General features: G+C 63.2%; 2 protein-coding genes across 6 annotated transcripts; one reads left to right on the plus strand and one right to left on the minus strand.

The window, feature by feature from the left end:
• Positions 1-3537: 3537 nt before the first annotated feature.
• On the plus strand, positions 3538-31438 carry COL18A1 (collagen type XVIII alpha 1 chain; the record flags this gene model as incomplete). Of its 2 annotated transcripts, XM_082763594.1 has the most annotated exons (42): positions 3538-3614; positions 3713-3783; positions 21070-21614; positions 23492-23572; positions 23658-23717; positions 23795-23933; positions 24015-24112; positions 24210-24236; positions 24352-24531; positions 24642-24668; positions 24747-24809; positions 24900-24986; positions 25104-25157; positions 25230-25379; positions 25488-25550; positions 25703-25747; positions 26036-26176; positions 26260-26331; positions 26427-26498; positions 26591-26653; positions 26745-26780; positions 26849-26938; positions 27110-27139; positions 27234-27260; positions 27616-27678; positions 27759-27833; positions 27916-27951; positions 28057-28110; positions 28270-28344; positions 28556-28627; positions 28777-28819; positions 28921-28983; positions 29061-29104; positions 29192-29305; positions 29443-29587; positions 29664-29737; positions 29827-29955; positions 30046-30081; positions 30168-30437; positions 30522-30719; positions 30855-30970; positions 31225-31438. In XM_082763594.1, exons 1-42 carry the CDS (start codon positions 3604-3606, stop codon positions 31436-31438), a joined length of 4053 nt encoding a protein of 1350 aa, XP_082619720.1. In that variant the 5' UTR covers positions 3538-3603. The 2 variants fall into 2 exon arrangements, with proteins under 2 accessions (XP_082619720.1, XP_082619719.1); XM_082763593.1 differs by lacking the exons at positions 3538-3614; positions 3713-3783 and adding an exon at positions 15200-16869.
• A 1602-nt stretch (positions 31439-33040) lies between these two features.
• SLC19A1 (solute carrier family 19 member 1) lies at positions 33041-37734 on the minus strand. 4 transcript variants are annotated; one of them, XM_082763598.1, is made up of 6 exons: positions 37589-37734; positions 35202-35509; positions 33979-34729; positions 33569-33761; positions 33312-33453; positions 33041-33221 (listed from the first exon to the last, which is right to left on the minus strand). In XM_082763598.1, the coding sequence occupies exons 2-6, from the start codon at positions 35424-35426 to the stop codon at positions 33057-33059; spliced, it is 1476 nt and encodes a 491-aa protein (XP_082619724.1). In that variant the 5' UTR covers positions 35427-35509; positions 37589-37734; the 3' UTR covers positions 33041-33056. The 4 variants fall into 4 exon arrangements, with proteins under 4 accessions (XP_082619724.1, XP_082619722.1, XP_082619723.1 ...); XM_082763596.1 differs by having other exon boundaries at positions 35202-35601; XM_082763597.1 differs by lacking the exon at positions 37589-37734 and adding an exon at positions 36787-37047.
• Positions 37735-51744: the final 14010 nt, after the last annotated feature.

Raw genomic sequence — 51744 nt, forward strand, 5'->3', positions numbered from 1 at the left:
AAAGGACTTCATTTTTTTTTTCTTTCTTATTTTTTTTTTTCCTTTTTCATCTGAGCCTGAGTCAAAGCCAACCACTCCTTTCTGGGGGAGATGCCGAGCGAATTCTGGGAGAGGGGAGGTGGCAGCCCCAGGGCTGCTGGACACCAGCATTGATCATGGGACTCTCCCCCAAACCTGTGTCACCTTGACAGACCCAGCTCTCTCCTGCAGCCCTGCTGTCGCCTGGCCCAAGCTCAGGACTGCCCCTGGTCTGGCAAGCACCTCTCTGTCACCACCACGCCGCAGGACGGGAAGCAAGTGCCATTTCCCACACCCAGCTGAGAGGCAGAGACCTAAGGGCGAGCCGCGTGGATGAGGCATGCGAGAAGCATCCGCCTCGGCCCCATTCCCATGAAAAGCTTTTCTCCGTGCTTCGTCTGATATGTGCAGAAGTATTGATTTCCCCCTGGAGTGGATGAGTCACGGAGGAGCGGGGAGGGAGGGGGACGCCGGGACACGCCGGGTGCTCACGCCTGGCAGAGGCCAAGCGGGAGGGAGCGGGCATTGCCCCAGGGGGCAGGCAGGGAGCTGGGTGACACGCATGGCCCCTCTGAGGCCACCTCTCTCCCTGCTGATGCTGCACAGGGATCCCCAGCCCTGGGATAGGAAAGGGGGGTCACTCCCCTCTTCTTCCCAGGGAGGAGGTTGCTGTGCAGGCTGCGGTGAGCTCTCAGCTGTGCCCGAGTGGCTGCGTATCTGCTGCTCGGGAGCAAGTGCTCGTGCTTGCCCTTCTCTCCCATGCATTGCTCGGCTCTTTTGCCGCTGATATCCAGCTTGGGAACGGGCCAGGCCATCTCCACCACGCCGTGACTCAGCCAGATGAAAGCTTGCTGCAGCACGTGGCCGGGCAGCAGGGCAAGAGGAGCCGCCCTGCGAGGTGGCCGGGGCTGGGGACCTCTGCCTGCCCCGCTCCGTTCGGGGGCTCCAGGTGTTGCAAAGCAGCGCAGGGAGCTCACGACGTGGGGAACTATGCAGTGCATTCGCTGGGTGGCTGCTCATGTGCTTCCCCACGGGCACCGTGCTGCTGCCTCGGGCTCTGTGCTAGCACCACGGGGACCTTCCCCCTGCTGCAGACCCGTGCCCTGCACACTGGCCCCAGTAGGCACCATCCCATCCTCTCTGCATCGATGGGAAGGGAGCGGGTGTGCTCCGGCTCCTGAAGTGCTTCTGCTGTGCTCCCCCAGCCAGGGGCAGCTCACCCCCGCACACACAGATGGGTAATGTGCTCCCCGCTCAGCCAAGCGCTCGCGCTCGCCAGGTTTCCTCTTCAGGAAAATCTGCGTTTCCAATTATTCCCACTCCCTGTCTGAGCAACTTGGGTCCTTCCCAAACGCCCACCTTCGTGGCTCTGCGTGCTTCACCTCTGGAAGGGGGGATGCCTTTTGCAGACAGCGGTAAAATGCTGTGACATGGTCCCTCGCAGGATGCTAGCTGCAGAAGGCTCCCATGGGATGCTTCCCGTTGCTCACACTGCCTGCTTGCTCCATGAAGAACAGCCCAGAAATCCATCTGGCATCCCCCGTGGGCATGGCGAGGGCCCCAGTGAGGAGGTTGGGGCCCCGGCTGCTTCGTGTGAGGGCTTTGCAGTCCCTCAGAACAGGGTGCGAAGCCACCAGCAGGGTTTGCCGTGGTGGGTGGTGGTCAAACAGGGCTGTGAGGCTGCCCCGAGCCACTTGACCCTCAGGTTGCAGCCCCAAAAGGTGGCTTTCACCCCAACAAATGCCACATCAAGGCAGCCCCAGGTGGGGGCAGGCCCTGCGTGTCGGGCGCGGAGCGGCTGCCGGAGACGCCGGCATTTCCAAACCCCCTCCTTTCCCCACCAAAAGGAGGGGAGAACAGCCCAGTCATCCTGCAGGGTTGCCACGGTGACACTTTTTGGCCGCTGTGCTGTCCCAGACGTGGAGCTGGCGGGGGCTGCGTGCCGGGAGCTGGGGCAGCTCCCCCAGCCCCGCGCTGGACGGCAGCACCGGGGTGCCCCGGGACAGGGCCACCCAGCGGCACCGGGCCACCGGCTGTGGGATGCGGCATGAGGGAGGCGCAGCGGGACAGAGAGAAAAAAATAATGAAATAAATAAAATACAATGCCAAAGCTTTGCTAGAGCTCGAAGCCTGCAGGGCAGGAGGGCCTTGCAGCTGGGGCCGCAGCACCGTGGGAGCACTGCTGGTTTCCATTTGGTCGCCTTTCGAAAGAGCTGCCTCCCTGGCAGCGGCCCCCCCACCCCACCCCCGGCAGGCAGCGTTTGTTTGCCTGGGAAAAGATGAGCCTCGTTAGCTGTCCGTCGCGGCTTTCAGACTTTAAAGCACAGCAGGAGGACGTTTTATGATGGGAAACTGCTTGGGTGTCAGGCCGGCTGCAGCGGGGTGCGTTGCGTGGGGGTCTGCCCCGGGGGGGAGATGTCCCCGTGGTGGTGGAGAGCGGGGACTGGGGGGCCTGCCGCCAGGAGAGGAGGGCAGGTGGTGTGCCTAAACCCCTCCTGTGTTTCGGGAGGATCATTTTCTTCCAAGCACCTTGCCCCCAGGACTCTCCTCTTGCTCGCTGCATGTCCCCCAGGCCCTCACGGCGACCCCTCCGAGCACCCTGCAGCGAGCGAAGCGGCAGCGCCGCGGCTCAGGGCTGCCACGTGTTGCCTTTTGTGCGGCTCAGGTGCTGAGGCAACGCCGAGCTGCCTCTACCTGGAAGAAAGGCAGCCAGCTGCAGGAGCAGGGAGCGGTAAATCACTCAGCATCTGAGCGGGAAAGTGTAAATGTAACAGCCCCGGCCGCCTGAAATCCTCCTGCTCCCAAACAAAAGGCAGCCGCGGTGCCTGCTCCTCGCCCCCACGCTGGGGTCACGCTGGCTGTGGGACAAGGCACGGCGACAGCGTGCACCCCTGGGTTTACCCTGCGAGATCCAAGCCGTGGTTTAGACTAAACACTGCCTCTGCCATCGGTGAATCACTGCTAGATCCCCTGGAAGTTTCCAGGGTTTGGATTTCAGAAGCCTGCAGCCGTGGGGCACCGAAATGCCGCGGAAGACAAAGCAAGGTGTGGCGGGCCGTTTTTTTTTTTTTTTTTTTTAATTTTATTTTTTAATTTTCCTGGGGATTACCCTGCCCTCCGCCAGGCTGGGGCTGCAGGGAGCAGAAAGCTGGGGCGAGGGCAGGAGGCGAAGCGGGAGGCGGCTGCAGGGAGGCGAGGCGCTGGGCAGCGGGGTGCCCTGCCGGGGGCTGCTGCTCCCCACGGCCAGGCGAAGGCAGAGCACCAGGGGAAGCCGGGGGGGCACCCCCGAGCCCCCAACTCCCCGATGCAGCCGGGGGGCCGCTGGGGCAGCGCAGGGGGGCGCCAGGAAGGGGCTGGATGCGCGGGGTCGCGCTGCGGGGACCCTGCCCCGCACGCTGCGCCCCACGGGGGATGCTCCATCGCCGTGCCCCCCACGACCCACCAGCGGCCACCGGGGCCCGGTACCGGGGGCTGGGGGCGGGCTGAGCCCTCGGCAGCCCCAGCTCCGCCCCGCTCCGCCCCCGGGCCGAGCCGAGCCGAGCGGGGCCGCGCCGAGCCGCGCACAGGCGGCGGGCAGCGGGCACCATGCGCCCACGGTGAGCTCCGGGGAGGGGATGGGGGTGCCGGGGGGGGGTCCCGCGGAGGGGCCGTGGGTAACCCCTGGGTCACCCCTGGGTTTCTGCTTCCCCCGCAGGTGTCCCCCGCGGTGGCTGCCGCTGCTCGGGCTCTTTGTCCTGCTGCTCCCCGCCGCTTCCCAGGAGCCCGGTAACGTGCGCGGGGGGCGCGCCGGGGTGGTGGTGGTGGTGGTGGTGGTGGTGGTGGTGGTGGTGGGGAGCTGGGGAGGGTGCCCGGAGCCCACCCCGTGGGGCGCGCTCCCCGTCGGAGATGGAGAAGGGAATGGGGCGCCGAGGCAGCTCTCCAGCCCTGCTTTCCCCACGGGGCACCAGCCGGTCACGGTGAACTTTTCCTCCCCAGTGGGGCAGCTTCCCTCCTGCCTGCCCCCTCCTCCTGTTGCAGCCGGTCCCTGGAGCATGCGGTGGGTGGAGAGAGGCTGACAAAGGGAGCCCCTGACCCTGCTTGTGGCCCGGGGACCTCCCCGGTGCGGTGCAGGTGGCCTGGGTGCCCCCCAAGAACTCCCTGCTGTTGGGGATGTGTGAGCATCCCGATCCAGGGCTGCTGCTGCGTGGTTTTGCCTCCCTGCAGGGCTTTGTCCTGGGGGCAAAGCTGGCTCGTCCAGGTGAAGGCAGAGAGCTGGGGTGTTTCCTGGTTCCTTGGTGCTCAGCTGGGCTCCTGGTGCTGGTAAAACGCACCTGGGGGCGCTGGGCTTGCCCGCGTGCTGTTTGCAGAAGCAGCTGAATGGCTGTGAGCAGCGAGCCGAAACCGGGCAAAGGTGGCTCTTTGGGAAGGTTTGTGCCCCCTGTTGAGCGTTGCCACCCCTCCAGCAGGCTAAGCAGCGCTGCTGATGCCCTCCTCTTTCATCTCCCCGCCAAGCTGGGCGAGAGCCATTGGTAGGAGGCTGCCCAGGGACGAGCGGGCTGGAAGTCAGACAGGTACTGGGCTGTGAAATCGCTGGATTATTTGCTGGAGCACGGCCGTGTGCCATCTAGGAACTGCTGCCTCTGCTTCCAGCTGCGGCGAGCTCTGCCCTGCTCGGGTCGTGCTGCAGGAGCGCGGGGAGAGCCGGGGAGCCTGGCAGGGCAGCGGGGATGCCCAGCGCTCCCGGAGCCCGTCTGGGAGCACTTGGAGAAGTTCCTCAAGCGCCCCGGGCTGCATTTCTGCTGCCGCTTTCTGGGGCGTGGGCGCCTGCCGTAGGCTCCCTGGGGACCCCGGGAACAAAAAGCTCCTCTTGGAGGTCTCCAGAGAGGCAGAATTATTCCGCCGTGAAATCAACTATTTTAAGTCCCTGGAGAACGTCCAACGTGGCCGGGCTGAGCCGGAGGGCCCAGGACTGTTTTAACAGTGGTTACTCAGAGCACAAACGGCTGCTCGCGCCCTGCCCACCCCTCGCCGGCGCCCTGGCTCCTGGCATGGGGCTGGCCGGGGCTGTGAGCGAGCCAAGGCCACGTCCCCCTCCCCGAGTCCCCCCCCAGTGCTGCTGCAGCTCAGCGGGTGCACGGTGGGGCTGGACACCCCCAGGCCTGTGTCCCGGCACCGGGCAGTGCCCGTTTCACCCAGCTGACTTGGCCACCTCCCAAGGAGGCTGCGGATCGGGTTTTAAAGAATTCGAAAGCAGCTTGGTGTGTTTTTTTTTTTTTTTTTTTTTCTCCCTTTTTTTTTTTTTGTTCCCTTTGGTTCAATGTCCAAGGACTGCAGGGCCTGTTCTGCCAGCCCTCCTTTGTGATGGGCTCCTCGGGAATGTTTGCTCCGAAGGCCGTCCTGGCATGGAGATAACCTTTCTGTTTATCTGCCTTCCTTGCAAATTTGGGGGCTTAGCTGCCTGGAGCTTGGCTTGGCTTTTATCAGCAGCTCTACCGCATCCCTCAGCGTGACACGTGGCCCTGCAGGGGGCTGGGGTGGGGATGCCACCACCAGAATGGGTCGGGGCTGCCCGTGAGCGCACACGTGGCGAGGGCTGGCACTGGGTCAGACGCTGGGATGGGTCAGCAGGGTGAGAGAAACTCACGCTGGGTTTCTCTGCCTCAGTTCTACAGCTGGGATGAGCCAGGACATCCAGGTCTTGGGGCCGGTGGCAGCGAGAAGCCCTCGCTGCGACCGCAGACAGCACCTGGGAGGCTGAGCTGCCTCCTCGGCTGGCAACGCAGCAGGTGTCGGAGCTGCGCTGCCAGCACAGAGCCTCGGTCTTGGTTTTATTTCCATTCCTCAGTGCCTCGTTGGTCTCCACGGCTCAGATGCCTCGCGAGCACGAGCCTTCAAAGATAAAGCAGGTGCTGCGCAAAGAGATTTATGGCCTGTGACATAACTGCTTTGGCATCAGCTCGTGGGGATTTCTGACAGGTGGATCTGAGCTTTCGCAAACATTATTTTAGGAATTCCTTCCCCCGGGGGGAACGTGCCACGGGCAGCGCCCGCAGGCACTGATTTACCCTGGGGAGAACTTGAGCACCTGAGGCGAGGTGCTGCGGCAAGTGGGGCTTTCTCCTTTCCTGGAGCTGATGGGGATGCCGGGGGTCTGGGACCTGCTGGAGCCACGTGTGGGCAGCACCAAGGCCACTGGGACGGGGCTGATCAGTGGGGGAGGATGCTGCTGTGCTCGGGGGATGCCGCGGGCTCTTCCCTCCGTATCAGCTGGCAGGGGTTTTGTTTGCCAAACCTTATCTCTCCGCCGTGGGAGCCGGTGGGGGGGGAGGGAGGGAGAGAGGGAGAGCCTGCGGGCTGCAGCCAAGCCTGGGGACGTCTGTCCTGGGGGCTGTGTGTCTGTCCGGCCACTGGAGTGGCACACTGTACTGGGTCTGGCGACCTGGTGTCCCCGTGCTGTCACCACCCGATTTCTTCCCCCCCCCTCTCTGCCCAGGCTGCTGGCAGGGCTGCAGAGAGCGGCTGCCAGACTGGACGGCCCCAGTGTCGTGGCTCAGTTTGTTTTGGGCTGGAAATTCAGTTTAAAAAGAGACGAGCATTTCCACAGAGTGGCTGCACTCCCAGGCAGATTTCTTTGCTTCCGTTGATGCAAGTGACCTTTTCAAGCCCCGATCCTAACTTTCTCTGTGGTTTTGCAGCTCCGTGGCTGGACCCGGTCCACCCGCAGCATCCTTTGCACAGCGCTCCAGCTGGCTTTCAGGTTTCTGCAGCGGGGGGAAGGAGCTGAGCCCTCGTGGCCCCGTAGGGCCGTGGGTGCACCTCCCTGGTGGGACGGAGAGCTGGGCTGATGTGCCCCACGGCTCCTGGGAGGCTCTGTGGTGCCCTCCGAGCCCTGCAGAAGTGGTGTTTGTGCCCTGAATAGCAGCCTCCTTGGCACCGCTTATTATTTATTTTGGTCTCGGCTGCAATAACCTCTCCTTACAGTTTATTTCGATACCATTTGGGCGTTGTTTAAACAGCGAGTCCGAGCACTTAGAGGAGACAGGCGCGGAGGAGGAGGGATCCGGAGCTGCGCGATCCGTGAGCGCAGAGCCCTGGGAAGGATGCTGGGCACCGCGAGGATATTTGGGACAGCCTGGGGGGCAGGGAACCATGCAGGGCAATTCCTTGCTTGCACAACACGGGGCTGGTGGCAAAGGTTCCCGTGGCGCAGGCTCCTTTCCTGCACTGCTCTGCGCTTTTTGGGAGGACGGTCTGAGCCCTGACGTAGCAATCCCGGCGAGTGTGCTGCGCCTCGTCCAAGAGCTCCATAGTTTACCAAGAACAGAATTAATTCTGGCATCTCAGAGCAGAGTTCAAAGCGCTGAAGGAGACGTCTGGGATTAAGTATCGGATGTGTATCAGCAGCCCAGAGGTATGGGATTAATAAAGCATTTTAATGATCTTCCACCGTATCTGATGACATTTGAGGAAGCACTGGGAACGAGCTGCTTCCAAGAGCATCCCCTGCATCCCTTGGCTGCTCGCACAGCCTGGGGTCTGCCTGGCACGGGGGAAACAGGGGAAAATCCCGGCTCCTGGCACTTTGGATGGAGGAAGGTGTGTGGTAGCAGCGCGTGTGTGTTTTTGGCGTTCAGCGGAGGGCTTGATTGACCCAGAGAGTCCCTTGCCAAAGACGTAATTGAAGCAAGGAGCTGAGCGGGATTAGGAACTGGTTTGGACGTCTGTGCAGTTCCTGGGGGGCTTCCAGAGCTTGCAGGGACAGGGGGGGCCGTCCCCAGGGACTCGTGGTGCTCCCAGCCCCGAGCAGCACGGCCGCTTGGCAGCAGCATCCCCAGCGCCGGGTGAGCAACATCTGGCCCGCAGCATCCCGCGTCTGCCGGCCTCCAGCTAACAAGGTTGCTCGTGTGGAATTTTTATTGCTGTTTTTGGCACCGCATCCCGGCCCTTTGCAGGCGGAAATTTGTCATTAGCGAGTTTTATTGTATTTCTGTTTTATTCCCAAGCTCGGCCGGCTGGTTTCTTCCTCCCGGGCCCAGGGGACTGAGGGATGCGGCTGTTCCCCTGACCCCGTCCCCGGGCTGTGGGAGGCTGCTCACACGCAGGAGCAGGCTGGGATGGGAACAGCAGCCAGGGCACCTGGAAACGCAGTCTGCTGGCATAAATCCCCAGTTATTGCTTGCCCCGTGAGCCCGAACGCCCTTGAAGCCATCCCCGATTTTATAATTCAGGAGCAAGCCGCTTGCCTCCCCCTCCGCCAAGCGCCGCAGTCAAACAGATTTTCCTCCCGCCTTCCTCGTTAGGCTGCGGGTTAATTGAGTCGGGGCTTGTTGACTTTGGGATAAACGGCACCTTTTTGATAACCCCAGATAAGCAGGCGAGGTACGGCCGACGGTGCCGTGTTCGGGGCCCTGTACCTGCTCTCTGGGCGAGAGGCCATAGCTCTTCTGTGGCCCTCATGCGCCCAGGAGGAACCATCTCTCTGCTCCCGCCTGCTTGCTCCTCTTGTGGGGACCTGGTGGCCACCCAGCCAGACCTGGTGGCCACCACGGCAGCCAGCCAGGGCTGATGTTCGCGGCTCTGTCCCCTCTGAGGGCTCAGCCGAAAGAGTTAAGGCAAACATCCGAGAGGGGCCCCCAAAGGCAGCCCTGGAGGTAATAATCTGCTCTCAGCTCTTTTCTCCCCTCTTCCCCTGCTAATTGTGGCGGGGACGTGTCCCCTCTCATGAAAGGCTCTTTTGTCGGCGCGTTGCTGGGCAAACCCCGGGCTTGGCACCCGGCTGCGGGGCCGTGTCCGAGCCTGCTGCAGGTAGCTCCGGGCTCAGCACCATCCCTCCTGCCTCCAGCAGCACCTCCAGCAGCCTCCTTCCCCCGGGGCAGCTCCGGGGCCCCAGTTCTTGCCCCGATGCCGCCTGGGGAGCGGAGGGGAAGGTCAGCCGCCGGTCTGGACGCTAATCCCTTGGGAGCGGTATTTCGGGTGTCCTGGCAACAGGATTAGTGCAGCCCGGGAGGAAGGACACCCGCTGGTGGCTGGATGGGCTCTGGATATGTCTCGGCGGTGCTGTTCTGCCCGTGAGGCTCTGGCCGTGCTCTGCAGACCCCCATGCACCCCGTGCCGCGGCTCTGAGGGATGCTGAGGGTGGCTCTGGTGGGGTTTCCGAGTGTTTTATCTATCCACTCTGGCCATGGACACCTGTTTGTGTTTTTTTAAGGCAAAAAACGATAGGAAAAAGAACGTTGAAATGAGGAAAAAAAAAAATCAGTGAAGTATCGTGGTGACGCTGCAAGGGGGGGGAAAAATGTAGCTGTGCTGATTTATGGCTTTTTTTTTTTTCACAGGTCACTGCTAGCATTTGTGGAATTGGCCTTGCTGCAGGAAAAACTGGTTTTCAGCATTCCCGTTAGGAAGGAACTCGAGTGGTTGTATAATTAAAATGCAGGGGGAAAAAAATCCCGCAGCAGCTGCTCGTGGTGCTCAGGGCTTGTAGCCGCCTCCCGCGTTTGTCCTCTGCTCGCTCCGTTCTTGGCGGTGGTGCCCTCCCTACAAAACCAACCCAACCGAGAAAAAATAATCCATTTTTCAACCAGGGCAATTTTAATGCTGGTTCCGAGGCATTTTCCAGGGGTTTTTATCACCTTGGGCAGGTCCCATCCCGAGGGCTGGCCCCGTTGAGGCTGGCACGGGGCACAAGGGGGCAGCTCCCCCAGACCCTAACCGGGTGCGGAGCGGGACCACGCTGCTCCCCGCGGCACCCTCGACCCTCCTGGCCCAAACTTGGGGGTTTTGGGGAGCTGAGCAGGAGGCAGTCCCCGAGAACCCGCGGTATGCAGGGCCGGCGGGGGGATAATTGCCAGTTGTCAGCCGGACAATGGTGGCATTGTGGGGCAGGAGCGGGGCGAAAGGGCCCCGGCTCCAGCGTAATGTTACTTTTCTATTTACGTTGCCATAGTCTGCGCCGAGAAATGGCCCTATTCTCTCTAATCCTCCTCTTCAGGCATGCCTGCTGGTTTGTGCTGTGGGTTTTTTTTCTTTTTTTTGGTTTGGTTTTAACCCTTGCGGTCCTGGGAAGGCTCGCGGTGACCACCGGTAGGCTGCAGGGAGGCTCTGCCTCTGCCCCAGTCCCTCCTCCACGGCCACGGCAGAGCAGCGAAGCGGCCACCAGCAAAACCAAGCAGCCTGGGGACCCCTCCTGTCCCAATTTGTGGGTTCGGCTGTGGCTGGCATCAATTTGTCATCGGACAAATTAACTCCAAGGTGTCCAGCCCTGAGATGCACGTAGGCAGCGGGGTGGGTTCAAGGGCCGGGTGGTGCTTTCCCCGTCCCCTCACACGAATGCAATGAAGGCTGCTCCCAGCATCGGAGCCCTTGTAGCTGCCCGAGTCCCGGCTCGCCAGCGGGGCTGTGCCAAGGCCCGGCGTGAAGCGCGGTGACCTTGCTCGGCCAGCAGCCCTGGATGGGACGGGGACACGCCGCCGAGGCGGGACGTCAGAGCTCGGCCGGCTCACGCAGCGGAAACTTTGGAAAGATCAGGAGAAGGATGCCAAAGTCAGCAGCACAGACCGGGTATTGTCTGAGGAGCGCGCAGAGGTGGAAGAGGAGCAGACAGGGAGCCTTGTTCTCCTCCTGGGCTTCGGGAGGCTCCAAGACAAACAAAGCCCCGGCGCTGCAGGGGTCAGTGCAGATACAAGAGGGCAGCGGGGCGATTGGAAGATGGTTGCTGAGGTGCAGAAAAGCCCTCCCCACTCCTTCCTTTTCTTCCCATTGCTTAGCAAAGCAGCGCTTCTCACCACCTGGCCTGGCAGTGGAACGGGGAGGCTTGCTGGCTGCCTGACGGGGCTTGGCTTTCCTTCCTGCGGGCCGAGCGGGGCAGCCAGCCCTGGGAAGCGTGGTTGGTTAGCTCTCGGGCAGGTTTTCCTCTCCGTGGGGCTGCAGCAGTTATTGCCTGGGGCTGCGTGGTCCAGCTGGCACCCGGCTGGTGTTGGAGGCAGAAGGATGCTGCGTGGCCCCGTGCCGTGCTGCTCTTGTCGTAGCTCTGTGCGTGGCATCGTTTGGCAGCTCTTGGTTTTTGCGTGTCCAACCCGCTTGTGTGCAAAAAAAAGGGTCTCAGCTGTGCTGCTGTTCTCCTCTGCACCGAAGCCCTGAAAACAGCTGGGGACGGGGAGCTTGAGGCTTTCGTTTGGCATCCTTTGGCGCTGCTCCCTCTGCGACATCGGAGACGGCATCTCGGCACGGTGCCCGGGGTGCCCTTGTGGGCGCCTTGGAGATGCGCTCCCAGGATTCGTGTCCTGACACCTCAGGCTTCGTTTCCTTCACGTCTGTGTGATGCTGGAAGGCTTTGTCTGAGCTCCGGGGCACCCACGGGCACACAGCTCCCACCTGCATGGCTCTTCCTCTGCGTCTCAGCTTTGCTTTCTGCGCACTGCAACGGCATCGAGTCAGCTCGCGAGCCCCTGCCCTCCTCTCCCCTCCGCAGAGGTCTCCCTGCTCTGTATTTCCAGGTAAAGACGTGCCTGGGAGCAGTGCTGGGTGGGAAATGAAACCCCCATCACCGAGACGCTTTCCTGGGGGGGGGTCATGAGCCCTGCCGACCGCTGGAGCCCCCCAGCTGCTGGTGCTGGGGCAGGAATGCCAGGAACGCGATCACGATTTGAGGCTTCCCGGGAGGTCGGGCGGAGGAGCTGTGACCTCCTGGCCGTGCCGTGGGGAGGGGGATGCTGCGTGCCCCCCGCTGGGGCATGGTGGAGTGGATGCTGGCCGCTGGTGGTGAAGTGGATGAGGGCAGTGCTGGGTTCGAGGCGGTTTGGGGCCCGGGTGGCTCCGCAGCTCCCCTCCTCCAGGGAGCAATTTGTCTGCAAGGTGATGTATTGCCACGGGGGAGCGGGGCACATTCCTTCCCTCGCCTCCTCTGCCTTATCTCCCGGCTGTCGGGCGGCCCGGGGTGATGGGAAGCAGAGCTGGTGCCCCCCCGTCCTGCACCCCGCTGGCTGGTGGATAAACCAGGATATGGGGGGGAAAGGGAGCTGGCCCCGCATCGCCGCCCACCCCTCGGACCGGGGCTCCTGCTCTTGGCTGGAGGGTAACAAGTTACAAGGCAAAAATGTGGTGGTTTCGGTGAGACCTGACCCATCCCGTGCTGCTCCCCGGGGGCTGGGACCCGCTGGTATTTTATTTTTAGGCTTTTCAAGAGGATGGCAGACAGATTGTTTGCTCTGCGGCGGCCCCGCCGTCGGAGCTCGCTGTGCCCGCTGCCACAGCCCGGGTATTTCCCACGAGGGCTGACAAATTAAAAATACTCCTTCCATGAGTGTCCCCGGTGCCCCCGTGAGCTGGCTGGGGTCACGGCAGGAGGCGCAGGATGCCAGGGCCAGGCTCGGGGCACTTTGGGTCCGCCTCATGTTGGAGGTGTGCAGGTGCCCTGCTCGGGGTGAGTCCCCGTGCCGCAGCGCGCCGGGGCTGCCAGCCTGCTGACACCGAGGAGTTTTGTTCTCCCCTGGATGATTTGATGGCTCCCTCAGGCAGTTGTGACATTTTAATGGTTTATCTTATCAAGGAATTCGCTGGGAGGAAGTTTCTGTCTCTCCATGAGTAAATGTTTAGGAACGCTGCGGTCCCGGGGGCTCGACGGTGCGGCGTGGCCGCGTGGGGAGGCCGCTCCTCCTGAAATGTGCCCCCGAAGCCACCCCCTGCGTCACCGCCACGGCACCCTGCTGGCTGCTGTCACGCAGGATGCCTTGGGGGCTGCACTTGCATCCGTGCAGCACCCCTTTCCGCCCCAAAAATCACCACTGCACCGAGTTTGTTGGGACGGGGTGGGAGAGAAGGATTCTGCCTGTGCGCGTCTCAGGGGGATTTGGGCATCACGGGGAGCCACGCGGTGATTCTGTGGGTTTTGGATGCTCCTTGAGTGGCTTTGTGCTTGGTTTCGTCCCAAAGCCAGCCCCAGGTCCCTAGCGGGGGATGCAGGGGGTGTGTGCGTCCCGGCCCCTGGCACAGCTGTGTCCTGCCGTCCGTCCATCCGTCCGTCCCTCCGCATGGGAGGTCAGCGGGATGTGGCAATATCCTCGGGCCTCTCGCGCGTGTGTCCCCGTGAGTGCCTTTTAACTGCTGTTTGTGTTTGCGGATGAGGAAGAGATTAAACTGCCAAACATCGATAGGGTTTAAAGATACCATCTGCCTCTGACAGTTGCCGAATTTTTTCTGCTTGGTGCCTGAGCGCTCCCGCCCCCAGCGCTCCCCCTGGGCCGGCGCTGGGGTTTCGTCCCTTCCCCAGCAGGCAGACGGGGCAGCACCGCCGTGCGCCCCTATTTCCAGACCCTATCCGGGGCATTTAGGGCTGTGCAGGGTGCTTTGTCATGGTTAGCTGGCCCAACTGTTTGGCAGCCAGAGTTTTCCCAGCCATCTCTGGCTCACCCCGCCGCGTTTTGTGCCCCCTGGAGCTGGGTGCTGGAGCTGGGTGCTTTCTCGTGCCTGGCGTTGGGAGCAGGCAGCGCTGCTGCTGTCGCCTCCCCGTGCTAACCGGGTGGGCTTTCTGCAGGCTAACAAAAGGAGCCTGCTGTAAATAGAGCGAGGTCAGGCTTTGGAAAGGTTGCAGGGCTGTGGTTTGTCGGCACGAGGCAGCTTTGGCATCCCGGGGCTGAGCTGTGCATGGGGTTGGGGAGGGGACGGAGCAGCCTCACGGCCCCATGGGTGCCCCAGCAGCAGGGTGCAAGCCCTGAAACCATCAAAACGTTTTGCCACTGCAGAAAGGGGGCTGGCAGGGGCTGTTATCCTAATCCCCTGCACTTACGCATCCCTAGTACGAGCTTGGTGCGGGTGGCAGGGAGGAGAGGAGGAAGGTAACTCCTCATCCTCCACCAGGAGCGACCCCAGGTGCCCTCCCTGCTGCTCCTGGTGGGGCACGGAGCCGTGCTGCTGCGGGGACAGCTTCTGGAGCATCCCCTAGAGCTTCTCTGGGGGTCCTGGGGGCATTTTCAGCAGGAGACAAAAGCCAGAGAAAGGCCCGGGGAGGGGAGGAAGGAAGCTGCGGGTAAGGGGGGGATCCGGTTGCCCCACCAGCTCCGCCCAGGCTTGCTCTGCTAGGAATGCCGATGGCCTTTAGTCCTTGGGGGGCTCGTCCTGCCCCAGCTGCGGGGTTGGAGCTGCAGCTGGAGGGCTGGGGGGAGCCTCCAAGCTCTGCTCGGACCTGGGGCTCCCTCTGCTGTCTGTCCATCCGCCTGTCCGTCCATCCATCCGTCCGTCTGCGCCGCTCGCTGCGCTCAGCTTGTGGTGGGGAGCGGCCGGTGCGATGCTGCGGGGACCTGCTGGGTGTCCCCATGTCCCCAGCAGCCACCCAGACCCGCAGGATGGGGGCTGCTGAGCTCCCCGTCCCGTCCCAAAACCCTCCAGGGCGAGAGCTCAAAGAGCGATGGCAGGAGGCACCAACAAGCCCCGTGCGCTGCAGCAAAAGCAAATATTTTCCCGGCTGGGTCCCCTGTCCCCTGCCACAACCCTGGGGCTCCCCTGGTGCCCTGTGGGTGCTGCAAACCCGCTGGCTCAGCCCCGAACGCGGTTACTGGTTAACCACGGGTGAGGAACTGCAGGTTGGAAACCCGGGGGCCGGGCTCTCCGGCTTTTCTTCCCCTGTGCACGCTGCGTCCCTGCTCCCAGCCCCAGGATCCACGCTGCGGCTGCGCGCTCGGTGCACCCCGGCACGGGGCCGCCCCCCGCCAGCCCCAAAATGCCCCCGGCGGAGGCGAGGCAGCTTGCTGGGGCTTGTGGTGCTCCTGCCTGGCCTTCTGACGGCTGCACATCATCTCCAGAGAGTTGCTCCTGCCCCCTGCTTTGGGGGAGAGGCCGTGGGAAATGGAGCCCGCATCCCCCCTGCGCGGGGCGGCGTGCGCGGTGCATTCCTCGGCTGCGCCCGCGCCCTGTCAACAACCCCTTTGTGGCAAAACTGAATCCCTCCATTGTCGAGGAGCCTACAAGGGCTGTTTCTCTGATTCCGGGGCTTTTCCTCGCCGACCGCCTCTGCGTTGGGCCCTTGTGAAGCCGGGGCAGAAAGGCTGCTGAGCCTGGCGTTTCCACACGTCCCTCCCGCAGGGGTGGGCAGCGCCCGGCATCCCCCGGCCCTGAGTCACCAGCGTGAGAAAGGGATTTGGGCTGTGTCCAGGGCACGGCTCTGCTGTCCATCTGTCCATCTGGGCGGCCAGGAACGAGCCCGTCACGGCTGTCCCCCACCGCAGTGCCCTCTCCCTGCGGGGGCGCACGGCCTCGTCCCGGGGTGGAGCGGCCCCGGGAGGCGCAGCGGGGCCCTGTCCTGTCGGGACACGACGAGGCAGGCAGAGCTGGCGGGAGCTGCAGGGAGCTCCCTCCCCACCCCCTGCAGGATGGGGGCACGCGGAAACCTGGGCGTAAAGGCAAAAAATGCAGGCAAAAAATGCGTGACATCGGTTGCAGGCTGCTCCGCGGCGGGGGAGAGCTGCTCCACAAAGCGCTCGTGGAACAACAGCAGCGCTGGGGGCAAGCGTGTTAGTGCGGCATGGTTCCCCTGCCAGCTGGCACTTTCATGGGAAAACTCGCCCGTGTCGCCCCAAAATGTCGCGTGGGAAGCGTGGCATGGAGCTAACAGGCATCTGAGCCTCGTCTGCAGGCTTTTTGCAGCACCTCCTGGTCGTGGAGGGCTCGGGGACACGCGGGGCGGCCGTGTCCCCAGCTGGCTCCGACGCCAAGCTGCTCGGCGCAGGCTTTCGCAACCGGCTTCGGCAAAACCCCAGCACTGCAGGCTACGATTGCTCACACGTCCTGGCTTCGAGACGGGGCTGGCGCACGGTGCTGGGGGGAGCTGGCTGCTCTCCCCCGGCGCCCTGCTCGCTCGCTGTCCCGCTGTAGCACCTGGGGGGTCCTGGCAGCGAAACCGATCCGGGAAAGCTGGTCTCGAAAGCACTTGCTGCTCCGGGGACTTGTTGCGTTTCCATCCAGTGGAAATGTGGATTTTTTTATTATTTTTTTTCCTCCTCCTTGCTTTGGGTGGGAAGGAGTTAACGGCGGGGAGCAGCAGCAGCTGGCTGATGCGGGGCAGGGAGCGCAAGGAGCTGGCACCCACTGCTGGCTGGGCTCCCGGCTCCCCGCCGTGTCCGGGGGCTCAGGTGGGTCCCCGGCCCGGCCTCGTGCCCCCGGGGGGGACGTGCCCACTGCCAGGGAGGCTGGCGTTTGGCAGAGGAGGGCTTGGCGTGGCCAGCAGCACGGCCACTCCTCCTCCTGCTCCGGTTTGAAGGCTCGGCAGCGCTGGGGAGGAGAGAGCGATGCGAGCACTGCGGGCGCCTCACCGGGGCTGAGCTCCTGCCTCTGCCCTCCTCTCCTTCCCCCAGCCCCTCTGTTTCTCTCCGGGAAGCAGCCGGGCTCCATTTCCCTTCCCCATGGCTCCACACCGCCTGGGGCTGTTGCTGCTGCTGGCTTCCTGCTGCTTCTCCTCCTCCGAGGCGCAGCTCCTGGACTGGATCTGGGGCAGCTCGAAAACCACAGGAACCCCTGTGGCACCCAGCCCTGCACCCACCGCCTCCCGGCTGGCAGAGCCATCACCCACCCCGGGGACGGCAGCGCAGAGGCAAGACCCTGCAGCGGGGGACCCTACGGCCACCACGCAGCAGCACCAGGAGCAGGACCCCAGCACGGCAGCGCCCACGGGCCAGGAGAGCGCGGAGGGCACGGAGCAGTGGGACAGGAGCTCTGCGGGCACCGCGGCGCCGACGAGCGTGGCTTGGACGGCCGCTCCCCCCAGCAGCACGCCCCCCGCCCAGCTCCCCGCAGGGACGGGGCACCCCGAAGCGACGCAGCCGCCCCGGCAGCAGCCCGAGGGGACGGGGGTGTCCCCGCAGAAGCCGGCGGCCGCCCGCCCAGGTAGTGCTCCTTTCCCTTTCCCACCAGGTGGCGGTGAGCCCAGGAGAGACGGAGCAGCGCCCACGCCACGTGCTGCGGACCGCGCCGGCACATGGGCACGCGGGGGACCCTCGGCGGCCCCCGGGCTGTCCTCTGCCGCTCCAAGTGCTTCCCTGCTGGGCAGCAGGGACCCCGAGCACGGCAGCAGCCAAGGCACTGGTAGCAGGGGGCTGGCACTGGCCGGTGCAGCCGGGAGCCGGAGCCCTTCTGCGCCCCACCAGAGGGCAGCTGGCGGCGTGGATTCTCGTCCTGCTGACGCCGCCGGCGCTCCCCGCTTTGATTTACTAACCTCCACCCTGCGGCTCGCTGGTGCTGGCGGCGAGGGTCTGGCTTCCACCTTTCCCGGACTGATGGCGGCGGCCGGGCGCTGCCTGCCCTTCCCGGCCAAGCTGCCCTTCTGCACCGTGCTGGGCACCGACCGCGTCAGATTGCCGAATTATCTCAGCCACGGCAGCGAGGCGGAAATTCGGGCTGCTTTGCATGAGTGGGAGGGGCTGCTTGAGTCTCGGTGCCACCGCTACTTGGAGTGGTTCCTCTGCTTGCTCCTGGTCCCCGGGTGTAGCGCCTCTGTCCCTGTAACCCCCCCGCCGTGCCAGGGCTTCTGCGAGGCCGTCAGAGACCTGTGCTGGATGCACTCTGCCGGCGGGCGCCTGCCTCTGCCTTGTGACTCTCTCCCTGAGGAGGACGGAGGCTTTTCTTGTGTCTTTATTAATGTGTCTGCAGGTAATGTGGCTGGGCGGTCTCTGTCTGTCTGTCTGTCCCCCCCAAGCCCCTCTGGGCCAGGCAGGGACGCAACTGCCTCGTCCCTGGGGAGGCTGCGCAGAGCCCTGGCCAAAACCTCCTTGCGCCCAGCCTCGGCTTTTCCAGCTCTTGGGTGGTGGCTCCTTTTGCAAAGCTGAGCATCCCTGCCCTGTCCCCGGGCTGGTCTCCACGCAGGGGGGCTGCGGAGCTCACCGTGGGGGCTTCAAGGTGACCTGGAGAAGGGGGCACCAGGGCATTGCTCCCGGCATGGGGCCGGGGCTGTGACCCCGCGTGCACACCTTGGCGTGCGTGCCCCGCTCTCCTGCAGCTGCCCCAGCACCTTCGCTTTGGGGTTAATGATTTACCCACGGCTAATGTTTGATCCCCCCCTGCTCAGGAGGCACGAGAGGTGCTTTGCGTCCCGTTTTCACTACAGAGTGGTTTCGAGCTGTGTGTAACTTGGCCGCGAGCTCAGGCCTCCTCCTGCTGGGGGGAGAAGCCAAGGGTGGCAGCTTGGGGCTGCTCACGGGGGGCTCGGAAGCAGAAGGGGTCGGTCGGAGATGAAAGCCCCCCCTAACACCCCTCACAGCTCTGCTGAATGAGGCTGTGTTCCCAGCCAGACCCCCGTGCCCCGGGGTGATGTCCAGGGGTGGCCGAGACGGAGGGGTCTGGGCACAAGGGGCGCCCACATGGCCGTGGTGGCTCCCGGGGCTGTCAAAGCGGCTCTGTCTGCGGGATGCCACGCGATGGGGGAGCAGGGATGGAGGCGGCGCAGGCGGAGAGCGGCTCAAAGCATCCCTGGGGCCCTTCCAAGGGCAACGGGAGCCAAAGCTCGGTCACCGTAGCCCGAGGCATCCTTGTGTGATCCCGTGCCAGCGCCACCACCAGCTGCAGCGGCGTCCGGCAGCCTTTGGCACCCAGCTGGGCCATGGGACAGGCATGTGGCCGGCTCCGCAGCCCGCCCTGGGTGCTGGCAGTCCTCCACGGGACGGAGGGAGCAGCGTTTGGGCTCTCCAGGAACCGCTCTGGAAAAGGCAGGCGGGTTTGGGGTTGAGGTGGAGTGGGGTCCCAAGGGCACCAGCCCGCGGGCAGGGTCACGGCGCCGTGTCTGGCTTCTGGCTGCAGCACTTCCCGTGGCCGGGGCGAGCACAATGTCTCATTGTGGGCAGCAGTGCCGGGGAGCCCCGTGCCGAGGCTGGGGGGCGAGTGCCATCCCGCTGTCCCCTCAGCCAAGTGGCACGTTTGGAGAGGAGGGGGGATCACAGAGATGGCTGAAATACCAAGGGGAACACGCTTGAGAGTTGCCTCGCTGACAAAAGCCTCTTTCAGCCTTTTCCCCCTCCACCCACCTCGAGCCCCAGGGCAGAGGCTGGGCTGTCTGCGTGGCAAAATTGCAGCACCGGCTCCTACAGCCCTGCAGACCCCCGGGAGGAAGCTCTGATTTCCTCTTAGCTTAAAGCTCTTCCGAATTTGGCTTCCTCCGGCCCGCGATAAGCACAGTCCCTGTGTCCTGGCGGCATCTCTCGGCGCCGGGGCTGCTCTGTGTGCCCCCAGGGGTGGCCAGCGCCACGGGAGCAGCTTTCCTTGGGCCTGCGTGGACAAACTCGAGGGTGGCTGGGGTTGGCAGAGAGAAAATACCCCCCTGCCTCGAAAACGGGGCGTTTCTCATCTCCCTCCAGCAGGGCCAGTCAGCCCTGGCGTCCTGGCTTGGCAGCCACGGGAGGCTGGGGATGCTCCGCTTGCACAGGTGCCCCCAGGCTTTGGAAGAGAAACCCAGGTATTCATCTCCTCCCACCATCCCAAAGGACACGTTTCCCTTCCAGGCTGGGCAGGGCTGGCTGATTTCTTTCCTTTCCTTTTTCTTTTTTTTTTTTTTTTTTTAGTATCTTTTTATTTTTTCAAAGAGCTCTGGAGGAAAATACTTGGCTCTGGAGTGGGGTGGGGGTTCCCAGCCTCCCATGCACATCTCTGACACAATATCCCCTGCCTGTGCTCAGCATGGGGAAGGAGAGGGGCACTGAGTTGCCTCAGCGTATTGCAGAGACCCCTCGTGTCCCTGGCTCGAGAAGGGGACAAAATCCCCGTCCTGGCTGGCAGCTTGGAGCCGGGTGCCGTGCCGCAGCCCTCGGCCATTTCGGAGCGCGGGTGGCCGCCGTGGTAGTGGCAAGCCCAAAACGGAGCCGTGCACCTGGGAGCAGCTGTCAGCTTTCTCTCCCTCCTGGGAAATCTGGAGTTAAACCTCACCGGAGCATCGAGTTGGCACCGGCCCGAGAGGTTGACATAGGAGGGGAGGAATCCAGCGCCCGTTGTGTGGGCGATGAGGATGTGCGCGCTGCCAAAACAACAGGAGAGCTCGCATCCCGAGGGCTGGCCCGCGCCGCCAGATGTTCAGCTGCGCCTGGTAGGAGAGACCGTCCTGACCAGAAGTCCCCAAAGTGCCTTGAGAAAACGAGCCGGGGCAGGAGGCGAGCTGGAAATTGAGATCAGCTGGGAAGCCGGCGGGGTGCGCGGCGGCCCGGCCGCTTTCCCAGGCGGTGCGAGGGGAGGGCCGGGAGTGTTCCCAGCCGCGGTGACCCTGCGGGGACGGGGCCGTGTGGGGGTGGCCGTGACCCTGGAGCAGGCACGGGCATGCGTGGGCACGGGCGTGTGGCCGCACGTGCAGGGTCGCTTTGATTTTATCGGACCTGAGGGATGCCGTGCGGCCGGAGAGCCAGCAGCAGGGAATGGGGCACGTTTTGGGAGCTGCGCCCTGATGGTGCTGGGGGAGCAGCTTGAGGAGAGCTGCTGCATCCAGTTTGCAGCTCTGGGGTGCACGGGAAGATGCCAGCTCGCTCCCTGCTCCCCAGAACCCTCCCTGCTCCGTTACGATGCCAGTCCCGGTCCGTGGGTTGGTCCGTACGGATGTGCTGCCCATGCCCTGGCACCACCCCATCCAGGGACAAGGTTGTCCATCCGGACAACGATTCCTCTCCTTCCCTCGGGAAGATCCCCGCTTGCTCTGGGAAGCTGAATCCATCCAGAGAATGGGGCCAGGAGCCAGGGTTAGCTGCTGGGGAAAGCATCAAAACCTTCCTCTGGAGACAGCGAGTGTTGGGGTCATCTCCGCAAGGCAGAAGCGAAGTAGCAACTAATTGGAAAGGGCACGAAATATCCTGAAAGTTCACTGGCGAGTTTCCTTCTGGCCAGACGGGACTTTTAGGCTCAGCAGCTGCGATGCAAAGCGGAGCCTGCGTGTCCCTTTCCTCCCTCATCTCCATCGGGCTGCAGGGCAGCAGCCCCGTGGGAGCGCGCTGCCGCTGCGGGGAGGAGCAGGGGGCCCCGTGAGGTGTCCCCAAAGGCGCTGGGGACGGGGGGGGACCTGCTAAGGGTGCGTGTCCTCGCTGTGCTGGTTGTCACCGTGCCCTCTCCCTCCTCCCGCAGAGAACCTGAGCGCCGAGGTCAGCCTGCTGGAGCTGATCGGAGACCCCCCGCCGGAGGAGATCCTCAAAATCTACGGCCCCGACAACAACCCCGGCTATGTCTTCGGACCCAACGCCAACACGGGCCAGGTGGCTCGCTACCACCTGCCCAGCCCCTTCTACCGGGACTTCTCTCTCCTCTTCCACATCCAGCCCACCACCCCCCGGGCTGGCGTCCTCTTTGCCGTCACGGACTCCTCGCAGAGCATCATCTACGTGGGCGTCAAGCTCTCGGACCTGCAGGCGGGCAAGCAGCGGATCATCTTCTACTACACGGAGCCGGGCTCGCCGAGCTCCTACGCGGCAGCCACCTTCACCGTGCCCACGCTGCTCAACCAGTGGACCCGCTTCGCCATCAGCGTGGAGGAGGACGAGGTCGTCCTCTACCTGGACTGCGAGGAGTACGAGCGGGTGCGCTTCGAGCGCTCCCCGGATGAGATGGAGCTGGAGCAAGGCTCCGGGCTCTTCGTTGCTCAAGCCGGGGGGGCCGACCCCGATAAATACCAGGTAAGGAGGCCTTGGGTCACCCCAACCCGCAGCTGCCAGGGAGGAGGGTGGCTGGATGTGATGCCAGCCAACTGGATCCCAAGGCAGAAGGCGATGGGGCCGCGCCGTGGCATCCACCGCTTCCCATGGCTTTTCCAGCAGCACGCAGAGTCTCTTTGAGCCTCCACTTGGCTAAAAATACCCGTCTGCTTCGGTGCCTGCTGTCTGGGCTGGTGAAATGGTCTCTCTGAGCTGGAAATGCCTGGGCTGGAGCATATCTTTGCTGGCCGGCTCTGGGCGGTATCTGCAGGAAGAGGTCTGAGAGCTGGGAGGGAAGGCGATAGCTCGGGCTGCGATTCGAGCACAGCTTGCGTGTGAGATAAGATTTGCAGAAAGTGTGGGGAAAATGCCTCTGACGTGGAAATCCCCCACTGCTCTTGGGGGGAGGAAAGCTGAGCACTGCACTCCTGAGCTCAACCAGTGCCTTGCCCCTCGACTGGCACCGCCGGGGCCTCGGAGCCATTAGACCGTGTCAGGCAGGGAGGCTGTGGAAAGGTCCCCGGGCAGGGCTTAATCATTGATGGGCTGGGGACCAGTGGCTCGAGACGGCCCCCGAGGGGTCTCTGGAGCAGCCTCCTGCTCTTAAACCTGCCATGAGGGCCAAGCCATGGCCATGGAGGAACTCACCTCCGAGCTGGAGGAGGGTTTGGAGGATTTGGGAGGTGGCTGTGGAAGAAAAACCCAGAGCAGGGCGCACTCGTGCCTTCCTAGCAGGTGATGTCTCTGCCTCGGGGAGGAGGCAGCCTGCAGAGCAGCCCCCTGCCAGCCACGAGGAAGGGGAGGCTGAGACCTGCCAGCCCCTGGGGTGTCCGCGGGGCATCTGACTGCCTCATGACGCCCAGCCCACGCTCCTGCAGCCACCAGGGCCGAAAAAATCCTGCAGATGGAGGGCTTGGCCGCAGCGGGATGCCAGAGAAGAGGCCAGCCTGGAGCTTTTGGCATGGTGCAGGCTCGGTGCTGCTGCTGGGTGGGGAGGAAAGGCTTGGGACACAGCCGGGCAGCCCCGGGGAGAGCTCAGAGCCCAGACGGGCGGTGTTGGCTTGGGGGCTGGCTCTGGTTCCCTGTGTTTTTATTTATAGATAGATGCACCGCGACTGCCCTGTGGTTCTTGTTTTCTCCAACACCCCGTGCTTCCTGAGTGTGCCTCTGTCCCGGACACGGCACGCTGTGCTTGCCAGCGAGCCCCACTGTTATTTTAGGTGTCTCGCCCGGAGACGAGGCACTGCTCCTCTCCGACCTCGCCTCCCAGCACGGCCCCTGGCAGGGCGATTGCTTCCCTGCTGGGCTGGGAGCATCCCCACGTCCCGTCCCAGCAGCGGGGGACCTGGGCTTTGCCCACGCACCCTCCTGGCTCCAGATGGGGATGCTGCCCCTCTGGTGGCACGGGTAGCTCAGCTCTGGGGGCTTTTCTGGAGGTGACGTCTTTAGGGAGGGGTTTGTTGTATGAATAAGGGGTCTGAATGCACACAACTCTTCCAAAACCCAAATAAATGGGAAGGAAGTGGGGATTAGCCTAAGAAATACAAAATCAGACAGTGGCGGACAGGGGCTGGCCGTCATCCCTGGGGTGGGGAGTGCTCCGGCGATGGAGAAGCGAAGAGCACATCCAAAAAGCTCCCTGTAAAAGCCTCGCTGTCCAGCTGCCCGGAGCCCGGCCGTGACCTCCCGGTGCTGCAGCCTGCAGAGGGCTTTTTCCCATGGATCGGAGCCCACAGCAGGGAGCTGGGGCTGGGGTCAAGGTCCCGCAGCCGGCGTGTCCCCCCCCTGCTTTGGAGACATGATGTGGGGTGGTGGCAGGGCAGCAGGACCCCATGTCAGCCCGCACCGGTGTCTTGCAGGGTGTGATCGCTGACCTGAAGCTCCGAGGGGACCCACGGGCGGCCGAGCACCAGTGCGAGGAGGAGGAGGACGACGCCGAGGTGAGCCTTGGGTGGCCAAAACCCTCGGGGGACCCCACCCCATCCGTCAGGCTGAATCTCTCTGTCTCTCCCCGGGCACACGCAGGCATCTGGAGATTTTGGCAGCGGGGCAGAGGACAGGCGCCAGCCCTCGGGGAAGGACGGGGTGAGTTGGTGTTGCGCTCGGCGGCCGCGTGCTGGCTGGCAAGGCTCAAAGCTGGTGTCCCCTCGTCGCCGGCACAGGGTGTCCCGGGGCTGGTGGATGCTGTCCCCGTCACCTCCCCACCCGTGGCAGCGGACAGCGGGTCAGGAAGGAGTTCGGGCTCCCCACAGCAGGCGGAGAGGACCAGAGCGGAGGAGAGGCTGCGGGTGCCTGCGGGAGGTAACGCTGGGACACAGGAGGGTGGCTGTCCCCGGGGGTGTCAGCACCCAGAGCGTCCAGGTCCCTCTCCTGTGTCCGCAGGCCCCAAAGGAGAAAAAGGGGAGAAGGGCGAGCGTGGCCTGAAAGGGGACTCGGGGACCGGTGGCGTCTTGGGGACGGGCAGCACCAAGGGGGAGAAGGTGGGTGACAGAGGTGCCGCTGGGGGCTGCCTCTCCCGCTGGCTCGCAGCCACCTGTCCACGTGTGACACCCACCCCTCTCCGTTTCTGTCCTGCAGGGGCAAAAAGGTGAACTGGGCATCAAGGTGAGCAGCACCGGGGGAGCTGGGCAGTGCCACAGGGCGAAGCTGTGCCCTGGGGGGGGGAGCAGAGGGGCCGTGCTGCTGGGCACGGGCGGACGCCTTTCCCTCTGCTCCCCAGGGCAGCGCTGGCTTTGGCTATCCCGGCTCCAAGGGCCAGAAAGGCGAGCCCGGAGAGCCCGGCCCCCCCTTGCGGCACGGCGACGGCGCAGTGCTGGAGCCGGTCACCGGCCCCCCCGGCCCCTCCGGCCCCCCGGGGCTGCCGGGGAAGGAAGGGGCCCCCGGCAGGGACGGCGAGCCAGTGAGTTGAGCCCCCAGCTCTGGCAGCCCCTCTCCTGGGGGCAGCATTGGGGCTGCTCCCCCTTTTTTCCCCTGCACACCCCGCTGACCTCTCCCCTTTGCCATCCTTAGGGTGATCCCGGCGAGGACGGCAAACCCGTAAGTAGGGGGGCAGAGGGGTGCTGCAGGGGATGGCCGCCCCTGCACCTCGCCCACCCTATGTGTCCCCCTTTGCAGGGCGTGATGGGGCCCCAGGGGTTCCCCGGGACCCCAGGAGAGCCCGGGATGAAGGGGGAGAAGGTGAGTGACCGTGTGGGTGCTGTGACCGTGCCCGTGGTGTAGCGGGTGGCCAGGCTGTGCTTGCGAACCACGCTCTCTCCTCCATCCCAGGGTGACCCCGGTGTGGGACCAAGGGGCCCCCCAGGACTGCCAGGTCCCCCCGGACCACCGGGACCCTCCTCCAAGCAGGACAGGCTGGTAGGTGCTTTGGGGACGTGGGACGGCTATAGGGCATGGCGTGGGGATGCCTTGGGGCAGCATCCCTGCTCTGCTGGGCACCCCGGTCCCAGTGTTTCCCCGGCTCTTCTCCCCCAGACGTTCATCGACATGGAGGGCTCCGGGTTTGGCGGCGACCTGGAGACCGTGCGGGTGAGTGCGGGGCCCCTCCTCGGGGCAGGGGGCAAGGGACGCCTTCGGCCATCGTCCCTCTTTCTCTTGCAGGGCCCACGAGGGCCACCCGGTCCTCCGGGGCCCCCTGGCGTGCCCGGCTTGCCAGGGGAGCCGGGACGGTTTGGGATGAACAGCACAGACCTGCCAGGACCACCGGGGCTGCCCGGCAGGGATGGGGTCCCGGGGACCCCGGGGCCGGAGGTAGGTGTGGGGTGGCCAAGGGGGAGCCGTGCCCGGTGGCCATAGCTCCGTGCCTGCCGGCACCACGGCATTCCCCCACCCTGAAACCACCTCCTGGGCATCTTGCAGGGTCCTCAGGGTCCTCCTGGCAAAGACGGGATGCCAGGGCCACCGGGGCCCAAAGGAGAGCGGGTGAGTGTCCCCCACCCCGTGCACCCCGGGTGTCTCCGCTCCATCCCCTGGCGCATCTCCGGAGGCCCCGGCTCCCTCCAGACCCAGCAAGCCCTGAGCTGGGGATCACCAACTCGCTCCCCTTCATCCCCTCTCCTCCTCCTCCTCCCCAGGGTGACGTGGGTGACCTCGGCCTCCCCGGAGCACCAGGACCCAAGGTACCGTTCCCGGGGCTGGCTCCTCTCGGGGGGGTCCCTTTGCAGGGGTGCCGTGCTGGGGGCAGCCCCTGCGCAGACGGGGGGGCCGCGGGCACATGGGGTCTTCTCGGAGCAGAACAGAGCAGGGGGGGGAAAAAAAAGGCAAAAAAGCATTTCTGATTTTAGACGAGCCTCTGGTGGCCACCGTGCACATTGCACGGGGACCTGGGCTGCCAGGCTGAGGGATGGCTGCGTGGGGAGAGCTCTGCGGGCTCCCACCCACACCCTCCTCTTCTTTCCCCTTCTCAGGGCAGCAAGGGGGACACGGGGCCAGCCGGCGCCCCAGGAGAGATGGGGTTAGCCGGCCTCCCCGGGCCCATCGGACCCCGAGGGCCGCCAGGCCCCCCTGGCCCACCGGGGCCACCGGGGCCGGCGTACGAGGCTGGATTCGTAAGTGCCAGCAGCGTTTTGGGGGAAAGGCAGGGGGTGGGAGGAGGGGGACAGGCACGGCTCAGCCCCTTCTCCTGCCCCAGGCCGACATGGAGGGCTCGGGGCTGCCGCTCGCCGCTGGCTCCCCTGGGCCACGGGGACCTGATGGACCTCAGGTAATTTGGGGCCATGGTGCCCCTTCCCTCCCCTCCGACCCCGCCGGGTGCTGTGCGCTCACGTCCCCTTGTCCCCTCGTCCGTGTGTCCTGCAGGGTGTGCCAGGACTGCCGGGGATCAAGGGGGAGGTCGGCAGCCCCGGGCAGCCCGGTGTGCCGGGACCCAAGGTAGGAGCGGGATGCCTTAGGGGGGGATATTTGGGGGCACCAGGGGGGAGCTGTGCCTGCATCTCGCCCTGTCCCCATGCTCCTCCTTCCAGGGGGACGCTGGCGTGCCCGGCGTGGACGGCCGCCCCGGCCTGGAGGGCTTCCCCGGACCGCAGGTAGCAGCGTGCCCACCGCACACAGGGGACGCTGGCGCTGCTCCCAGCCCCGTCCCCATCACTGCTCACCCCCGCTCCCTTCCCCTTGCAGGGACCCAAAGGTGACAGAGGCAGCCCGGGTGAGAAGGTAGGTGCGGGTATGGTGCCGTGGGGCCGCCGGGGGGCAGCCGGCACGCTGACCCCGCTGTCTTCCAGGGCGAGCGAGGCCAAGATGCAGTGGGGCTGCCCGGCCCCCCCGGCCCGCCTGGGCCCCCCGGACAGGTCGTCTACGTCTCGGGTGAAGATGTAAGTCATTCCCACTCCTGGGGGGAGCTAACACTATTAGGAAGGGGCTTACCCAGCATGAATTGTGCAGAAAAAAACCAGGGGGACCTCTGCTGCAGCTCAGCCCCTGCTGCAGGCTGGGCTGCAGAGCAAAGGTCTCATTAAAAACCATGTTTTGACTGTTTTTTCCAGAGGTCTTTGGCGGCTGTGCCGGGCCCAGAGGTAGGTAGCCCACCTCCCTGCTGCCCGTGGTGCTGGCAGGGCTGCGTGGCTGCAGAGCTGCTGCCTCTTCTCACCTCTGTCTGTCCCCCCGCAGGGCAGACCGGGGCACGCCGGCTTCCCGGTGAGTTGGGGGGACCCCGGAGCCAGCGGTGGGGCAGCCCCCGGGGGCCAGCTGGGGCTGGGGGCAGGCGTCCAGGGGAGAGGTTGGGGAAGCACCTGCCCAACTCGCCCCTCGGGGAATAGGGCAGATGGATGGGATTAGGCTGTGCCAGAGGGGAACCCTCAGTGAGGAGAGATGCCGAGAGCCAAAATTCGTGCGAGCTCGAGGGCGCTGTGAGGGACTGATGGCTGGCAGCCTGCTGGCCAGCCCTCCTCGCCAGGGAGAGATGCTCCTTGTTCCCAAACTCTGGTTACTGATCCTGCCACGCGTTTTGGGGCTGCTGCTGGTGGCTGATGCCCCTTGCTTCTCCGTGCAGGGCCCGGTGGGACCAAAAGGGGACCAGGGCTCGCCTGGCTTGCAGGGCTCGCCGGGGCTGAAGGTAACGCTTTGCATTCCCCCACCCTTCCTGAGCCCTGGCGTCGGTGCCAGTGCATCCACCCCCAATTGTGCCTCCTGCAGGGAGAGAAGGGAGAGCCCGGCGTCATCATTAGCCCGGACGGGACCATCATTGCTGCGAACGTGAAGGGAGAAAAGGTGGGTGGGGAGAACAGGGGCCAGGCGCACGCGGTGCTGGGTGCCCCGGGTGCAGTGCTAATTCCCCGTCTGCTGTCCACAGGGGGAGCCCGGGCTGCGGGGACCGATGGGCCCGTCTGTAAGTCAGCACCACCATCCTCCTCCTCCTCCTCGTGCCCCGTGGGGAGGGAAGGGGCTGCTCCCGTGGCTCTGACCGCCCCTGTCCTCTCTCCTCTCGCTCCAGGGCCCCCACGGACGAGCAGGGCTGAAGGGAGAAATCGGCTTTCCGGGCAGACCCGTAAGACCCGCTCCTGGTTTCGGTTGTCCCCTGCTCCCCAGCACGTCTGCGGGGGGTGGTGGGCTCGGGAGGGAGCGCCTCGAGGGCAGGGGCACCAGTGACCCCGGCATGGGGACAGGGACAGGGACAGGGACAGGGCTGACGTGTGCTCATCCACAGGGGCGTCCCGGCATGAACGGGCTGAAGGGCGAGAAGGGCGACCCGGCGGACATCAGCGGCGTGCTGGGCCTGCGGGTGAGCGCGCCTGGCCTGGCACAGGGGCTGTGGGGAGGGGACAGGGGACCAAAAAGAGGCTGGCTCTGGGGCTGCATCCCCCCAGCTGTGGGCTCACGCATGGCAGAGCCTGCTGGGTGCCGCGGGGCACAGCCACAGCCCTGTGTGGGGACGTGTCGCACCGCCTGCTTTGCACTGGTGACACCCTGATGTGTCTTCTCTCCTCCCCCAGGGTCCCCCCGGTCCCCCAGGTCCCCCCGGCCCTCCCGGCCCTCCTGGCAGCATCGTGTATGACAGCAACAACGTGAGTAGTGCCGCCGTGACCTGACGGCGGGGGCCGGCTCACCGTGCCGTGGGCTCGGCGCTCGCCACCCCCTTCCCGTTGTCCCACGGAGGGGACACGCTGGCGGGGAGGTGGCCGTCCCCGCAGCGTCTCGCTCTGCATCCCCACAGGCTTTCAGCGACGCCAGCCGCCCTGCGCTGCCGGCCTTCCCGGGTAAGGGGGTGTCCTCACCCCAGCACCTCCCAGCGGGCTGGGGACCCCAGCAAGGCGTCCCGCTGGCCTCTGAGGCGGCATCGCCCTTCTGCTCTCCGCAGGTTTCCACCAGTTCCCAGGGCAAAAGGGAGAAAAAGGAGACGTGGGTGCCCCGGGGCCCCCAGGTGAGTGACACAGCCCCCCGGGCAGAGGGGTGGCGGGCAGCTCGTGCCCACACCACCCCTGCTCTCTGTCTCCCCAGGCCAGTTCCCCTACGACCTGAGCCACTTTGGTGCCAGCCTGCGGGTAAGGCCTTCTCCCCGTGCCCGCTGCTGGGGTCCCAACCATTTGGGGCTCCCCATCCGCTCGTCCTAAGGACACGCTGTCCCGCAGGGTGACAAGGGGGAGGCAGGTCCCAAGGGCGAGAAGGGCGAGCCGGGCGGCACCGCTCTGTATGGCCCCAGCGTCATGGGGCCGCCAGGGCCACAGGGCTACCCGGGCCTGCCGGTGAGTACCCCACATCCCACCTGCACCGTGCTGGGAAGTGCCCCATGGTACAGGGCACAGCGAGGCTCTGGGCACTGCGCTGTGGGGGCGGCACCCCTGCCTGCTTTGCTTTAGGGACGCCCTCTCGCACCACCTAGGGTCCCAAGGGGGACAGCATCGTTGGGCCACCGGGGCCTCCTGGACCGCAGGGACCCCCTGGGATCGGATACGAGGGGCGGCAGGGCCCTCCTGGCCCTCCCGGCCCCCCCGGGCCGCCCTCCTTCCCAGGCCCCCACAGACCAGGTGAGCACCTGCCCCGTGCCCCTACCCATACCCTGGAATGGGGCATCCCATCCCCACCTCACCTTTTCCCCCCCAGCTATCAGCATCCCCGGCCCCCCCGGCCCACCGGGGCCCCCCGGCCCGCCGGGCAGCAGCGGGACATCCCTGGGGGTGAGTGTGGGCTCTTTTTGGGGCGGGTGGCGGCACGCAGGGGCTGAGCCCTCCGAGCCATCTGAGCGCCCGGCGCGCTGTGCCCGCAGCTGCGCGCCCTGCCCACCTACCAGGCCATGCTGAGCGCCGCGCACGAGCTGCCCGAGGGGGGGCTGGTTTTCCTGGCCGACCGGCAGGAGCTCTACGTCCGCCTGCGGGGGGGCTTCCGCAGGGTGCTGGTGAGTCGGGGGGGGCCGGCTGGCACCGTGCTCGGGGGGGTGCCGCCGTGGCATGGGGCGGCTGCGCGCTCACGTGCCGTGTCCTTGCAGCTGGAGGAGCACACCCTGGTCCCCAGCTCGGCGCTGGTGAGTCCCCCGTCCCTGTCCCCACCACATCCCCGGTGCTGGGATCTGGGGGCAGCACAGCCCCTGAGCTCTCCTCCCTCCCCCAGGACAACGAGGTGTACGACAAGCCGCCCAGCGTCCACTACGGGGGATCCCCGCACCCTCTCCAGCCCCGCGGGCCCCTGCACCCCCTGCGCAACCACAGCCCGCCACCCACCGCCCGGCCGTGGCGCGGGGACGAGGTGGTGGCCAACCAGCACCGCCTGCCCCAGCCGCCCCTGCTGCAGCAGCACGAGCTCCTCAACAGCTACTACGTCCAGCGCCGCCCGGAGCCGGCCCCCGTGGCCGCCCACGTGCACCAGGATTTCCAGCCTGCTGTGAGTGCCCCGGGCTGAGGCTGGGAGGGAGCTGAGGGGACTGGATGTGGTGTCCCTCACGCCGGTTTTGTCCCCCTTTGGCAGCTGCACCTCGTGGCCCTCAACGCGCCGCTGAGTGGTGGCATGCGCGGCATCCGCGGCGCCGACTTCCAGTGCTTCCAGCAGGCCCGGCAGGTGGGGCTGGCCGGCACCTTCCGCGCCTTCCTCTCCTCCCGCCTGCAGGACCTCTACAGCATCGTGCGCAGGGCCGACCGTGCCACTGTGCCCATCGTTAACCTGCGGGTACGGCCCCCACCCCTTCCCCGAGCCCCTCGCCACAACCCCTGTGCCATGTCCGTCCTGCCTGGCACCATGGAGAGCCCCAGCATGGGGCTGCGGGGGTCCCGGGATGGGCTGACCCCCATTTCTGCCCCCCAGGACGAGGTGCTCTTCAGTAACTGGGAGGCTCTCTTCACCGGCAACGAGGCCCCGCTGCGGGCTGATGCCCGCATCCTCTCCTTCGATGGCCGGGACGTCCTGCGGGATTCGGCGTGGTGAGTGCAGGGATGGGGCTGCTGGTGGTGTGGGATGCAGCCACGACCCACTGCAGGCAGGGAGGCAGAGAGGGGAATGGTTCAGAGCAGGCACTGGGTACCACATGCTGCATCCCTCTGAGCCCACCCCTGGGCACTGGGCACCCTGGGCCACGTCCCACTGCGTCCATCTCCATGGGGACCAGCTGGGGACCCAGCTCTGAGGCTGGGGAGCAGCTCCTACTGCAGCAGCCTCACCCCTCTCTGCCTTCCAGGCCGCAGAAAAGCGTCTGGCACGGCTCGGACGCCAAGGGCCGGCGCCTGCCCGAGAGCTACTGCGAGGCGTGGCGGACGGAGGAGCGCGGCACCAGCGGGCAGGCCTCCTCGCTGAGCTCGGGCAAGCTCCTGGAGCAGGCGGCCAGCAGCTGCCAGCACGCCTTCATCGTCCTCTGCATCGAGAACAGCTTCATGACCGCTGCCAAAAAATGACCCCGCTCGCCAAGGGCTGCACGCCTGCCTCCCCGGGGAGGGGCTGCTCCCCGCCACGCTCCTGCCTTCGCCCCGCTGGGTTCCTTCTCCCCCCAGACCTAAAGCCAAAGAGACGCTCGCCTCCGTCCCTGCTGATCAGGGCAGCCGTGGGCTGGCAGCCTTCCTCCTCTTCCTCCTCTCGCAAACACCACTTCTCTTCTAACCCCGTGTGTTTAACCACTGCAGCTGTATCCTTGTGCCGCCCGCCCGCTGCCCCTCCCTGCTCAGATGCTCTTTTTGGGGAGGCTGGGTGCGGGGGGGACACGCTGTAGGGAGGTTTTTAGGAGATGCCGTGCTGTGTGCCTTGCTGGGAAGCCTGGCTCCGTCCTCCCCAGGAGCTGTGGCATCTCCTGCCAGCCCAAGGACCCCAGATGTCCCCTCCCCAGGTGAGTAGCTGTCCCCTGGCGGCAGTGCGGCTCCCCAGCGGCTCTTCTCCTGCAGTCTCCGTCCTCCCCCGGTAAGCTCCTTCCCAGGCAGCCCCGCACCTCATCATCCTCACCTCTGTCCCCCATTCCTCACTGAGCACGAGGTGAACCCTGGGGGTCTGGTCCCCGATATCTACCCCAAAGCTCCCCACCCTTACTGCCACCCCTGCACAGGGCCAGGGTCCCATCCCCTCCACGCGCCCTTGGGACCCCCGGCTGCGCCCATGCCCCTGCCCTGGGTCCTTCCAGCTTTCGGCACAGGTCAGCAGGGACCGGGGGGGCTCACGGGGCAACGGGGCAGCCCCAAAGCCGGGGCAGGAGCGGGGCAGCCCGGCGTGCCCGTGGCATGTGTTTACATGCGTTTGCGTGTGTGTGCGTGTTGACCACATGTGGTACCGAGGCCAAACACCGCGAGCACCCGCCAGGCCACCGGCCTTGCACCCGGGGGGGCTGCGGCGGAGCAAAGCCGAGTTTGCATTGGTGTGGGCAAATCCAAGGTGCTAAAAAAAAAAAACAGAAAGAAAGGAAAAAAAAAAAAAAAAAGATAAATCTGTAACTAGCTTTTTATTATTGTATGGAAATTATTACCATAAAAGCTGTGCGAGTCACACGGCCTCTATTTCTTACAGTCTACTGTATTTTGTGTAATTAATGCAATTTAAAGCCTGTGGATCTTTATATTTTTGTCCGTTGTGTCCCATAAACCATTTTCTAAAGGCACTGAATAAAGAAATGTTATCCTCTTGTAGCCTGGCTCCACACAGCTCTGCAGGACGTTGGGGAGCCGGTGCCTGGGCCCCCCTGCACCCCCGCCGCTCCCCTCGCGTGGTACCTGGTGGTGCTGCCGCAGGCACCCTGCCTCCACTCTGGTCGTGTTTGGGGCCACGTCAGCCTCCAAAAGGGGTGGGAAGAGCAAGCCTCGGGGCTGGCTGCTGGCTCTGCGCCATGCCAGCATCCTCCTCCGCACCCCACGGAGCAGCTGGGGCAGAAGGTGGGTCCCTGCATCCTCAGGACCACCAGCACACGCTGCTGGTGGTGGTGGTGACCGAGCCCTGACCCGCTGCCAGGGCCAGGCGCCGTGCCAAGGGAGCCCGTCTGTCCATCTGTCTGTCCATCCAGCTCTCCGTCCGTCCTGCCCGGCTGGGTGCCGACGCTCAGGCTTCCGTGGCGTCTGCCTCCGGGCTCTTCTCCCGCACCGCAGCCGTGGCGGGGACCGGCTCCGGTGGCTGCGTGCGGCGGCTGTGCCGGACACCCACGCCGACGGCCACCATCAGGTAGGCTGCTGCCAGCAGCATGAAGTAGCCGAAGTACACGTAGAACTGCAAGAGAGCGGCGCCTGCAGCGAGCCCTGCGCCTCCTGCGCCCCTCCTCCCCCCGCCACGGGACCCCTGCCCTCCTCGGCGCCTTACCTGGGGATGCACGGAGAGGCCCAGGCCCCTCTTGTCGGCCACGATGATGGTGATGATGGTCTTCAGCACGGTGCCAAAGAAGGTGTTGACCCCGAAGACGAGCGCGCAGAGCTCTTTGGAAAGGGAGGTAGCAATCTGGAAACTGGGAGATGGGGAGGGCGGTGAGCACCGGCCCAGCCACCAGCGGGGGGTGGCAGCACGAGGCAGCCCCCCACGCACCCCAAAAGCCTCCCAGGAGGGGTCGGGGTAGCACGCACATGGCGATGGGCACCAGGAACTGGTAGGAGCCACGGAAGAGGACGTAGGCGGCGTAGCACAGCCAGATGTTGCTGGTGGTGTTCATGAGCATCAGCAGCCCCGCCTGGACGGCCGTCACCAACCCGATCACCAGCGCCGACCACAGTGCCCAGCGGATCTTCACGTGGCCAGCCACGAAGGAGGCGATGGCCCCTGTTTTGGGGGGGGGACACGCACAGGGGACACCGTGAACTCCCACCCCACAGGGCGCTGCTCCTGCATCGTGCCCTCAAGCCTCCTCCCGGGTACTGCACCGTGTGAAGCAGCGTTACGACCGCCTTCCCCAGGGCGTGCAGCAGGATGGGGGGGCTCCCAACTCACCCCACCCCACCCCACCCCGAGCCGCAGTGTCCCCGAGAGGACAGCCTACCCAGCAGCGTGGAGGCGGCGTCCACCCCGCCGTTGTACACCCGGCGGTTGTCCCTGGCCGGGTAGATCTCGTTCCAGAGGATCTGCACGTAGTACAGCACCAGGTAGTAGCCGGCCGAGTTGAAGACCCACCAGCAGGACCAGAGCTGGATCTGGGACTGCTTGGCCAGGGCGCACACCTCCCGCAGCATGCGGCACAGCACCATGTCCCTCCAGCCCCCCGCCGCCCCCTCGCTGTCCCCCCCGGCCATCTTATCCAGCTCGGTGGGCGCAGCAGCCCCGTTGCAAGCCCCCTCGGGCCGGTTGAAGAAGAGGCTGCGCTTGGGCCGCTCCAGGAAGAGGGTGAGGAGGAGGCCGAAGGTGACGAAGCCCAGCGAGACGTAGTTGAGGGTGAGGAAGGGGACGCCGCCCAGCGTGACGCAGAGCTGCCCCAGCACCGAGCTGGTGAAGACGCCCAGGAGGACGGCGGTGCGCGAGTAGCTGGCCATGCGCTGGTAGCGGGACGGGGCGACGAGGGAGAAGATGTAGGAGGAGTAGGCGATGCGGGCGGCCATGGTGACGCCGTAGAAGAACTCCATCAGCTGCATGGCCAGCACCGAGGTGCCCAGCACCAGCAGCAGCCAGATGGAGATGTGGCTCAGGCTCTGCAGCACCAGCACCGGCTTGTAGCGCAGGTAGTCGGTCAGCAGGAAGATGGGCACCAGCACCGCCACGTACGAGTAGCTCAGCACCGGCGTGATCTCGTTGGTCACCTGCGGCGCGCGGAGGGAGGCTGAGCGCGGGGCTGGGGCTCCTCCTCGGGAGGAATTTGGCCCCTGTGCGCTCGGCCAGGCCCCCTGCTGCAGCAGGAACACGGCGTTCCCACGGCAGCTGGGAGTGGGGCCAGCACTGCGAGGCGGGGGGGATCCCTGCCTAAGCCCCTCGCTGCCAGAGACCCCGGAGCTGCCTCCTCCCTGCCCGTGCACCTCGGGGTCCCCCCCGCTCCCAGCTGGCACGGTGAGGGGACACCCAGCCCAGCAGTGCCTCGTCTCCTGCCCTGCCAAGCTCCTTGCACCCCAAAAGCGCTTTCCAGGCGTGCCGGGGGCAGAGCAGCCACCCAGCTCTGCTCCATCACGGGGCTGAGAGCTGCCGTGGGATGGCTTCAGCACCCCGCTCAGACGTGGGGATGCTCCGGCTGGCCCCTGGCCGAAAAGGGGTGCGACGGGGGGGAGAAGCACAACCCACCTCCTCCCGCGTGAAGTTCTGGTCGGGCCCCAGCAGGTAGGGTGTGATGAAGCTCTCCCCGGGCCGGATCTGCGTCATGAAGCCGTAGAAGCAGAGGTAGAAGACCTGCAGCTTCCAGCGCTGGTCCGGCGCCGTCTCCGAGGGCGGCTTCTTGCCCTCATCCTGCTTGGGCATGGTGCTGGTGGCGCGGCGGTGGGACGGCAGCTCCGGCCCCGGCCCCGTCATCTAGGCGGGCGCTGCCGTGCCGGGCTGCTCCTCTGCGGCCACGGGCACCCCTCGGCACATGGAAGGACACGCCGCTGCGGCGTCTGGGGAGAGAGCAGCCTTTGGCACGGGATGCAACCCCTCCGGAGCAGCAAGGCAAATAAATACCGCTACCTTCTCTCCCCGGGAGACGTTCCTGCAACAACGGGAGCCCGCAGAGATCAGAAAAAAGGCTTTATTATTGCAGAAGGAGGCCCCCCCCCGGTTCGGGCGGCGTTTTCAAAGCACACATAAAGATCTGACGGATGCACGTGCCGCGCTGCCCATCCTCCCCCACCCTCACCACCGCCCTTCCCTCCTGTTTTGAAGCCACGGGGGGGTTGCCCCCTCCCCACAGCAATGCTGCCCTTTGGGATGAGCTGCTCAGGATGTTTTCCCAGGGGCTGGGGAGGGCGAGACGGCCGAGCACCAGGCTCAGGGGCACAGAACAGGCAGTGCCAGCCCCAGCCCAGCACAAAATTAGGTGAGTTAACGTGTGCCCAGCGCGGGCCTGGCTGTGCTGCTGGGGCTTTCGGGGCACCAGAGGCAGGCGATGCTCAGGCCACGCATGGCAGCGGCCAGGGCCAAGCGAGAAGTGCCCCGGGGCCATCACGAGGTTCACGGTCTGATGGAGGATTAAACGCTCAGATCCCTGAACCTGGCAGCAGGAAGGCAGGAGGCCCGATTAGCGGTCACGGGATGGGGCAGGGGGAGGCAGGGCCCTGGATCAGCGTTCAACCTGTTGGAGAGCACGTCCAGGAGCTGCCCCCAACGAGCCCACTCGTTCCACCCCATGCGGCCCCACAGCTCCCCACTCCCCTCCTCTAACACCCCTGACCCCAAAATGCCCTTTCCCTGCCTGCTTTTGTCTGCCTAGGCGGTGGGATTTTGCTACCTATTCATCCTCACCGAGAACACCCGTGGTTCCCTTCCTTCCGGCCTTTCAAACCTGAACGAGGGAGGGGATGCGCAAAACCCAAAGAGGAGAGGGGCCCGCAGGCTCCCAGCCCCTTCCTCGCCCCCGCAGCAGACGCCGTGCCCCACGCCCCGGTGCCCTCCCCGGCAGCACGCGGCGAGCAATAAAACCCACGGGCGTGAATCCACGCCGCCAGACCAAGGTCTACAAACCCGATGACCCATGGATTGTGGAACGACCCGTCGTGGTTGCTCAAACGCCCCGTCCCCAAATGCCTGTGGGTCCGCAGCACGTCCCAGCCCGTGCCAGCCCCGATGGGGAGGTCGGCACCGGGACTCGCCCGTCGGCCGCGTTCCCGTGGGGTTGCTGTGCCGGTGACTCAGCACCGTGCCCAGACCCCTCGCTGTGCCAGCAGCCCCCACCTACCTCTCACACAGGCGTACGCGGAGCCCGGGGGACGGCGTGGATCCAAAGCAGGCGCAGAATTAGGAAAACTAAGCCAGCGGCACGACAAGCCCTCGCCTGCCCCGGCACGCCTGCCATTCCTCGAGGGATCAGCGCCGTTCCCTACGGCCCACCCGGCACCCCGAGCCCAGCGCTCCAGCACCCAGCAGCCAGCAGCCGTGCCACGCTGCGCACAGCAGGACGGGGACGGGCAGGGCAAGGGGCAAGCAGCGAACCCCCCGCAGCGCCCGCCCCGTGTCCCCAGCGCCCGGCCAGCCTGGACTCTGCCCCGGCTCGGGCTCGTCACGGCGCTGGGCTGCGGATGTGGCCAAACACGGTTTCCAGTTGGTGCCCACCCCGGGGGGCTGCTTCCCACCAGGAGCAGGTGCTCCTCGAGGGGGCTGAGCTCTGTCCGGGTGGATGCTGGTCCCCTGGCAGCCGTGTCACTGTCCCCGAGGGGGTGGCAGGACACACGGGGGTCCCCAGCCCCGGCTCCATTCCTCCATCCCCCCATCCCCGCGGGATGCCCCCGGCAGCCCCCCGGAGCCCTCCCCAGAGCCAAGCGGTGCCAGGGCCAGCAGGATGCATCGCCTGGTGACCTTGGCCAGGGGACACCCCGGGGGGCACGGTGCGGGGGGACCTGCGCAAGGGGAGAGGGGAAAGCCCCCCAAAAAGCCCCCCGCCCAGGGAATCCCTTTGGGGCGCTCCCTCGGGGCAGGGGAGCTCCTTAGGACGCCGGGGGGGATTTGGGGTGCGCGAGGGCGATGGGGATGCCCGGCCCTACCTGTGGGGCAGCGGGCATGGGGGCGGCGGGGCCGGCCCGCTGCCGCCGGAGCGGGACACGAGGAGGAGGAGGAAGAGGAGGAGGAGGAGGAAAAAGATTTGGGGGTCCCTCGGGAAATGTAGTCGCGCCCCATGTGCTCGGGGGCTCGGAAACTACAAGCCCCAGGGCGCAGAGGGCAGGAGGAAGGGGAGGAGGAGACGAGAGGAAGAGGAGGAGGAAGCGGGAGGGGAGGGCTGCGCATGGCGTGCCGGTAACCCTGCAAACGGGGCTATGCGCAAACCCCAGCCCTGGCAGCATCACCCGGAGGAAGCCAGAAACGGGGCATTTCCCAAATGTTGCCCCGCGCTTTGCCAGCCTGCGGGACAGCTCTGCCTGCCCCCAGGGGCATCACCGGGGTGGGACCCGGCTGTCAGCACAGCAGGGACCGAAACATGTCCCTACACCGGGCCCGGAGGAGAGAACACGCTTAGAAGCGAAGGAGGAGGAGGTGGAGACCCCCAGGAGCAGGACCCGGGGCTGGTGCCCCCCTGTGCCCCCTCTGCGGGGACGCGACGCAGGAGAGAGCAGGGGAGCATCCTCCCGCCCCCTTCCCTCGCAGTTATTCTGCCAGAAGCAAATGCGACCTGACAGGCCTCGGCTGCTCCGCTGAAATATTTATGATGCCCCCGCACCCGCCTGGCAGCACGGAACTGGGCTCCCAGTCTGGGCACTGCTGGTGCTACCCAGCCTGGGGGGCGTGGGGGGGACAGACCCCCTTGTACCCAGGGGCTTCCCATGAGGACGTCCCAGTAACCCCAGATAAATTCAGTTGTCTACTTTTTTTTCCCTTCTTTTCTCAGCCAAACGGAGCCGGGATGTGTTGTTTGGACGGGGACATGCTGGGTGGGTGCACACCCTGCCGGGCATCCCCCATCCCCTGCCCATCCTGCAGGCAGGGCTCTGGCTTTGCCACGCTGCTGGGTGGTGGCTTGAAAAGCAGCCCGGGAGAAATTGGGGTGTGCACAGGCTTCACCGGGGAGTTCTTGTTTTACCTCGTCCCTTTGAAAGCGATCAGAGAGGCCTGCTGGGACTGTTGGTTATTTGTAGGGGCCGTTGGTTATTTGTAGGGGCCAGGTCCCTCCCTTGGGTGGCATCCCTGCCCGTGGCAGGGGGTTGGAGTTAGCTGACCTCTAAGGTCCCATCCTACCCGAGCCCTTCCATGATTCTCCTGTGCTGCAGGACCCGGGATCAGGAGCCCCCGGCTGCGCGCCCCCTGCACCAGGGGACACACCAGCACCCTGGGGACCCTGGTGGGACCCCCTGCAGCACCGCCCGCACCCCCCAGCCCCCCAGCCCGGCAGCCAGCTCTCAGCAGCATCCCTCCACCACCCCCAGCTCCCAGGGGAGCGGGGGCACCCCCGGCTCCACCAGCACGGGGCAGCACCCCAGGGAGCGCAGGGCTGGCATCCCCCCGCTGCCCTGCCGGGCTGCCGGTGGCGGTCCCCGGGTGGCAGGGAGGGGAGGGCCGGGCATGCAGCGGGCAGGCAGAGCAGCAGGACGGGGGGGCTCAGCTCGCCGGGGTGGGCAGGGCCTGCGGGGCCGGGCAGGGCGCACCCAGCTCCCGCAGCCGCCGCGCTCGGAGCCAGCCCCGCCGCGCCCGGCGGCCTCCCCCCCCCCCCGGCCCCTTCCCCAGCCTCCCTCCCCGCTCCCCCCTGCCCCTCTCCTCCCTTCCCGGCCCCCTCCTGTACCCTGCCCCCGGCAGCCCCCAGCCCTCCCCATCCTCTCCAGAGCCCGCCCGGCCGTCGCTCCATCCGTCTGTCCGTGCGTCCGTCCGGGGGGCAGGTAGGAATTCCTCCCTTACCCCGGGACTTTGCTCCCCCGGGGGTGCCGGGGCTGGGGGCGGCGGGGTTCCCCGTGGGCAAGGTGCGGGGGCAGCCCCCTGCTTTCTGCCGGGGCGAGGATGCTCTCCCCGGGCAGCAGCGCTCCGGGAAGGTGTCCCCGACCCCCGTGCCACCTCCCGCTCCGCTCGGAGTTTGCTGGCCCCGGCTCCCATCCCGGCACGCCACTTGGCTGGGCGAGGGCAGCTCCCAACAAACCCCAAAGTTCGCTGTCCCCACAAAGGTGCAGGGGGAAGCACGCGTGGGCCCTGCGGGGTGGCGGCGGGGATGCTGTGCTGCTGCTTTTCGGGTGCGCAGCAAAGGCACATCGAGCCCCCCGCTCTGCATCTCCAAGCGCCCGCCGAGCAAACTCCTCGCCGTACCCACAGCTGGGGGAGGAAGAGGGCCTGGACCCCTATTTTTTTGGAGCACACATCTCCAAGCACCCTAAATCATCGGGCATCCCACCTCCTCCAGTGGCCGCAGCGCTGCGGAGCGTCCCCACCCTGGCGCGGATGCTGCATGGCCCCCCGGGAATGGCGCAGAGCCCCGCGGCCCGGGGTCACAGCTCTGGCTGGGGAGAGCCCCGTGGGAGGTGAGGGAGGCACCCCAAATCCCTGTGAGCTAGCCCGGGCTTTCTAGGAGGATGCATTTCCACCTGGGAGGATGCGATGGGGAAACCCCTGCCCGAACTTGTGTCTAAACTGCGGAGGCGCAGCTCTGCCACGCAGTCCCAGGCAGGTGCCAAAAGCAGTGCCAGCATCCTCGGGGTGGGTCAGAAGATGCTCGGCCCTTGCTCTCCGGGTGCAGCCAGGACCCCGTCTTGTTCCCCTGAGCTGTGCAGAGGCCCCAGGCGCGCGTGGGCTCATTTTGGGGCTGAAGCCCACTCCCACCCACCCGCGGCCTAATTAAGACAGCACTTGGAAGTGATCGAGTCAAACGTTTTCCATAGAAAACAGCAAAACAAAGCCCTGCAAAGTGTCTGCCTTATTTTTGGGGTTGCTTCTATCTGTTTGCCCAGCCCGTCCTCGCCCCTAACCTGAAGCCCCCCAGCCAGCCAGACCAGGCTGGGGTTCCCTCACCGCTCTGCTGGGGTCAGGATGCTCAACGCCTCTGTGTGGCTCTGCCCTCTGATTTACCCATCTCTGGCAGTTTCTGGGGGTTTGTCACTGCTCTGCCGGGGCTCCCTGCCACCCATGGCTGCACGTGTCCCCTCCCCAGGAGGGCGGCCTCGTCCCTGGGGTGCAGACAGCCCTCGTGGTGGTGACCGAGGGTCCTGGAGCCAGCGTCTCACCAGAAGGGGTTAACCCCGGCGCTTGTCTCGGGTGTCCTGCTGCTGGCTGCTTTGCATCAGGGTGCGGTAAAAGCTTTTACGCCTTGGCTGGCTTTCAAGGGCAGAGGCTGGAGGATGACTCACGCTCCCCTGCCGCCAGCCACCACCGAGGAGCAGCAAACCTGTTGTGCTGGCGGGCGCAAGGTGACGGCTCCCTGAAAATGCAGACGCGCCTGGAGGGCCCCCGGGGTGCAAGCAGGGGGCTGTCCCCGGGGGTTTGGGGTGCAGCATCCCCTCAACTCCCCTCCCTGTCGTCCGCAGGGCACGAGGTGCTGCAGACCCAACGCTGCCAGATGCGTCTCCACGCCGCGCCGTGCTGGGGACCGTCCCCGGGGGTAAGAGGGGAGCAGAGGCACGGGGGAGGCTGGAGGGGAGGCCAGGGCCAGGCCACTCCGTGCCACGAGGCCGGCAGGCATGCCTCTGCCATGGGGACACGGGAAGCGGGGTGATTTATGGCGAGGTCCCTGCTGGTTTCGAGCCCAGGCTCAGCCCGTCGTGCTCCCAAAACGAGGCGAGGGTTTTGGGAAGTGGCCGTGCACGAGGGCGCACGGGCTGAGATCCTAGGCAGGGGGGAAGGACTGAGCTGCTGTCTCCCTGAATGCTGGAAAAGGGATGAATAAGCTTGGAAAACGGATGAATAAACTTGGAAAAGGGATGAATAGGCTCGGAAAAGGGATGAATAAGCTCCGGCCAAGGCACAGCCGGGCTGCTTGGTGGTGCTGGGTTGCCATCTAGTGCTGCCACTGAGCCCTACGGAGCAGGGCTGACGTCTGCCTCGGGGATGGTGTCAGAGGAACAGCAGCAGGTCCACGTCGGGGCTGCGTCTCTCTGGCTTGGAAGGGATGTGTCCCAAACCAAAACTCACCTCCTTTTTATGCGTTTTGGGGGAACTGCTCTTGCTCGGCTTTGTGCCAGCATCTGTGCTCAGGAATTCACACAAATTTTTGAGCTTTCAGGGTGAAATAATCCCAGCCGGACACAGCTTCAGTCAGCCTGGTGTTGTCCTGCTCAGGGCGTGAGCTGGACCAGAGACCTCCAGAGATGCTCCCAGCCCAAATCACCCCACGAGTCCGTCCTTTGTTCAAACACCAAAACAATTCACTGTGTAAAGGCTTTTACATGACAGATAACACAAAGGCAATGTTCTGGGGAGCTGTAGGAAGCAGACCCCGGGGTGTCCCTGAAAAAAGACCCTTCCCTGGGAAGGTGCCACTGGCTGCTCCGTGGGGCCGTGGTGGCCTTGGCTGCTGCATGCAATGCACCTGGAGGCAGGCAGGCAGCTTGGGGAGCTGCAGTGCCAAAAGGCAGCAGGCACAATCCTGACATTTATGACATCTGTCAGCTTTGGGGACGATGCTCCTGCTGCAGCTGCTCGGCGTGCTCTGTGGCTCCGGGGGCTGGCTGCCCCTCCAGGGGAGGGCAGCGGGAGGAGGAGGATGCCTCGGGGACGCCCAGCATCAGGAGAGAGATCTTGCAGGACGTGTGGGGCTGTGATGGGAAGGGTGGTGAGCGCGTGGCGAGGTGCAGAGAAACAGCCCCAGAGTCCCTGTTAGCCCAGCCTCAGTCCCCATCTCCCCCAGGACATTTTATTGCAGGTGGGCTCTGCGCTGGGGGTCCCCAAATACAGTCCCCCTGTGGATGACCCCAAACAGCCCTGTTTAATGGACCTAACCCCCATCCTCCCACAAAAGAAAGGAAGGATTCTGGATTCCACTGGCTTTGGCCTGAGGAGGGAGGGAAAGGCAAAAAGCTGAGCCTCCCCCTCGTCCACCCGTTTGTCCTCTAAAAGATTAGTTCCCCTGCCCTGGCTTACGGGGATTTGCAGCCGCTCCATCTGCTCAGCCCGGCGGGGCCACGGGTGCCAGGAGGAGCCCGGTGGCTGTCCCCGCTCTGGGGTTTGCTCCCGGGGTTTTGCAGCACCGCTGCCAATGCAGGGGCTGCAAGCAGCTGCCCTACAAGTGGGGTGGGATGTGGGGCAACGTCCAGGCACCGGGGACAGCACGGCTGCTGGGATGTGGCTGCCAGCCCGACCTCCGCACAGCCCTCTGCGATGGTTTCCTGCAGTCTGTGGGTGCCCCACGGCTTTTTTTGCCGGTTAGCAGAGAGGGAGGAGAGGCAGAGCCTGGGAGTGAGCCCCCAGAGCTGCTCTTGTGAGCATGTAGAAGGCCACGGGGGTGCTCAAGGGGTGGGGGGCAGCTTCAGGGAGGTGGGTGCCCGCTAAAACCCCCGTAGCCAAGGGGGAAGCAGGTAGGTGGGGGGCAGGCTGTTGGAAAAGCATCATCTGCAGGGGGAGAGAAACAGGCTTTGCAGGCAGACCTGCGGTGCCTGATAGGGCTTTGGGGATAAACTGGGGGGGTTCTGGCTCACGAGTATTTTAGGGATGTGTTTTCTGGAGGTGAAGAGCGAGAGGAGCGACGAGGGGCTCTCCTCTCTCCCGCTCCATCACTCCCATCTCGTCAGCAGGCACTGGGGAAGGTGGCGGGTAGCAAAGGGGCTGGAGGTAAGCTGGAGGAGAGCTGGTGACAAGCGGGCTGGCTGGATTTATAGGGACTGACTGAACTGGGTTTGTGGAAGCACCGGGGGGCTGGCGGGTGGTGCCGGGGCTTCACCAAGCGCCATCCCGCACCCGAGCTGCTGCGGCACCGCTGCGGTGTGGAGAGCACGGGGGGATGCAGGACGCTGGAGCCTCTGCCCGTGCCCTGACTGCGAGGTGTCAGCCGGGAAGTCTTTTACCTTCACCTCGCCTCCCCAAATGGACAATGTCTCCGCTCATTAGGCACCCACCCAGGGGGCAGATGTCAGCTCGGCTCATGTAGCTCTCGGCTTTTCTCAGCTCGCCGCTGCCGCAGCTCTGACGGCCTCGGAGCGCTCAGCTCCCATCACGTCAGGTGGCGGCCACATCCTGTATCCTCTGCCCACCCTGCCTGCCCCCAGCGGCTCCTCCGCAGGAGCTGCTCACCTTCCTCCCCTCCTAAGGAACGCGGCCTCCGAGGATGCTTCATTAAAAGGCCGGGAAATAATGGGCACCGGCGGCACGCGTGCGCACGCGGCGCTCGCTTGGTTTTTCCTTGCCGGGCAGCGCCTGGGAGGAGAAGCCATCACTGCAGCCTGCCTGCTGAGGCTGATGCGTCCCGACAGCTTGTTCACTGGGACATTAAAATCATTGCCTCTGTCTGTGTAAAACGCACGGCGAGCCGGGTGATGGGAACACAGGTCAGGGGAGGATTGTTCTCTCCCCTTTGCACCAAGCAGGTCCCACCCGGGCAGGAGCATGGCACAGGTCCCCTCTGACACCAAGTGGGACGTTCCCTTTCTGGGGTGTGTTTCTGGGGAGAGCACCCCAACCCCACCAGTGCATCCCCCCAGTCTTTAACCAGGGGCTTTGGTTTCCCTGGGGGGCTTCAGCAAAGCGAGGGGATGCCTGCGAGCCCCTCTCTGAACCCATGACCCAAAGGCAGGCCAAGTAAAGTGGCACTACAGGCGCAGAGTGCTCACAGGTGAGGACATCAGGCTGATTTTATTCAAGGCATCTGTGCAGGCAGCTTGCACCAGTCATTAAATAGTGGTGCACTGCCCCCTCTTAGGGGTTTGCAGTCTGCAGAAGAGGCAGACTGGGTGCTGGAGCAAGCATCACGGTCACGGTCAGCACAAAAATGTGCCTTGGGCTGGGCAAGGCAGGTGACAGCACACAGCAGTACTTCCCCTCTGCCTCCTTTCCGTACCACAAGGTCAAACCATCTTCAGAGAGTGTTTGGCCACATCTCTGTGATTGCACCGTTCAAGCCCAAGTCTTGCAGGATTTTTGAGCACAGGAATGCGATGGCTGAGGCCTTCAGCACACACAGGTAGCATCAAGCAAGGAAACGGTGCTGCCAAGCTGGTATTGATGGTATCCCAAGGTACTTTCATTTATTTATATTTTTTTCCGGGAGCAATAGGTGTAATTTTGCTGGGATCTGGACGCCTTTGCTGGGCATTTTGCAGAGCCATCCCGGAGAGAGGCTCTGGGAGGTGATGGCGAGGATGGCAGTCAGCAAGCAGAACAAAATGTCACTTGGCTGTGAGCTTGTGATGCTGCCTCCTAATGCAGCCGCTGACTTGCACTGGCCACATCCTGCTGTGGTCAGGGGCTTGCCCTGCCTGGCAGCCGGTGAGCATTTGGGCAGAAGGGCTGTGATGCACGTAACGAGAAGCAGAGCTGCTGGAAAATGGACTGATATTTGATTAGGAAAACTGCTGACAAGCTCCTTAATGAAGCGTTTCCTGGATGCTTAGACTTATCTTGGGCTAAGCTGGGAATCGGGGCCTGGAAGACAAATAAACAGTGCTTTCCTCATGAATTCTCAATAGCCTTTCCCCCAAAATGCCGAAAAGAGATTTCAATCTTAGGCCATAAATTCTCACTGGGGAAACACCCAACCAAGACCCAAGCAGCAATGATTTTGGAAATGGGCCCCTCTCTGTGCACCTGAGCACATGGTGCTACGGCTGTGGTGTGGGGCTGATAAAAGGGACCGGGTTTGTAACCTCGAGTGAGCATATGAGAGCTGGGGATTTGACCTACATGGCAGCTCAACCTACTGCATCAGCCGTGCTTAATTTTTTCCTTCCTTTTCTCAACAGAGGAGCTGGTCACCAGCAAAAAAAATAAATAAATAAATAAAAATCCCGAGAATTCCCCTTTTTGGGGCTGTTTTCCTTCCCCGTGTTGGTGGGGTGTCCTCAGGGGTGCGTGGGGTCCTGAGGTGTCACACTCTCTTCCAGGTGCTCCCCTGCTGCCCGTGCTGCTGACCCCCAGCCCTCTGCCCCACGGCCCCCTGCCAGCTGCTGCTGCTCCTCCAACGGTGAGTTGCACCCCGACACTGCTGCTGGGAGGGCTTTGCTGGGGGCTTGCACCCGCTGGGAACGCCCAGGCACTGGAGCAGTTTCCATCTGCAAAGCTGTCGGCGCCCTGGTGCGTTCAGAGCAGCCCCGAGCTCCAGAGACAAATAGGGGGCTGCAGCTCGCCTGTCCTGCTGCTCAAAGAGCATTTTGGGCAGTGGAGAGGTTTTCCTGCCCTCTGGCACTCAGCTTATTAACTGCTCGGGCTGCTCGATTGATCGTATTGACGGGTAATGCATGCCCCAGTTAACTTATTGGGAGCAGCAGCGAAAATGAAGCAATAAAAATAACCCTGCGCCCACGTCGCCGGAACGTGTGGGAATGCTTCCCCTGCCTTCGTGGCTTGATTTCTGGATGCAGCAGAGCCCCGACCCCCACGAGGGCACCTGCTGGGGTCCTGCTCCTCCACCCAGCTCTTCTGGTGCCTTCAGGTTGGGGGCTGCTGGGGCAGGAGCTGCCCAAGCAGGCTCTGGGGGCTTTGCTGCCTGCCCCACAAACAACCCCATGGTGGTGCTCCCAGTGGCAAGAGAAGCCCCCAGCTGGCCCCATGGGGCTGTGTTTTAGCCTGGTACCAATTCCCCTTCTCGTTGGGCTGGGGCTGCACCATGCCTGACCTCTCCCGTGCCCGGCCCCACAGGCTCCTGCCGCAGCCCCTGGCTCCTGCTCCATGCTCAGCATGCCCCTGTCTGGTGGACCCGGACCCGCTGAGGAATCGCTCTGGAGCTCGAGGCCAGCCTGCAGGGTAAGGTAAGGCACACTCGACCCCTTTCTTCACCTCTGTACCATCAGCACATGGAGCCCCTGCCCAGTCCTGTGGCCACAGAGGCTTCTGTCCTGCAGCCTCTACCCCGGCTGCACTTGACTGCTCGCTTTCTGACACATTGGTCATGCAGCTGAAGGGCTAAGCTGGGAAGAGCAGAGATGGAGTCGTGTTCATCAGCCACTCTGCTTTTGTTACTAAAATAGATCTGCTGTGGCCTGAGGCCGTCATGTTGTCCCAGGCATTGACTATTGCAAATGGATGGCAGGGCAACATTTTCCATTAGTAAAGAGGAGGTCGTGCGTCTCTTGGGGAGAAGATAGCCCCATAAAGCAGAAATCCTCTAGCATCTGACAAACCCACCTCTCTCCTCTCCTTTTCCTGATAAACGTGCCCAGGTCACTAACAGGGATTAGCACACACGCTGCTTTCTGCACGCAAAACCCCGGGAGACATCTGCCAGAACAGCACTGCATATCTGCAAAAAGATGTCAAGTTTGGAATAAGCAGACAAAATGTTAGGAAGATTTCTCAGGGGAGCTGCAGGGGTCCTGCTAAGATGCAGCTGGGGCAGAATTTGCCCAAAAAGTGCTGTCTCTTCTCCACTTGCAGGCATCCCCTGAGCACAGGGAAGGGCTCCCCGCAGTCAACTCCAGGGAAAACCAGGGCACGTCCTCACTGGGCTGCGTGTCCAGCCTGGGACCGAGCCCCCAGACTGTCCTCCCACAAGCTCTCATGGCCCCAGTCTGTCTGGCATGTGCGGTTATCCTCTGGCCTCAGTGAAGACATTTTTCTGCAATAAGTGGCTGTTAAGGCATCATTTGGATGAACATTGTGGCATCCCGCAGCTCCCACCTCCTGCAGGAAGGTCTCCAGCCTTGATTTTCTGCCTTCCCACGCTCCCTGCCAGAAATCCCATCCCCTCTCCCAGGACTGCCACAGCCCCAACCTGGCATCCATGGGCAGGAGAGGAGCCTGGTGCAAGCCAGGAACTGTGGCTTGTTGTTGTTTTTGTTTGTTTGTTTGTTTGTTTGTTTGAAGTGTAGCTGCTGAAAAGCACAAAAAGGTGGAACAGTGTTTCATCCTTTAAATTCGGAGGTGCTACCTAATTTCTGGCAACACTGTAGATACTGGGGAAGCCTAAAAGAGGGCTCCTTCCCGGGGGGACCAGTTGGCACTGGGAATTGGCTGCTGTTCCATCCAGCACCTGGGCAGTGTTGGTGCTGGGGCAGAGCTGCCTGGGGGCTGGCAAGGTGCTCCCATGGAGGTGTCCGTGCTGGCAAAGGGAAGAGCTGGCCATGGTGTGGCGTGAGGCTGGCTGATGGCAAATGGTTTCCCAGTTTGACCCTTCTGCTCAATCTGAACGTGAAGGTGAATCGGCAGAGCTGACGGCATCGATCCGGGCCGCAGGCGACCAGCGCCATGCCCCATGGAGGGCTCGGCCACCGTCGCGTGGTCCCTCTCGCTTTTTCCCTGCCCTCCCCTTCACGCCTTTCCAAAGCCATCCGTCAGAGTTCGGCACCGTGCTGCTGACCTTGCTGGGAGCCAGGGGCACGGTGTCTGCCACGTCCTGCCCGGCTGCCGTGGATGCAGGAGCCGAGTGGCCACGCCGGGTGCCGGGGAGCAGGTCTCTCGTAGGTGGGGGGAATTTTCTGCTGGGCTGGTGGCCATGTGGCACCTGAGGGTCTGGGTGTTGTAACAAGCAAGCGAGGAATTCATGGTGTTTGGTTTGGTTGCAGAGCAAAATGTGGCTGGAAGCATCTTCACGCTGCTCTTGGAGGAGTCTTCAGATAAAATGCCATATGGACCAGAAAAGTGTGTGCCTTTGACATGCTGGGAAATAAAATGTGAGCATAGCTTGGAAACCCAGAGCTTGCGTTTTCTAATACATAGAAAGCACTTTTCTGGGGGAAGGAAAGATGATGCATCTTCCCTCAGCATCTTCCTTGCTTTAGCCGGGGATTTCCTGCAGCTGAAAACAACAAACCATTTTAATCTAAGTATTGCTTGTTCTGATCTTTTAATCCAGCTTGCTTTCTATCAGCAGAGCAGCCTAAAATCATTTCTCTGCCTGCCTGCCTATTATATAATTATCCAGCAGATTACCCAGGGCCAGATGTGGCTGGGCACTGCTGAGGAGGGTGAGGGGGCCGTGAAGGAGCACTGCGGGGCTAGGTGGGAGGCGAGCTGGCTGCTTTGGGCCCAGGGGTCTGCGTCTCAGTATGCAATAGCAAGGAAGGTTATTCCTTGACTCGTGTTGGAGTAAGAGGTCCTGTTGTCTGGCTGGAGAAATGTGACCCTCTGACCTGGGCAGGATTTCACTCAAAACCCTACTGATCTGATGCCTCAGTCCTCGTGCAGAGCATCGTCCTGGGGAACAGCCATGGCCAAGAACCAGCAGCTGGGTGGGACATGGTGGTGACACCAGGATGGGTTGGAGGTGGTCAGAGCTGTGCTTCCTCACCAGAGCCTGATCTCAGGTGGTTCCTTGAGGAACCTTAGGTCTTATCCGCAGACAATAAGGCCTTGAGCCCCTGGGCAAGAGGGTGATTGGCTTCAGCTACTTCGCAGAAGCAACATGGCTAAAATTCAAGAGTTGATGCCAGAAGTGGGTTCACTCAGGGCCTTCCATTTGTGGTGGTGGTGGACAGTAGTATCATTGGCATAAGAGCATAGATAAAAGGATTTGTCAGGTGGGACTCAGATGCAATCAAATGCAGCTTCTGACTGACCCACACTGTGGGCTTGAGCCAGTAGGAGAAACAACAGTATGTCTTAGGCTCCAGAAATTCCTTTTCTCCTCAAAATGAGTGTCCTGACTCCAGTGGGGTGGTGCAGAAGAACAGCACCTAATTTAAACGTGTGAACCCGAAAACCTAGAGGCAAAAGGAACTCAACATTTCCTGTTCTCCAGTCACCCAGAAGAAAGGAGCAAGCTCCAGTGCTGCTCCATCAGCTCCCAGACAATTTGTGGGGGAGACTTTGAAGTGTTCTTTGAGCCTGGCGTGGCCATGTGGTGGGGGGAGCAGAAGGAGCCCCACCAGGAGCGTGCAGTACTCCATCTACCAGGCACTGAGCCTCTTGGTCCTTCTTCCAAGGCAGCTGTTAGAGCTGACCCTCTGCTTCTGAGGCAGGAGGTGCACTGGCTCTTGGAGTGGGTTGAGGCCACCACGGGTTAGCTGGGAGGGCAGTCGTCAGCCTAGGAAGGGTCAGAAGCAGTGCAGGGGCACGTGGTGGTCTTTTTTTGGCTATGAAATGGTTCTCACACATCCCTTTCCTTGGAGGCTCAGGGAGTGGATGTGCCAGCTGAGATCTGGGGTCTGCAGTCAGGGTTTTGACCTGGTCCTTCCATCACAGCTGGTTGTTTTAATTGCCAGCTGCCAAATGTGTGCAGCTGAACATGCTCCTCCCTCCCACAGGCACCATCCCTGGCCCATACCCTGCCCAAATGGCTCCAAATTTCCTCATTATTCACAGGCAGAGCCCCAGCACCCATCTCGTACCGGAGCTCCTTTCCCCTTCATGTTGAAAGCGCTGCCTGGCTTGTTCTCATCGCCTCGAGGCAACCTGATTTGCTCAGTGGCCTTTAAAAAAATAAAAGAAAAGAAAATCAAAGCCCACTGAAACGACAAAAGCATCGGTGGTGGGTGCATCCCCCTCTCCAGCAATCCAAGGGATTTGGGAGAAAATAGGTCACGTGCTCCCCATCCCGTGCCACGTGGTTGCCATCCCAGGGCCAATGAGGTTTGGAGCCCTCTGCGCTGTACAGCAAAAGATCACTGGGATTTTTTTCCCCGTAGCATTTTTCATCCTTTCCAAACGTGAAAAGAGTGGCCATCTGTGCGGACCCGTCACGCGAAATCAGCGCTAAAGCGGCTCTTTGGAGAAGGTAAGAAGATTTAAGAGATTGTGTTGGTGGAAGTCCACCTGCCGTGTGCAACTTTTCCCACAGATGAAAATTAGCGAAGAATCATGAAATGAGGCAGGTACGGAGCTCCAGTATGGCTTAAAAGAGCCTTGAACCCTTAAGAAGGCTCTTAAGCGAATCTCGTAAGCGAATCTCTTGAGTAGAGAAAATTAAACTCCGTGTTGGATGGAGGTGGGACCATGGGAGAAAGGTAGTTAGATTAAGTTAATGACTGCTCCTCCAGTCTCCTCTAAAATATTTGGTTTTGCAGAATTGTCGTTCTTTGTTGCAGAGTGCTCTTTATTTTCTTGAAATTGAATTTCACCTTCATCTTGTGGCTAATGCTAGAAGATGGTATCGCAGGGTAGGGAAGTGCCTGTCTCTGCGCTAACTGGAACCTCCAGCCATCCCTCGCCTGTGTGATTAGCAGTGCGTGCCTTGGGCAGCGTTGGTTATGGGTGTGCGCAGGGTGGGAAAAGCAGAAATCAAATTGGCTTAAAGAAATTGATGCTGGAGTAACATAGATGTTGACTGCGTCTTGGTTTGTCAATGTCATAGCACCTCCAAATCTATTTGATTAAATTTTTACATTTTGGTTCTATTTCCATGATTATTTTTTTCTCCTGAACTGAGGAAATGCACTGAAATTGGATTTGGGAATAGGAACGCCTTTTATAATGAGGCTCGCTCTTTTTCTTTAAATTTTTGTCTTCGGATAACCATTTTACTTATGGTAGCTACGTTTTTGATACCATTGCATTTTTCCTGTTGCATTTTATTTGCTTAAAATATTTCTTTATAAGCATTAAAGTGAGCTATTAGTTTCAAAGGTTATGGAGGACTTAAATGCCGTTGAAATAAATCCCAAAATATCACATCCTTATTATAAAGGGAAAATGTTCTCAAGATGTATTTGTCTTGTAATCTGAGTTTTCTGGGATAATGTAGTTTTAATGTGAACCATATTAGAAAATCTCATTTTATTACTCGGAAGTCACGTCTGGCTTAAAAATAAACCAGAAACAGTGGATGAAGGGCATTGTGCTTAAGTTTCCATACAGTGATTGACCTTTGTTTTGACAGATGCAATGGCAGATGCTAGCCTGCATTTTGATACAGAAACCCAACCCTGGAAAACTGCAGTTTTACATAATATTTGGGGTTTCATTTTTAAGTCCAAAATAATTCAGTAACATTTCTGGAGCTCTTAATCTCAGACTTTTTCCCCCTCTCTTATGGATTAATTTGTATAAACATTTTTATTATTCCCAGATATAAGGGCAAAATTTAAGGTCTTTCTTCCTGAGTAACAAATCTCAGAGATGTTCCCTTAATCCGGCTGAATTAAAGGACATCTCTTTCTGAAGAAAACAATGCTTTTGGAGAAAAAACTTTGCTGATAAAGAACAAGGTTATTTT

This window comes from Aythya marila, assembly GCF_965140915.1.
Source record: "Aythya marila genome assembly, chromosome: 6".
NCBI lineage: Eukaryota > Metazoa > Chordata > Aves > Anseriformes > Anatidae > Aythya > Aythya marila.

Coding starts and splice junctions, on each gene's coding strand:
- SLC19A1 (XM_082763598.1), bottom strand. CDS start 35,426: ATGACGGGGCCGGGGCCGGAGCTGCCGTCCCACCGCCGCGCCACCAGC. Junction 34,730..35,201: donor AGAACTTCACGCGGGAGGAG/GTGGGTTGTGCT, acceptor CGCGCGCCGCAG/GTGACCAACGAGATCACGCC. Junction 33,762..33,978: donor CGCCGCCTCCACGCTGCTGG/GTAGGCTGTCCT, acceptor CCCCCAAAACAG/GGGCCATCGCCTCCTTCGTG.